This window comes from Martes martes (genome assembly GCF_963455335.1).
Source record: "Martes martes genome assembly, chromosome: 4".
Taxonomy (NCBI): Eukaryota; Metazoa; Chordata; class Mammalia; order Carnivora; family Mustelidae; genus Martes; species Martes martes.
The window spans coordinates 41,069,669-41,141,757 of record NC_137891.1 but is presented as its reverse complement, the minus strand read 5'-3'; the positions used below and the strand labels follow the sequence as shown (position 1 = coordinate 41,141,757).

Genomic DNA, 72,089 nt, shown 5'->3' with positions numbered 1-72,089 from the left:
CTCCCATGATGGGCCCTGGCCCCTCCCAGCTTCACTGAGGCCATTGGTCCCTCTAGTGCTCCCCCTTCCTCTGCTCGTGCTTCTCTTTGTTTCTGGATGAACCTTGCTCCCTGCCACCAATGGCACTTCACCCTTCCCTCTCCTCTGCTTGACGCTTTGTCCAGTCCTTTCTCTCCTCTGTAATCTCCTCCTTGATCTCCCATCTCCCGTCCTTTTCTCTGGGAGACCTACCCTGGCTCTCAGAGTTGGTTCTGTTTCCTTCCTTATACTCTCTTATTGACCTGTGTTCCCCTTCTTCACAACTCTTCCTTCTGTTTGAATCACGCTCATTCTCAGTGGCCTCCACCACACTGGAAGCTCAGTGAAGAGAAAATCTGGTCTGTTCACTCCTCTAGGCACTGGACCTGTCGTGGACTACACATTCAGGATGCATTTGTTGAGTGAGCGAATAGAGAGAGAGAGCCTATTCTCGATTTGCCCCTACCTGATCCATTCCCCACTTCTCTGCACGGGGCAGCTGACCCCTGGGATTGCAGTCCTGGTTCCGTTTGGTCGTCTGGCTTCTGAGCTGGAGCAGAGGGTGGGCTCCAAGAGATAAGAAGGGCAGAAGAAGAGAGATGTTTCCCAGCTCCCTCCTTCCATGGCTTTAGCTCCTGAGGAAAGACCGCTCTGGAGTATCTTGGCCCTAGGCAGGGTTGCAGTTTCTCACTGTTGCTACTCTTTGGATGTCTCCCTATGACTTAAAAAAATTCTTTGCCCTGGGGTGCTTGGGTGGCTCAGTCTGTTAAGCATCCCATCCTTGGTTTTGGTTCAGGTTGTGATTTTGGGGTCGTGGGATTGAGCCCCACGTCAGGCTCCATGCTCAGTACAGAGTCTACTTGGCCCTCTTCCTCTGCTCCCGTGTCCCTCCCCCCATCTCAAGCAAACAAACAAACAAATAAATTCTTTACCCTGCCCACACCTCTGAGTAGATCTCCCATGACCTGGCTAATAACACAGAAAGACCACTTTTTTTTTTTTTAAAGATTTTATTTATTTATTTGACAGAGATCACAAGTAGGTGGGGGAGGGGGTGGGAAGCAGGTTCCCTGCTGAGCACAGAGCCCGATGCGGGGCTCCATCCCAGGACCCTGAGATCATGACCTGAGCCGAAGGCAGAGGCTTAACCCACTGAGCCACCCAGGTGCCCCCCCTTTCTTTTCTTTTTAAGACTTTATTTATTTCTTAGGGAGAGAGTAAGAGCGAGGGGAAGGGAGAAAGAATCTGAAGCAGACTCTGCACTGAGCTCAGACCCTGAAGTGGGGCTCCATTCCAGGATGACTGTGAGATCATGAGCTGAGCTGAAACCAAGAATTGGAGCTTAACGGACTGAGCCACCCAGAAAGTGGTCCCCGGAAAGACCACTTATAAGACCACTGTCCAGGCAGCGAGGGCTGTACCAGAGACTCAGAAGAGAAATATGGGGAGAATTTTTATGAAAAATGAGTCCTATACAGTTTAGTAACTGATTCCATGCTCTTTGGGAGTGGGAATTTTATTTCATTAATTCTTTAACACCAATGCCTAGCTCTTACTAGATGCTCAGTAAATAGTGGTGGAATGACTGATTGGAAGGATCACTAAAGATTCCAAGGTTCAAGTCTGTGTACTTGGGGAAATCAAGTCAATTTACAAGCAGTAGTTAAAGTAACAGTAAGAATGACACAGAAAGATACTATAGAAATAGCATCATTTTTAGAGTCAGATGGATCTAAAGCCCAACTTTCCTACCCAGCCTTGGGCAAATGACCTGATATCTCTCTTTGAGGTCAGTTTCTTTCTCTGTAAAATGGGAGTAAAAATCTCCAACTCACAAAGCTGCTATGAGGAATACCTGAGATTATACAGCACATTCAGGATCATTCATGGGGTTCCTCTGGAGGGAGATTTCAGGTCACCATGAATCAGACCGTTGTATCTGTCCTGCTCCTTTCTGGAAACCACTGCAGATTTAAAAATCTTCCTCTACCTGCCCTCTGTAGAGTCCTAGAAAGTTACAGCTTGTGCCATGGTTAGTCATTAGCTTATATTTTAGCTCCTAGAACGCTGGGCTCTTCAAAGTGGGGCTGCCGATATGAGTCTTCCTCCTCTCATTGTGCGTTTACCTTAGGCACTTGAGTTTGGACCAGCAGGAATACGTTAACTCCATAGCAGAGATGGAATCCAGACTCAAGTCTTTCTTTCACCTACGGTGCCCTTTGCATCTTTGTCTCCCCTATTCTTCTCTAAAAGCCCTTGGCCAGACCAATGCCTGTTGGTTTCAAAGATCTAATTTCCTAACTCCAACTGGACAGACGCCTTCATATTTCAGTCTGTTAAATAATGGTTTGTTATGTCTGTTAAAAAATGGTTGTCTCTATGACTCTGTACTGAATTTGCTGAAATAACCATAAATGCTTCCCCAGGAGACAATGCAGTTGTGGGAACCGGGCAAACAAGAGGAAGAAGTTCTTTTTCAGGATATTTATAATTCAGATACTGACCTCTGTTGACCTGTTACCCAGGATTAACCTTCCCTTCTAACTCACGACATTTGACTTTCTTTTGATTTTAGTTGTCACTCCTTTCTCCTTTAAGACATCGCTGTGAGGCCTGTCTTTCAAAGACCCTCTATCCGTCAGGTTTTACTTTAGCATTCCAAGCCTCGGGTGTCCAAGAATTCTTGTTCAGCATACAGCTTACTCTGGTTGAATATTCACAGCTTCACACACATGTGAGTTCTATAAGTTTACCAAAGCCAGTGAGTGACTTTACACTGAGAAAATCTGCTTTCAAGGTGCAGATATTCTATATCTTAAATATGTATTAATATGTTGGAATAGTAAGACTAAAATACTCAAAGTCCATAAAATCCAATATAAAGATTAAAAAAAAGAATATGCAATGACTTTTTATTTGAAACATACAATTTATTCTTTCCTATAATTTCCTATTTTCTAGATTGCTTAGTCTATAGTTTCTTAGGTTTATATGAAAATGCTCCTGCTACCTCATGGGAATACTTGCATTCTCACCAAATAATTGCTGAACTTCTCAAAGGCTGAGAGAGATCCAGGCTACTTCCATTATTTTTGAGGTTCCCAGTATATTAAGTTTTTAAGAATTGCTAAAAGGATTAAAAATTATGGTGTTAAGGGCGTCTGGGTGGCTTAGTTGTTTGGGCATCTGCCTTTGGCTCAGGTCATGATCTCAGGGTCCTGGGATTGAGGCCTGCATTGGGATTCCTATTCAGTGGGAAGTCTGCTTCTCACTCTGCCCCTCCTCCCAGCTCATTTTCTCTCTCTCTCTCTCTCAAAAATAAGTATTTTAAAAAAATAAATAAAAATTGTGTTTTGACTATTCACATTTTTAACAACTGATGACTGTAATACAATAAAATCACAACACAAAACAGTTGTGCTTGTCAGAAGATAATTTCAAGATTTAATTTTTTAAATCTATAGTACACTAAAGGTGATATACTTTAGTCAGGGATCTCAATTTTAAGTTTCGATGAGGCTGTCTTCTTTCAATCCCATCAGCATATTTTTGGGTAATCTCCTTTGGAGATAAAGTCAAAAGCCTAAATTCGAGGCCCTTTATAAATGTAAGGACCAGGCCAGATAGCCTTCCAGCTCTGTCCCTACTCCTCTTCCTCTTCCTTTCCCTTACCATCAGCCAAGAATATTTAGTTAATAAGTGGGAAAGTAAATTATCATTTAGTAATACATAATGAATTAAAGATGATAATCATGGGGTCTTATCTACTTCAAAACTCTGAAATAATCCTAGCTTGGAGAAGTGTAACAAATAGGCTTTTCTTAGCCAATTTTTATAGGTATTGGTTTGATAAGTCTTGTTTAGATCACAAGCTCCTTACAAAGGAACTCTATTTATCCCAAGTTGTTACTAAAAACAGTAATTAATCTCACTGGGTAGTTTCCATTTACACTATTTTAAGATTTAAGCAGGAAAACAATTTTCCATTTATGATATGGGCTATACTAACATGTACACACACATATTAGAGTTGTGGAAATATCCTGAACTCTGTGCTTATGAACACACACTCCATCACTCTTAGCCAATATATAATACATACATACAAGGACACATAAGCAAATACCCTTCACTCAAAGGACTGCCTCCTGGAAACACCCTGTCTCAGTTTTAGTAGCACAGAAAAGATATGCAACCATCTGTGTGTAATTTGTAGCTGAAAGTACCCTTTTGTACAGACAAGTTGGCTGTTCCATGGTGTCAACAGAAACCAGGTAGAGCCAGACTTAGATCATTAGCCATCTTGCTGTGGGAACTCCTGGGTCAGTGGTTCACAGGAGAGAGAGGGTGGATGGTGCAGCAGAGCTCATCAAAGCAGCAGCAGAGAAAGGTCTAGGGACCAAGGTCTTCCTAAGAGGCTGAGAAATCTCCCTGTAACCTCATCTGCTCTAGGCCAGCTGGGGTGGAAAGTGGATAAATGAAGGTCAAGCAACCTGGGTCCGAAGTTGAGCTTTTCCTTTTCACAAAGGTGAAAGTGCAAGCACAGATGTAATTTCAGCAGAGATCACAAAAGAGGGCAGAGAACTGAGCATTTAGAGAATAAAAGGAATTGACAAAAGATATTCCCCTAATTAAACACCCAGAAAAATAATTTTGAATGTCAACTTCCCCCCTAACATATTCAAAAGCTTATTAAACAAGTAATAACTAATTATCAATGTTACTTTCAAAGTTACGCATTTTTAAAGTAACCTTTTTCTTCCTAACAACAACAAAAAAATGCCCCTCCCCACAAAAATATACTGTATTGAGTTAATGATTACCAATTCCCCCAGCACATAGAATAGATCAAAAGTCCAAGTGGCCTTAATGTGTTGCTTTTCTGAAAAAGAAAACTGGGTCGTCTTTTTAAGACATACAATTAGTAAACTGAAAACAATGGAAAGGGAATATGTATCCAACAGGAAAAAAAAGATGCTAAAGATTGAACTTTTTGTTCTCCTTGAGTAACTTAAGTGCTAGTTTCTCTAGGTTGATGTTACCACCAAGTATGACAGTTAATCATGAATAATGCAAACCTAGTTATAATTACTTGGAACGTTAACTCTTTTTACTAACATGGTTGCAAAGTTGTGTTGTTTGTTGTCTGCTTCTGTAACTGGAGATCTAGATGACAATTTTCAAGGGCTCTGTGGATGAATGCTCCCATGCAAAGCAACAGAATTTCAAGCTCTTCTCTTATTCTAAAGCTATGAATCAATTGTTCATAAAAGTTAGAAAGTTTTGTTGCAATATTTGTTAGGTCTTTTCCCTCCATAACTTCTTTCATTTCTTTTTAACAACAACAAAAAAAACTGAAAAGGAATATATTCCGGAGGGAGTTTGTGATTGTTTGCTCAGACAAAATCCGTCATCAGTCAAGGTTAAACAGTGACTGTGTGGCAAAGAACAGATTGGCAATTATTCGGTTTTAAATTCCAAACTTGAAATTAAAATGAGAAAAAGTTCCTTCTGGTGTCTTAAAGATCCCCACTGGTGTGAAACATCTGCAGTTGCAAATGTGGGGGCTTTGGTTGTGCCAGGTGGGCTCTCCCAGGAATGGGTGTTGAGACCGGGAAGGCGTGTGAAAGGCTTCTGGGGAAGTAAAAGCTGTGAAGACAAAGGGGAGGCAAGCCCGCTTGGGCAGGGGTTGGGCGCCCTCCAACCCAGGCCCACCTGACAAACGCTGGGCCAGAATCAGGGACGCTTAAAGCACAGCTTGCCCAGTAAAGGCGGAAATGTCTAGGCCTTGTCCATGGCCTGCCTCAGTCAATTCTGGGGGCTACCCTAAAAAGAGAGGGACGCCTCCCCCCCTCCTAAAAAACAAAAAAGCCCCGCTGGAGTGGCTACTAAAGGAGGTAGAAGCTGGAGGTTGTTGGCCAACCATGCACCATGCGGCTCCCAGCTGGGCTGTGAACTGGGGTAAGGAGCATTAGAGGAGCTCTGCTCCCCAGGCCTCCAGTACCCTGCGCTGGCTGAGTCTCCTGTTTGCTTTCAAACCCCCTCAAATCTCACCCATTTCCCTGACCCTCCTCTCCTTCCTCATGCTAAAGTCCAGGCGCTTCTCACTTTGTTACGTAGGGCAGTCAACGTGATAAAAATAGCTTCCTTCCTAGTCAGAGGAGTCTCCTCTTTTCTATTCAAAGAGGCCTACCACCGGTCTTTTCCCTGGCTAAAAATATAAAACATGAAGCCACTCCCTTAATATGACAAAGTGGTTGTGGCAAATTCTTGCTCCAAGTCGCACTTTCCCCTTCTCATTACAAACAGAAACAACCAGGGGTGGTGAGAGCAGAAAGTGACATTTGGGGAAAAAGGCAGAGAGATTTCCTTCCCTGGGTACATGCCTGCCCTTCCCACTTCTCACCTAAGTTCACCTTTGGGTGAGAGACTGGGTAAGTGAGGGAATGGCAGAAGCTGAAGAGTTACTGTCTTAAATATTCGCAACCAAATCCCCAGCACAGCATTTCAAGGAAACTGACTACATTCCTTGCCACTACTTGCCATTTGATAAATGCTGATTATGCTATTTAATTCATAATTAATTCTGTAGAGAGCAGGAATTTTACTCCATAAATTTGAAAGTACAAGAAATATCATATTCTTGATTTGTTTAAAACCAAATGAGCACCCCTAGATCTTTCCTACATTGAAATTCTGGCGTCTTACTGATCTATATCATTTTGAAGGCTGACTCTTTTATAGGACAGATTCCTAAACATGAGATTTTTGGGTCAGAAGGTCAATGTATTTTAAATCTAAACAATACAGTTCCACATACTGTCCCACACCCAAAAGTTTCAAAGTGTCTGATCACCCACACCCTCACCAGCCTGGAAGTTATCAATCTTTTCAACTTCTGCCAAGCAGATGGGCAAAAATTCAATTTTGTTATTATTTTAATTTGCATTTCCCTGACTACTGGCAAGATTGAGCAACTTTTAATGTTTATATGGCACCTGCACTTTCTTTGATCCACTGGGTCATTTGTCTTCTTACTGATTTAGAGAAGCCTTATGTAAGTAAGGGCTCTTAACTCTTCTGTGTGTATCTATGCTGCAAATGTTTTCCTTTAATTCACTACTTGTCTTTTGACTGCCTATGGATCAGCAAAGACAGAGCTTGTTGCCCCTCAACTCACAGTCTAGTGGGGGCATCAGATGAAAGACAGATAATAATAATAAGACAACTTGATGAAATTATCTACAGATAATACATCACAATAAGTGCCCCAGGGGCCACTTCTAATATCTGCAGCATGCAAAATTTGGTTTCATATTAAAAATGCTTTTTATTTTTTAGAAGATTTTATTTATTTTAGAGATAAAGAGAGAGAGCGAGAGAAAGTGGAGGGAGGAGCAGAGGGAGAGCGACAAGCGACTCCTTGCTGAATGCAGAACCCCATGTGGGGCTCAATCCCACGACCCTGAGATCATGATCTGAACTGAAATCAAGAGTCGGATGCTTAACAGACTGTGCCACCCAGGTGCCCCTAAAAAAATGCTTTTTAGTGTTTAACAAACTCAATGTAACTCCACTGAAGGCCCCTGACATACTTTTATTATGAAGTCAGGCATAAAGAGCACTACTTTTAGATTTTGCCTTAACTTGACCACTTTTGACCTCATTCAACTTCTACCACTTCTCCCATGTCCTCTCTCAACCTACCACTCCCAAATTCCATTCTTCCTGAGTGTTTCTAGCCAGTCTTCTATTTTCAAAGTAATGGTAATTGTTAGTTTGTGATAGAGATTTAGGATAGATCTCCAGTGAGTCTTAGACTCCAAATATGTACATTAAAGAAATGGGAGAAGTCTTAGTTTCTTCAAATCATTTTTTTAAAAAAAGATTTATTTATTTATTTTATTTTAGAGAGACAGAGAGAGAAAGTGAGGGGGGAGCGGCAGAGAGAGAGTCTTAAGCAGACTCCACACTGAACTTGAACCCTGGAATCACAACCTGAGCCAAAACCAAGAGTCGGATGCCTAACTGACGGCATCACCCGGGCACCCCAGTTTCTTCAAATTCTTGACTATGCAAACAGAAGTTTCAGACTTTACTATTTTAAAACTAGAGAATCTATTTTCCTGTTTAGTATTCACTCATTTACCAAATATTTGACTGCATACCTTCTATACACTTAGGCACTGCTTTAAGTAACATTATATCTGCATATTCATGGAACTTACATCCTAGTTTGGAGAGAGAGAGAGAGACATTAAATGGCAAAAATGTAAGTTTATAATATGTCAGAAAGTGATATATACTATAAAGAAAAATAAGGCAAGATAAGAAGGGTATTATGGGTTGACTTGTGTCCCCTCCAAAACTGAAGTCCCAGTACCTGCAAATGTGTGACTTCATTTGGAAATAGGATCTTTGCAGATGATCAAGTCATGATAAGGCCATCTGAGCAGGCTGTAATCCAATGACTAGTGTCCTTATAAAAAAGGAGAAATGGAACACAAGAGACATGCACACAGGGAGAACATCATATGGAGATAAAGGCAGAGATCTGGGTGATGCTTCTACAAGCCAAGGGACATCAAAGATTGCCAGCAAACCACCAGAAGCTAGGAGTGAAACATGGAATAGATTCTCTCTCATGGCCTTCAGCACAAACCAACTGTCAACACCTTGACCTCAGACTTCTGGCTTTAAGAACTGTGAGACAATAAATTCCTGTTGTGTAAGCCTCCTAGATTATAACACTTTGTTATGACTGCCCTAGGAAACTAATACCAAAGGGGGAAAGTAAGATTTCAGATGGGGTGATGAGGGAAGTTTGCGTATGAAAAGAGAACAGAATGTTGGCGAGAAGGACAGTGGGAGAAGCAGAGCCCAGGCAGAGGGATAAACAAGTGCAAATACCTTCTGGTGGGAGCACATGAGTGGCAAGGGTAAGGACTGCCAAGGTCAGGGTTCCTGAAGCACAGTGAGCAAAGTGAAGGAAAGTGGGGGCGGGGGTAGATAAGGTCAGACCATGTAGGGACCAACTGGTCATGTGTGGATAGTTGCCTTCTTCCTTAGGTAAGATGAGAAGGCATTGGAGGGCTGTAGGCAGAGAAATGAAATCATTGTCAAAAGTAGCATGTTTAGGTTTCTGTCAAGCAGAAAACAAGTTCTGAGTTCCTGATTTATAGTTTCGCTTATGCATCTGTTTTAACCAGGACTCCTGGGGTTGCAAGGGACAGAGATTCAGCTCAAACTCTCCTATGCAAGGGAGGGAACTTGTTAGCGCCCATAACTAAAAAGCCCATGGGTAATTTAGGCAGAGCTGGGGATGAATCCATATAATCAATAATCTGTCTCCTTTTCTCCTTTCAGTTCTCCTTTCTTCTATGTTGACTTTATTTGCAGGTAAGCTTTTATTAATAGAGCAAAAGAACCACTAGCAGCCCTAGATTTCATGCTTCTTAGTATTAGAGATTCTTTCTCTCCTACCATTCACATAATCCCCCAAACAATACTGGTTGGCTCCCTTGGTCATGAGCCTAGTCCTACAATAATCAATGGTCGTTTCTAGAGACAGTTCTTTGACTAATTGGCTTAGATCACATGTCTACTTCTGGGTCAAGGAAGCAGACCCACAGGTTGGACTATCTAGGTGGGTGAGGAGCATTCACCAAAAGAGAAGAGTTATGTCAGGGCCACAAAGTTGTACAGCTTCAGAACTTTGATTCATGTTAATGTCTATATGAATGGGACCCACTGCAGTGTACAATCCCTAAGAGACCATACATGGTGGTCCCTGGTTCTCTAACCTAAGGAAGAAGGAAAAGAAGTTGTGCAGGCAAAAACAGCAGGCATCCCCTAGCACATCTAATTACAAAACTAATCATTTATAACTTTAAGAAAGAACTCTTTTTTTTAAATGTCTCTTTCTGCAAAGTTGGCTGGACTTTTGGCTTCCTGGAACAAAATATGACTCATAAAATGCAAATCTAGAGCAGAAATATACATACGTATATTTTATCTAAAGAATGATACCCCATAGTCCTAATTACGGCACACTCTTGAGCTTAAGGCAAGCAAATAATTTGCCTTTGATAACAGTAGCATAAATGGAGTCATGGTTCACAAATGCATGGTTCTTCCTAAGAACTTTGGGCACTAATTGACTTCACTGCTATAGACTGGCCCCTAATATTGACAGGTACTATGTCAGGAATTACAAATATAGTGGGGGAACCAAACAAACCTGGTTCCTGTCCTCATGGATGAGATGGACATTGGACAATGAACACACAAATAAATATATACTTATATTGTGATAAGTATGAAGAAGGACAAGAACTGGTTCTATCACAGAAAATTAACAGGAGGTTGGAGGTTAATTTAGATTGGGATCAGGGATTTACCTGAAGTTGTGCCATTTAGGCAGAATGCTGAGGGATAAATAGGAATTAGCCAGAAGAAGAGTGGGAGAGGAAGGGAGAGTATTTCAGGCAGAAGGAATAGTATGTGCGAAGGCCTGAAAGAGTTTCAAATATCACCAGACATCCCTGCCCAGGCCCAGAGACATTATCCCAGATGCTTACCATTTCTATTGTTCGTTGCTTTCCATGATATTTCAGATTAACTAAATCACACACGTTCCCCTTGCATCATTACATAGTAGATGGAATGTTTAGATTTCCCCCCACTGATTATAATTTGTATATATTAATGTATTGGTATACGAAGATGGCAAAGTGACCAAAAGTGATCAAAAATGGAATTGATGAAAGGATGATTATAATTATTTCATGCCGGCAATATATTTTCAAATGTTTTGCAGCCATTTACCACTTCTGTTTCCATAACTTCATGGTAGGAAAGAAGAGGACAAAGGACTTAGAAAGAGCTGAGGACACCACCTACGGAGAGGAGGTTAGTATTTACAGGTAATTCTCTAAAGTTCTGGCATCTGGCATCTGCTAAGTGAAGGACAGAAGCCTGGGTGCTAACTACTGCGGAGGAGGAAAAACTCGGATGTCACAGTCCAGGCCTTCGATCAATCAGGGTCCAAAGAGAAAATAGATGTCACACTCAGAAAGGGCTAATTTGGGGTGTCTTAAATATGAAAGGACTGTTCTCAAAGGGGTGTGTGTGTGTGTGTGTGTATGAGCTCTTAATACATAAGTCAACAGGGATGAGAAAAGATGGTTATTGGACCTAAGAGAAGAGACAAAGATAACTATCTATCTATCTACAGAGAGTCATATAGAGTCATCTAGAGTTACTACTCTGTATCAGAGAGGAGCAATGACCTTCAGTCAAGAGACACAGTCAGCTGGAGGCAACTTTATAGAAAGGGAATGATGAGGGGGTGGCGCCCAGATGGCTCAGTTGGCTAAGTGTCCCACTCTTGGTTTCGGCTCAGGCTGTGACCTCAGGGTTGTGAGAGCCAGCCCTGTGTCAAGTGACATGTGCAGTGAGGAGTCTACTTGAAGATTCTCTCTCTCTGCCCCTCCCCCCACTCACATATGAGCTCTCTTCAAATAAATAATCTTAAAAAAAAAAAAAAGCAACGGAACAAAGGGATCAAGCAACCTGACCTCCTTCTCCTTCTTCCTTCTCTTTGACTTCTAACTGAACCCAACTAGAAGGCAGAAGTCATGAGCATCCACTGATGTGGTCCATACAGGTCAACCTTCCAGGAAGAGAGTATGATGGAGAAGGAAGAGTAGATCTGACCTGAAGAATCACAAGAGACTTTGCCAGAATTCTCTACAGGATTTCTACCAATCCCCAGGTATTTAGCTAGCTAACACTATGTTGCCTAGATTGATCCAGTTCTTTTTGACCGTATTTCATAATTCATAGAGGCTAGATATATATTTAAATATAACTAAGTGTTCATCTGCTGATTCCTAGATGCCCTGACAACTGGACAAGTAGTGTCAATTCCTACTTTTCTAGTTTCAGAGTTATTTACTGCTTTTTTTTTTCCTACCCAGTCAATTCCTAAAAATGTACAATCCAATAGACCTCTACAATTGTGTGTACTTGGAATAATTCCCCAATTAAGGACGAGATACTTGAAGAAAGACACTTTTGTCAAACTGCTATCATCCTATCACTCATCTTGGTTTTTCAAAATATTATAGGAGTTTTCAAATATGAAAACAGCATGGAGAGTAATATAATGTGTACTCATTTACCCACTACCACACAGATTAAGAAAATGTTAATATTTTGACATCTGTTTCTGAATTTTTATTTTTATTTTATTTTATTTTAAAGATTTTATTTATTTATTTCACAGAGAGGCAGCGAGAGAGGGAACACAAGCAGGGGGAGTGGGAGAGGAAGAAGCAGGCTTCCCACATCATGACCTGATCTAAAGGTAGACGCTTAACGACTGAGCCACCCAGACATCCCTGCTTCTGAATTTTTAAACAAAACATCACAGAGTGTAAGCCTTCTTATTACTCATCATTACCTCCTCTATTTATTCATTCATTAATGCCTTCATTCATTACTTTCATTTTAAAAGATTTATTGAACAACTACTTAGTATGCTATAAAAGCCAAGGGATAAAAACAATAAGATTAAGACTTACTTCCTTTTCTCAAGATGTTCCCAATCTAGCAATGATATCCCTGAAACAGTTGATTGCCTATTTTCAGTGAGTGGGTGTGAACATACAAAAAGCAGGGAAAAAAACTAAAGAAATGACAGCTTCTGCATTGAAAAATTGGCAATATAAGATCATAGTGGAAACCGAAGAGCGAGTTGGATAAAATCCCAATTGCTAACATAGTGACCACTTTGCCTCTTCTTGTTTCTGATAAAGTTGTACAGTAGATGCCCTTTTAGCAAATGAAAAACCTCTACTAAATAGGTATGTGACATCAGTCAATTTTTATTACAGTTTCTAATACCTAGTCCATATTGATCATATAGACAGTATTAAATGCTGGGAAAAAAAACCCAATAGATAATTTCCAGGTCTAAAGTTGTACAACTGTATACATTTTTTAAATTGTAACTGAGGATAAGTACACTACATTGAAAAGCATAATGTATTCAAATTCCTCTAATTCATAATTGACAGCAAATTCTCTAAAATCAGATAACTGTAAGACTTGCCTATTAGATGAGTAGTGGAAACTCTTCACAAGGGAAACTATTCCTTTCAAGCTTGAATTTCTTCACTTTCTGCCATTCTGCTGGGTCTGGTTTGTCTGGGTCTGCAATCAGGAAGAATGCAAGTCTATGTAGTATCTTGACGCAATTTAGGAGGTGCCCGCTCTGGGCTCACACACCCCTGGAAGCTTGTGCCTTTGTGGGAAAACATAGGCTCCCTTTCCTCAGAGACAGCCCCAAACCACCGCACACCAGCCCCACTCACCCCCTTGGCCCGGCCCATTTGTGCACTGCACACACTGTACGACCAGGTGCCTTGTTGCCAGTGCCAAAAAACATGGCTTTCAGCACACTACACCAAACACCTCCCAGTGCCAGGCACTTGGCCAGGCGCTGGAAATAAAAAGGGGAGTAAGACAGAGTCTACCTTTGGTGTCTGGGAAGAGGGCCATATAAGCAGATTACCACAATAAGACCTAGTAAAGTGATCAAAGAGAAACACAAACAGAATCACAAATGAAGGAACCACTCCTTTTTCTCGGCTGGGGCTGTGATCAAGGGAAATTCAGAGGAAGAGGCTTCTGAATTGGGGTTCATAGAATGAGTAGAAGTTCGTGAGTTGGGAAAAGGGCACTTGGGCTTTTGATAACAAGGATAAGCTTGGGAGTCTCCTCCTGTAGCCTCAGCCTCAGGAAAGCCTGGGCGGCAGCTCCAACACTTTGATCTAGGTTTTGGGTCCCACCATTTTTGTTGGGTTTGTCTATGTCTCTTTTTGTCTTTGAAGTGATCCAGACAAGCTCAGCAGCAGGACTCGTATAAACAGTGTGAAAAAACAGTGTTCACTTGCCAGCACTGTCCCCCCGCATAGCTCTCTTGGGAGTCTGCGGAGGCAGGAGGTGGCTGGTCAAAGGCCAGGGAGTTGGGAACATGGCCAAATGGCCTCCTTGAAGATACAGCACACAAGGACATTCCAGGAAGAGGGAGCAGTATAATACATAGTATTTTGTTTGCCAGATGGAAATATCCTTAGTGACAAACATTTAATTTGGCTGCAGGTGTGACCTTTGATTATGCAATAGAATTGTGGATCAGCTGGAATGTAAATTTTGAAAGACCTAGGTTGCTTATTTCCCTAGAAGGATCAGTTAGTTTTGCCCAGAAAAGCTGTTCAAAGACCGCGGACTACATTTCTGACTCTAATGAACCTTTCCCTCTGTTGGCATGTTCTACTGGTTGCTAGAAGAATCAGGAGGAGGCGTGTGCACAGCAGAGCTCCACAGAAGCCACCATCACTTGTCAGAAAAATAAGTAGGAGTGTGTCCTTTCCGCAGGGAGCTAGAGAGCTAGAGAGCGCTTCCCTGGGTCAGTAAGGGAGAGTGGTCAGAAGCAGGCATCCGACTGACTGTAGAGGGTGAGGAATCAGTGGCAATGACTTCTTTTTTGGCCCCCACCGTAGGAACTCTGACTTTGCTGTGATGTACTAAAATGACGGTGTCCTCTGAACCTGTTTGTGGAGTTCAAGGAGGACTAGGAACTTCACTGGGCACTGTTCAGCACAATAAGGACAACAACAACAAACCTGCTGACTGTGTTTTTACTGATTAGTTCCAAACTAGCTATTCCAGGCCACACACTCATAACTAGGTTCTCCTTTGATGACCTGTATGTTGAAATAAAAGGAGGTGGTGAGTTATGCAGCACCAGCCCTCAGGAACTGCCTGAGGGCCCTCGTTGCAACAATCTGATAACAGCAACAAGCACTAGGCAGTACCTCCCCGCCCATGTTTGTGATCCTCCAGTGCCCGAAACACTCCATTGGAGGCTCCCACTGACTAGGGAATGGAAAAGCTTGTCCTATCTTAGTACCCAGGTAGGAGTCATCAATGAGAACACGAGACAAACTCAAGAACACTTTGTAAACACAAAAGAACATTCCTGCAAAGTAGGCAGGCCCATTAAAACATGGTAGGTAAAAAAATAACAAAATAAAATGAAATAAAAAAGACCAAGGGCAGCCACAGAGACCTGAAGGGTATGTCAGCTTATATTTAAGGATCCTGCAAAAGGGATTACATGTCAATGAATAGCACTGGGAAAGTATCATGCTCCAAAATGTCTTCAATCACCCTATAAAGACTTCACATTCTTCAGCTCAGGAATGAAAAAGATACCCCATTCTATCTGGCGCATATGCCAAAAATCCAGGAGCCATCATTTATTTCTCTCTCTTTTCTCCACTACTTTCCTCCCATCAGTCTGTCAGCAAGCCAACCTCCAAATTATATACTGATTTGTCCTCTTCTTTTTATGTCCACTATCACCATCCCACTCCAAGCCACAATAATCTCTTGCCCAGACAACCTCAATATCCCATGGACTGGTTTCTTTATACACACTTTGGCTCCCCTCCATCTCTGATTTCAGTATGGAGAGGTCTTTCTAAGCATAAACTGATGGAAGAAATTAACAAAGGATGAGTTACATATATTTGACAACAAAGAAAGCTTAAAATTCTGAATGTCAAAAAAATATCACCACACATATCCCTTAGCAGAAGTGAGAGGGTTGGAGCAAAGAGAAATTTCAATTTCCACTATGCATGTTTCTGTATTCTTTAATTTAGTTAGTGCATATATGTGTCTTTTATTTTTTTATTCTTTATTTTTTAAAGACTATATTTATTTATTATTTGTCAGAGAGAGAGAGAGAGAGCGCGCACAAGCAGGCAGAGTGTCAGGCAGAGGCAGAGAGAGAAACTGGCTCCCCACTGAGCAAGGAGCCCAAGCAACTCCAGGCCCCTGGGATCATGACCTGAGCCAAAGGCAGTGGCTTAACTGACTGAGCCACCCAGGCATCCCTATATGTGTCTTTTAAAATAAAGAAAATTGGTCACACTAAAACATGTTATAAACAACTAAAAATAAACAACAAACTGGAAAAGTATTTGACACAAATATGATAAGACTTAATAGATTTGATAGTCTTAATATATAAAAGCTCATACAAATCAAAAAGAAAAACATTAAGACCATCAGCATTAAAATGGGTAAGGAAAGGGGTCTCTGGGTGGCTCAGTGCATTGAGTCAATTCTGGGTTTCAGCTCAGGTTATGATTTCATGGGTCGAGGGACTGGGCACTCAGTAGTGAGTCTGCTTGAAGAGTCTCTCCCTCTGCCCCTCTCGCTCTCCCTGCTTGTGCATGTACGTGCACATGCACACTCACTTTCTCTCGCAAATGAATAAATAAATCTTTTTAAAAATGGGTAAGAAAAATTATACTTTGAAATAAACTACTAGGTTTTTAACAAAAAAAGGATATTGACAATAAATCACTGAAAATAAAATACAAATATGTTGTAAAGAAAAAAGTCCTATCTCACTAATAATCAACTAAACAAAAAATAAAAGTGAGATAACACTTTTTACATTTTAGGGTACCAAGACTTAAAAAAAATTTAATAAATCTCACTTTCATCCATATTTTGTGAGAATACATAATTTCTTTGGTAAGAATTTTGGCAATGTGGGCATCTGGGTGGCTCAGTGGGTTAAGCTTCTGCCTTCGTCTCAGGTCATGATGTCATGGTCCTGGGATGGAGTCCTGCAACAGGCTCTCTGCTCGGCAGGGAGCCTGTTCCCTCCTCTCTCTCTCTGCCTACCTGTGATCTCTCTCTGTCAAATAAATAAATAAAATCTTTCATAAAAAAAAGAATTTTGGTAATGTCAGATATCTCAAAAGTTCACAGCCTCCTCCCCTTTTTAAAAAGATATTTATATTTAAGAGAGAGAGAGAGAGAGAGTGCAAGAGCATGGGGGGAGGCACAGAGGGGAGGGAGAAGCAGACTCCTGGCTGGGCAGGGGGCCCAAGGCAGGGCTAGATCCCAGGGCCCTGAGATCATGATCTGAACCAAAGGAAGATGCTTAACTGACTGAACCACCCAGATGCCCCAAAAGTTCACAGCCTTTGACTAGTGATTTTATTTCTAGAAATTTATCACAAGGTAATAAAATTATAGATATGGACAAAGATTAAATTATAGTGGTTCATTGAAGAATTATTTATAAAATCAAAAACTGGGGAAAACATAAGGATCAAATAACAAGAGCACATTTAAATAAATGGCATTATATCTAACATTAAGGTAAATTATAATAGTGCCATCAAAAATGTTTCTGGGGGCACCTGGGTGGTATAGTTGGTTAAGTGTCTGCCTTTGAGTCAGATTATGATCTCAGGGTCCTGGGACTGAGTCCCCCATCAGGCTCTCTGCTCAGGGAGTCCGCTTCTCTCTCTCACTCTCAAATTAAAAAAAAAAAATCTTAAAAAAAAGTTTATGAAGTCTCAATGTACTAAAAATACTTACTTTCCATAAGTTAGATATAAAATTAACATAATTCTAATAAAAATACTTTTAGAATCTTTTCAATAGAAAAATGGATCCTAAAAGTCAAATGGAAAAATAAACAAGAATGGCCAGGAAAACACTGGCAAGGGAAAAAAGCAATAAGAAAGGACCAGTTTTACCAGATATACATGAAAACATATTTTATGCAATAGTTAAGAGAGTACAGTACTAGAATATGAATAGAGAGATAAATGGAACAGTACAGACACAAAATACATACATTAGTTCATTCCATGGAAAAGGAAGCATCTTAAGTCAAAGGGGAAAAGGTGGACCCATGGGTAAACGATGTCAAGACAACTAGAAAGATACAAAGAAAACAGCTGGATCCATGTCTTTGCAACATTTATCTCCTCCAAAAAAAAACCCCCAAGAAAGACATAGAAATATAAAAATTAAAACTCTAGAAGTACTAGAAGAAAACAAAGATTAAAACATTTTTAAATGGGAAGGTCTTTATAATGATGATTCAAAATCTAGAATTTAAAAATAAATATTAAGTCTGACTATATAAAAATATATTCTAAATATATTTCTACATGGGAAGATTCTACAAGAAAAGTCAAAGCCAAAACAAACCGGTAAAAAAGTTGTAATCTATGTCCCAGACAGAGGGCTAATCTCTCTCATGTATACAGAGCTCCTATAAATCAATATGGAAGGGCTATAACCCATAGTAAAGTGGGCAAAGCTTATGAAATGACAGTTTAGTTCCTTACAAATTTTAGGATTGTTTGTTCTAACTCTGTGAAAAAATGGTGATGATATTTTGATAGGGATTTCACTGAATGTGTAGATTGCTTTGGGTAGCATAGACATTTTATTTTTATTTATTTATTTTTAAAAATATTTTATTTATTTATTTGACACACACACAGAGAGAGAGAGAGATCACAAGTAGGCAGAGAGGCAGGCAGAGAGAGAGGAGGAAGCAGGCTCCCTGCTGAGCAGAGAGCCTGATGGAGGGCTCTATCCCAGGACCCTGAGACCATGACCCGAGGAAGGCAGAGGCTTAACCCACTGAGCCACCCCGGTACCCCTAGCATAGACATTTTAACAATATTTGTTCTTCCACTCCATAAGCATGAATGTTTTTCCATTTCTTTGTGTCTTCTTCGATTTCTTTCATAGGTGTTCTATAGTTTTCAGAGTACAAACAAAGAGTAACTCTTTGGTTAGGTTTATTCCTGGGTATCTTAATAGCCAAAGTACTGTTGAAAAAAAAAACCAAAGATGGAGGCACCACAATTCTGGACTTCAAGCTCTATTACAAAGCTATAATCATCAAGACAGTATGGTACTGGCACAGACACATAGATCAATGGAATGGAATAGAGAACCCAGAAATGGACCTTAAACTCTATACTCAACTGATTTTCGACAAAGCAGGAAAGAATATCCAATGGAAAAAAGATAGTCTAAGAAATGGTGTTGGGAAAATTGGACAGCAACATGAAGAATGAAACTGGATCACTTTCTTATACCATATACAAAAATAAATTCAAAAATAAATAAATTGAAAGACCTAAATGTGAGACAGGAATCTATCAAAACCCCGGAGGAGAACACAGGCAGCAACCTCTTTGACCTCAGCTGCAGCAAAGGTAAGGGAAACAAAAACAAAAATGAACTGCTGGGACTTCATCAAGATAAAAAGCTTTTGCACAGCAAAGGAAACTGTCAACAGAACTTAAAGGCAACCTATGGAATGGGAGAATATATTTGCAAATGACTTATCAGATAAATGGCTAATACCCAAAATCTATAAAGAACTTATGAAACTCAACAGCCAAAAACCAAAAATCTAGTCATGAAATGGGCAGAGGACATGTACAGACATTTCTCCAAAGAAGACATCCAAATGGCCAACAGACTCATGAAAAAATGCTCAATATCACTGAGCATCAGGGAAATACAAATCAAAACCACAATAAGATACCACCTCACATCAGTCAGAATGGCTAAAATTAACAACTCAGAAAACAGCAGATGGTGTGGATGTAGAGAAAGGGGAACCCTCTTACACTGTTGATGGGAATGCAAACTGGAGCAGGTACTCTGGAAAACAGTATGGGGGTTCCTCAAAATGTTAAAAATAGAGCCACCCGATAATCCAGTAACTGCATTACTGGGTATTTAACCAAAGGATACAAATATAGTGATTTGAAGGGATACATGCACCCCAATGTTTATAGCAGCAGTGTCCACAATAGCCAAAATATGGAAAGAGCCCACATGTCCATCGACAGATGAATGAGTAAAGAAGATGTGGTATATATACACCATGGAATATTACTTGGCCATCAAAAAAATGAAATCTTGTCATTGCAATGATGTGGATGGAACTAGAGGGTATTATGCTAAGTGAAATAAGTCAGAAACAAAACAGATGATCATAGGGGAAGGGAAGGAAAAATAAAATAAGATGAAAACAGAGAGGGAGGCAAACCACAAGAGACTGTTAACTGTAGGAAACAAACTGAAGATTTCTGGGTGATGGGTATTAAGGAGAGCACTTGGTGTAATGAGCACTGGTGTGACATGGAACTGATGAATCACTAAATTCTACTCCAAAACTAAAAAAAAAAAAAAAAAAAGAATATGGAAGAATTCTCTATTGGATGTCCTTTTCAAGACTCTTTAAGATTTCATGCTACTTTAAAGAAGTTGAAATTTGAAATTTTGGATAACACATTATAGGTGCAATTTATGCAAAAAAGAGATAGCAAGGATCCCCAGTGAGGGCACCAGGCTTAAAGAAAAGGCTTTGGCCCTATGTCAAAATATTGGCAAATAGGGGTGCCTGGCTGGCTCATTTGGTAGAGTGTGGGACTCTTGATCTTGGGGTTGAGTTTGAGCCCCATGTTGGTCATAGAGTTTACTTAAAAGAAAAAAATATATATATTTTAAATATTGACAAATAAATGACAGATGTTTTAAGTTAAATTATTTAAAGTATAAAAAAGACAATTTATAGGAAAGGATATAAGAATAAAAAATATTCTCACTATGAATATAATTCAAAAGTATGAAAAGATTCTCATTTTCATTTTTCAAGAGGGAGGGGGGAGGGAGGAGAGGGACAGAGGGAGATTAAGAATTTTTAAAAAGGATTTATTTATTTATTTGAGAGAGAGAGAGAGAGGAGAGTAAGCAGGGTGAGAGGGAGAGAAAATCCTCAAACAGATTCCCTGCTGTGTGTGGAGCCCAGTGCAGGGCGGAGGGTGGGGTGTGGTGGGGTGCGGGGGGTGGGGTGTGGGATTCTGAGGACCCTAAGGTCATGACCTGAACCAAAATCAAGAATCAGATGCTAAACTGACTGAACCACCCAGACGCCCTTCATCTTCACTCTAAAGAGAAATGCAAATTAAAACTAAACTGAAATACTACTTTTTTACTTATCCAATTAGCAAAAATGTCCAAACTTTTGGCAAGGCTGTGGAGAAATGGGTTCTCTCACAGCTGGTAGGAGTGCAAAATGCCATAAATCCTATGAACAGAACTTAGCAGCATCCATTAAAAATGTAATTTTGACCCAGAAATTCTACTTCTGGGAATTTATTTATGCGTTTGCATGCAAAAATAATATACAAAGCTAATAATTTAAGCACTGGTTGTGACAGGAAGTGAATAGAGAAAAACAAGTGTCTACCACTAGAAGAGTAGTTAAATGAACCAGTATGTACTGATAAAAAAATGGTGAGGGAGGGCCTGGGTGGCTCAGTGGGTTAAAAGCCTCTGCCTTTGGCTCAGGTCATGATCCCAGGGTCCTGGGATTGAGCCCTGCATCGGGCTCTCTGCTCAGGAGGGAGCCTTCTTCCTCCTCTCTCTCTGCCTGCCTCTCTGCCTACTTGTGATCTCTGTCTGTCAAATAAATAAATAAAATCTTTAAAGTAATAAACCATTAAAAAAATCTAAACAAAAAAAATGGTGAAACTCACTATGAACTTCTATGGAAGTGTCTAAGACAGAAATTATGATAATGTGAACAATATACTTTTATGTAAAAATGTAGGGGAGAGAATGAAACCTATATTCATATTTGCATATATATGCATAAATAAAGGAAAGGATACTGTATTAGTTATTTATGGCGCTAAAACAAATTACCCCAAACCTTAATGGATTAAAACAACCAGTATTTAATACCTCATGGGACTTTTAAGGGCTGGGGATCAGGAAGTGGCTTTGTTGGGTGGCCCTGGGTGGCTCTGGGACAGGGTCTCTCGTGAAGCTGCAGGGAAGTTGTCACCCAGGGCTGCAGTCATCTGAAGGAGCTGGAATATCTGCTACTAAGCTCACTCCTGACTGCTGGCAGGAGGTGTCAGAGGCCATATGGGCCTCTCCACAGGGCTGCTCACATGCATGGCAGCTGGCTTCCCACAGAGCAAGTGACGGGTGGGGTGGAGGCGGATATCCCAAGATGGCAAGGGCAGACCTTTCATCACCTCATCTCAGAAGAGGAATATTGGTCTATTTGCTAGAAGCAAATACACTTCATGCTCATGGGGAAGGAAATTAAGCCTGATCTCTCCAAGAAAGGAGTTATTTTAGAATTTGTGGACATGGTTTTTAAACTACCATGGATACATACTAACTAATGATAGTGGTTACCTAGGAGTAATGGGAGAGTGAGGAGATGGGCAGATATGGAAAAGGTCAGAGAAAAACTTTCACTGGTATCTTTAATTGTGGTAAAATATATATAACAAAATTTATCATCATAACCATTTTTAAGGGTAGAGTTGTGCATTATTAAGTCCATTCCCATTGTCATGCAACCATCACCACCATCTGGCTCCAGAATTCTTGTCAAAACTCAAACCCTGTACCCATCGGATAATAACTGCCCCCTCTCTCCCCTACAGCCCTGGCAACCACCATTCCTTCTAGCTCTGTGAATTTGACTGCTCCGGGTACCGTATATAGGAGGAATCATATAGTGTGTGTCCTTTTGTGACTGACTTATTTCACCTAGCATGATGTCCTCAAGGTTCATTCACATAATAGCATGTGTCAGAATTTCTTTCCTTTTTAGGGCTGAATAATATTCCACTGTATGGATAGACCCTATTTTTACCCATTCATCAATCAGTGAACATGTGGTTTGCTTCTACTCCTTGGCTATCTTGAATGATACTGCTGTGAACATCTGTGTACAAATATCTGAGTCCTCACTTGTATATTTTTATATTAAAATTTTTTAAGCCATGGAAATTGTATTAATAATCAGTTGCTGCATAACAACGACTTTTTACTTCTCCTGGTTCTGAGGGCTGGCTGGGTGGTTCTTCTGCTTGTTTACCTGGCCTCGGTTATGTGGTAGCGTTCAGCCGGGAGATGCGGTGGGCCCGAAGGTCCAAGTTGGCCTTGTTCATATGGCTGTCAGTTGGTCTCGGCTCTTGCTTTCCTCCCCATGACTTCTAAGCCTCTGGTAGGTTAGACCAACTTCCTTACATGGAGGACACAGAGAAGTGTTCAAGACAGGGAAAGCAGAAGCTCTAAGGTTTCTGAGGCAAATGCTCTGGAACTTGCACAATGTTCCTTTTGTTATCTTCTCTTGGTCAAAGCAAATGTCAAAGACAGCTCAGATTTCAGATAGAGAGAGACAAAAGCCACATGATTTCACTTATACGTGAAATCTAAAGAACAAAACAAACAATAACAACAACAAAAAAAGACTTTTTTGAGAGCCACCAGAACAGAGATTTTTTTTTTCAAGATTTTATATATTTGTCAGATAGAAAGCATAAGCAGGGGGAATGGCAGGTAGAGGCAGAGGGAGAAGCAGGGTTCCCACTGAGCAAGGAAGGAACTGGATATGGAACTCAATCCCAGGACCCGGGATCATAACCAAGCCGAAGGCAGGCATTTAACTGATTGAGCCACCCAGGCATCCCAACAAACAGACTGTTAAATACTGAGAACAAACAGGTGGTACACCAGAGGAGAGATTGGTGGAGGGGGGGTGGGTAGAATAGATAAAGGGGATTAAGAGGTACAAACTTCCGGGTGTAAGATAAATGAATCACAGAGATGAAAAGTACAGCATAGGAAATAAAATCAGTGATAAAATATTGTTATAATGTTGTATGGTGACAGATGGAGACTACACACACGGTGATGATAACTGAGTAATGTATAGAATTGTTGAATTATGATGTTGTACAACTGAAACTAATATAACACTGACAGCTAACTGTGCTTCAAAAAAAACCACCCCAAAACAAAAAAACCAGCTCAGCCTCAAGGGGTGGGGAACAGACTCTACCTCTTGACAAGAGTAGTTGCAAGAACCCTCTGGCCATATTTAGGGGCACCTGGGTGGTGTTGCTGGTTAAGCGTCCCACTCTTGGTTTTGACTTGGGTCATGATTTTGGGGTCCTGGGGTTCAGCCACAAGTCGGGCTCTGCACTCAGGGTAGAGTTTGCCTGAGATATTCTCTCTCTCTCTCTCTTTCCCCCTCTGCCCCTCCTGCTTGTGCTGTCTCACTCTTAAAAAAAAAAAATTAATCTTAAAAAAAAATCTGTGGCCATTATTTAACCTACCACAGAAACATATTACTTACTCCAAAACATTAAATAAAAACATCTAGAAGTAAATTTTAATGCTATGGGAAAATTTATGTTATATTTTAATAAACTGAGCAAAACTATATACAAATTACGATTTATACATGTACCACCATGGCCTTCTGGCTTCCCTGCTGCCTCCCTGACTACTCTGTGTTTGGTCTTTTTTCCCCGTCTCCACATGAGATAATGGCTCAACCCAAAATGCTTAAGTCGTAAGGAATATGGCTTGTTTCATTAACAGAGGGCTAGGAGGAAGGCAGCGGCAGTGGCTGCAAACGCAGCTACTGCTAATGTCAGCAGGGCCCAGAGCCGGGTCAGCAGTTTAGCCAGATGCTCATGCTAGTCTCCATCAGGGCCACACAGCGGCCACTTTGGTGACAGGCGTCCCGTTCAGAACAGACAACCTCCAGAGGGAGAAGAGGTAGGTGTCTTCCTGATGTATCTCTGCCCCCTCACCTCTTCATTTTGAAAAATCTTAAACATACAGAAAAGCTGAGAGTAGTAATGAGGACCCCTATACCAACCCCCTAGATTCAACAATTGGTAACATTTTGCTACATGCCACAATTGCTCAATCTCTCTTCTTCACTCTTTTTCCTGTATCCTTTGAAAGTAAGCTGCAGACATCACGGCACTGCACCCCTGCACAATTCAGCCTATATTTCCTTTTTCATAAAGATTTTATTTTTTTATTTGAGAGAGAGAGAGACAGTGAGCACAAGTTGGGGGGAGGGGCGGAGGGAGAGGGAGAAGCAGGCTCCCCACTGAGCTCCATTCCTGATGCCCGACATCAGGCTTGACCCCAGGACCCAGAGATCATGACTTGAGCCAAAGTCAGACACTTAACTGACTGAGCCACCCAGGCACCCCAACAGCCTATATTTTTGGAGAATAAATATGTCTCCTATAGATCCACAATAACGGCACACTTAAGAAAAATTAACAGTAATTCCCTAGTATCACTTACTATGCAGTCCAAGTTCAAGTTTCCTCAGTAGTCCCTAAAATGTATTTTAAAACTTACCTTTTTTATACCAGAATCCAATCAAGTTTCATACACTGCATTCGGTTTTATGTTTCTTTGGCCCCTTTTCATTTAGAACATTCTCTCAATTTGATTCTCATTGCAGTGTTGCATTGTGTTTTTCTTTTGAATCATTCTGATATATTTTCTCACGATGCCATTTATTTTGTTCCTCTCGTCTTTGTATTTCTTGTGAACTTCAAAATTAGATTTAGGCACTTAACTAGATTTATGTTAAATCTTTGGCAATAATATTTCATAAGTGGTTTATTGTACCTTTATTAGTGAGGCAAATTTCTCAGAAGCCCCATAGTAAACTTTTTCATAAGTGCCACTGGACAGAGCAGGGAACCATGCACTGGCCTAGTCACTGGTGATGGAAGAGGAAATACCATGCTTAGCCTGATTCGTAAGATGCATCTCTATGGGATGAGGGCGGTACCTGGCCCCTTGAAGGGAGGAAGGTGGACACATGTACAAAAAGGGTTCTGCCAGGTGGAGGAAGCTAGGATGCAGCCTTTTTCTGACCCCTCCCGTGAACTGGCAAGTTTCGCTGGTGCTACCTTCACCCACATGGTATCCACCCAACTTTTCTCCATCTCCACTACTGTACCTGTCCACATCACCAGCAATGCTGGCCCAGGCTCCAGCCACAAGCTCCTAACCAGTCAGTCTTCCTGTTCCCAGTCTAGTATCCAGACAGACACCAGTGCTGTCTTTTAAAATCTAAGTTGGATTATGCCCAACCCCTGCTTTAATCCCTCCAGGGGCTTCCTTGTGCACTAAAATACTCCCATCTCAACTTAGCCTACAACACATCACATCTCTCGGTTCCTGCTTACTCTCCACTTTGACTTGGCCTACCCTCCTGCACATGCAGTAAATGCTAGCTACTCAGGCTTTCGCTCTTTGAATGCACTGGACACTCTACTGATTCAGGGTTTGTGCACACAGAGTTCCCTCTCCCAGAACACTACCCCCCGCCTCCCCACACACTTTGCCTGGTAGCAGAATCTAGTGGTTGTTATGGGCTCAAACTGTGTTTCCCTGAACTTTTATCTTGAAGCCCTAACCTCCAGTGCCCCAGAATGTGACTGTTATTTAGAGATAGGATTTTCAAAGACGTAATTAAGGTAAAATGAGGTCATTAGGGTGGGTCCTAATCCGATGACTGATGTCCTTACAAAAGATAATATGAGGACACAGACACAGAGGACAGAGCATGTAAAGACACAGGGAGAAGAGGGCCATTTACCAGTCAAGGAGAGAAGCCTCTGAAGAAATCAACCCTGATGACACTTTGATCTTGGACATCAAGCCTCTAAAAGTGAACGAAAATAAATTTCTGTTGTTTAAGCCCCCCAGTCTGTGGTACGTCATTAGGGCAGCCCTTGCAAACTGATCCAGTAGCCAAGCAGGTAGATTCTGGAGCAGCCTTCCTAGAAGGAAATCTTGCCTCTGCCAGTTACTAGAGGAGTCATTTGGGGCAATTTACTTAACCTTTTCATGCCTTGGTTTCCCTTTCTGTAAAATGGAGACGATAACAACAGTACCAACACAGTGACAACCACCCGGTTTGCCCCCAACTGAGGGTTTTCCCAGGATGTAGGACTTTCAGCACTAAAACCTCAACAGTCACCCTAAAGTGAGTGTGGTTGTTGTGAGATTGAATTAATACTGGTGGCAAACTAGAAGAATGCCCGGCACTTAGTAAGCACTCAATAAGTAACAAGTGTTGTCACTATTATTATTAATTACATTTCAGATCTCAGCTTAACTGTCACTTTCTCAGAGATATTTTCCTGACTCCATAATCTGGATTAGGACTCCCTGTTAAATTCTTTCGGAGTGTAAATTTCTTTTTTTGTTAGAGGCACCCCAATATCCATTCTCCATGTTTTCAATAACAATAGGACCCCTGGGGTGCCTGGGTAGCTCAGTGGGTTAAAGCCTCTGCCTTCTGCTCAAGCCTCCCATTGGGCTCTCTGTTCAGTGGGGAGCCTGTTTCCCTTCCTCTCTCTGCCTGCCTCTCTGCCTACTTGTGATCTCTGTCAAACAAATAAAAATCTTTAAAAAGCCCCCCAAGACGCCAAAACAATAGGACCCCTGATTTCTAACAGGGCACATGGCTGACTAGAATAAAAATTATTTCTCAGGGCACCTGGGTGGCTCAGTGGGTTAAAGCCTCTGCCTTTGGCTCAGGCTATGATCCCAGGGTCCTAGGATCGAGTCCTGCATTGGGCTCTCTGCTCAGCAGGGAGCCTGCTTCCTCCTCTCTCTCTGCCTCCCTCTCTGCCTCTTTGTGATCTCTGTCTGTCAAATAAATAAATAAAATCTTTTAAAAAAAATGTTCTTTTAAAAAAAATTATTTCTCAGCTTCTCCTGTAGAAATCTAAATTCTGACCAATGGGATATGGGGACATGTGATTTGTGCAAATTCTGGGGTATTCCCTTAAAACAGAAGCTTTTCGTTTCTTTTTTTTTTTTTTTTTAAGATTTATTTATTTATTTGAGAGAGAAAGTGTGCACAGTGGGGAGGGGCAGAGGGAGAGAGAAACTCTAAGCAGACTCCACACTCAGTGTGGAGGCCCACACAGGGCTTGATCTCATGACCCTGAGATCACGACCTGAGCCAAAACCACGAGTCAGAGGCTCAACCAACTGTGCCCCTAGGCGTCCCAAGTGGGAGGTTCTTAACCTAAAGAAGTTGTGGATAGAATTCTCGGAGCCTGTGAACTAGAATGGGAAAAAAATTACATCTGTGTTTTGTGAACTGCTAACTGAAATTTAGCATTTGCTTCAATTATGAATATAGGCAACAAAGCACAAAAATATTGGCAGTAAATGAAATCACAGACATTTTCATATCACATAATCATTCTGCATATATCTAATATACATATATCAGATTTTTAAAGATTTTACCTATTTATTTGACAGAGTGAAAGAGGGAACACAAGCAGGGAGAGTGGGAGAGAGAGAAGTAGGTTTCCCGAGGAGCAGGGAACCCGATGCAGGTCTCCATCCCAGGACCCTGGGATCATGACCTGAGCTGAAAGCAGATGCTTAATGACTGAGCCACCCAGGCGCCCCTGTATATATCTAATATATGGTTTATGTTCATCACCACTATGAAATTTGAAATTAGACTCACTGCAAGATTATTAGTTAATGCTTAAAGAAGCACATACTTTGTCATATGCCATGGCACAAAAATGACTATTCTCTTAAAGAGAAGGGCATCTTGCCTCTTATCCTTTCACTCTTGCTACTGGCTGCCATGTGGAAGTATTAGAGAGCCATACTGGACATACCGGCAAGGGGTACACTCCTCAGATGGTGGAGGGATCAGACCGAAAGAGCTTAAGTCTCTGGAATTTCCATGCAATCTGAGACTGCTACATGACAGAGGGATAAATGTTTATCTTGTTTACAGCACTGTTATTTTGTGTTTTTCTTTGAGCAGCTGAATTTATATTCTTATTAACACAATAGCAGTTGTCACATGATTATATATTTATTCATGATGATTTTTAGGTAAACGTCTTTATCTACAGCTAAAGAACAAGCTCTTTGAGGACATGGATCATGTCTACTTGCTCACTCTGGAATCTGGGCACCTGGTATCATGTAGGAACAAAGCAGACTTCCAATAAATGTTTCAAAATAAGTGAAATAATAGCATAATAAATATTTATAACCATGTTTGGGTATTCAAGTAATACTGTACAGGCAATATTTTAAAACAAGCAAAAAGCCTATGGATAGAAAAAAGGTTAGCGCTAATACCAAAATGTAAACAGTAATTGTTTGAATTCTTGGTTTTACCATGATTTTTTCCCCAACATATATATGTAAACTTTATATGCTTTAATTATATATATATGTTCTTTAATGATTACATATATATCATTAAAGGAAATCTGGAAAATATAGGCAAATGTATGTATGTTGTGTGTGTGTGTGAAAAAAAGATATATATAATGATGAAAAACATATAACAAAATAAAAACGACTAAGAAATGAGGGCCTTGGAGAAGGAGGAGAAAGTATGTGGAGTAGCCTTATTCTGGGAGATTTAACCAGCTGTGAGCTGGTGTAGACCCTCTCAGACTGTCTAGATGCGCAAGGTGTCATGTTAAAACCAAAATGCCAGGCTGACTCTTAACATAAGGAATGAAACTCACTTCTTGACAGAGGGCATGGAAAAAATAAGAGGGGGAGCAATATTCTGGAAGAATAAGGCATAACTCTTTAAAATACAGTGATCAACCATAGGACAATCTTTATTGGGCTAAAGCTTGGAAAGAAATGTTATCATATTTCATCCATAATTACACAGATGGAACAGTTATAATCACCATATACTCAGAAAGGATATAGTGAGCAAATGCCATGGCTAAAGGCCAAGTTAACAGGGGGAACCTGGGTGGCTCAGTGGGTTAAAGCCTCTGCCTTCAGCTCAGGTCATGATCCCAGGGTCCTGGGATCGAGCCCTGCATCGGGCTCTCTGCTCAGCAGGGAGCCTGCTTCCTCCTCTCTCTCTCTGCCTGCCTCTCTGCCTACTTGTGATCTCTGTCTGTCAAATAAATAAATAAAATCTTAAAAAAAAAAAAAGGCCAAGTTAACAAATTGTGCTCTGTGGTCATTTATTTATAAATGTTAATTCTGGGGTTAAGCTTCTGCCTTGATTGTAACCTTGACTGAATAAAAGTACATGTATATTTCAAATATATTGGTTTGATATCAGTAATTAGACTAAGGAAATATTTTATGTGCTCATAATTATAAAAAATTAATTTGAAGATTAGCAAATAATAGATGTTCTTATAAATGTTAGTTGGTGGCAGGGTGTTATCCATAGCATAATTTTAAAAGTTCTTAATTTTTCCTCTTTTGCCATTATTTGGAATTCAGCCTTAAGGTTTATATATCTACAGGCTCATAGTACACATTACTTAGATTTGTATCAATTTGTGATTACTAGAAATGGTAATTTTTCAATATAGACTGATTGACCTGGAGATAAGGAAGCAAATGAAATATGTCCATCAGAAAGATGCGAAAGTAGGTACTGGAAATAAGATGGAAGAGAAGTTACTAACACCTAATGGTAGTTCTTAAAGAATAATTTTTAACAAGATTGTATAACCACAACTCTCATACAGATGAAAATGAACACAGGTCAAAAAATTTCATTTAGGGACGCCTGGGTGGCTCAGTTGGTTAAGCAGCTGCCTTCGGCTCAGGTCATGATCCCAGCGTCCTGGGATCGAGTCCCACATCGGGCTCCTTGCTCAGCAGGGAGCCTGCTTCTCCCTCTGCCTGCCACTCTGTCTGCTTGTGCTCACTCTCGCTCCTCTCTCTCTCTGACAAATAAATAAATAAATCTTTAAAAAAAAAAAAAAAATTTCATTTAAAGGGCACCTAGCTGGCTGAGTCAGTAAAGCATTAGACTCTTGATCTTGGGGTTGTGAGTTCGAGCCCCATGTTGGGTTGTAGAGATGACTTAAAATATTTTTTTTAAAAGATGTATTTATTTATTTCAGAGAGGGAGAGACAGAGCATGAGTGGGAGGGACAGAGGAAGAGGGACAAAGAATCTCAAACAGATGCCATGCTCAGTGTGGAGCCTGACTTGGGGCTCAATCTCACAACCCTGAGATCACCACCTGAGCTGAAACCAAGAGTCAGATGCTTAACCACCTGTGCCATCCAGGAGACCCCAAAATAAACTCTTCTAAAAAAAAGTTTTTTCATTTAACTCATTACTTAATGTGGGAACCAGGAAGATGTTGTGACCAATTTGAAGAAGTAATCAAAGTACCAGACTAGATAGGCATTTAGGAATGCTTAAGTAAATCTGCTTAACAGACACAAAACTGGCAAAACTGGTTAATATCCATTATTATTGCTAATCAACAGAATCTCCTACACAAAAATTTATGGACAAGAATTATTTGCACTATTGTCAATATCCTGTAGCTTATGGAAGTGTAAAACAGCTCAAAGATAATGAAAGGCACGAAGACCCCACAGACTCAAATAACCTGACAGATGGCTAGCTTCCCATTAGGACACCCAGCAATCTCTTCCTCCTTTTATTTTTTTAGAGAGAGGGAGAAAGAGCACCTGGGGGGCAAGGGGGCAGAGGGAGAGGGGGAGAGAGAGAATCTGAAGCAGGCTCCACACTCAGCATGGAGCTCATTGCAGGGCTCGATCTCACAACCCTGAGACTATGATCTGAGCTGAAATCAAGAGTTAGACATCTAGCGGACTGAGCCACCCAGGCATCACTTTTTGCTCCTTTTAAATAGTCTTTCTTAATATTTTCCCTACTTAGCTGACTTGTGATAAGTCCTGTTTATGGGCCAGACACAGCCTAGGTGCCTTAAATGCATTAACTTATTTAATTCTCCTAAGAACCTTATGAGGTAGGATTATTATTTCCATTTCATAGGGGAGGAATCTGAGGCATAAGAAAAGGTAAATCTATCACCCAAGGTCACAGAGATTAGGAAGTGGAGCCAGGATCTGAGTCCAGGTTTCTCATCAGCTATGAAGCCACAGATGTATGTGAAGGAAAAAAAAAAAAAAAACCCTGATGGACCTAACTATATTACATTAGATATAGAAGAGGAAAAGGGAAGGATGACTCCAAAGTGTTTCCTCTGGTTGTGAGAAGTGGGAATACTGTTCAGATGAAGAGACTAAGAAGGACAGTAGTTTGATTTGGTTTTTAGCCAGCAGACTTTGAAGTAGCGGTAAGATGTCAGGATAGAAAAATCCTGCTAGGCAGGAGCTCAGAACTGGAGATATTAGATGAGTGATTTTTTTTTTTCTTTAACGGATCAGGTTTAAATTGTGGTATTGAAAACACTAGCGTGTGTCTGTCAGAGCTAAAGGACAGAAGCCCAGAGGGAAAACAAAACATGATGCAGGAGGGTCTGAGGTCCTGCGCAGGCTGCAGAGAGGCGGTCTCAGGGAGTAAAACTAAAGCCGGGTGAACAGGCTGGAGTTCCGAAGGTCCAGGCAACAGGTACACTCCTTTGGGTCTAAGGAGATGGAGTCACAAATGCAAATAGGGTTGAGGCTGAAAAGTAGAGGCCATAATCGTGGAGGGGTGTTATCCAATGCACAGTAAAGACTGTCAAGCAAGCAAGGATCATGACCAGATGGATAATTTAGAAAGAACCTGTCTGGCTACCGCATGAATAGTCAGGGCAGGTGTCACTGGGATCCAGATAGAGGCAGGGATGGCTTGGACCAGGGCAGGTCTCGGCAACTAGACCCAACAGCTCTAATATTTGAAAGGCCGCGGGTAAGAGTACCAATGAAAGCTCACATATCATGTGACAAATACTTAAAAGTTGTAAGTTAAGCTAGTAAACTGTCAAATAACATATTCTCTATCCTCCTACCTCGATAAATACATTTTCAGAAGGACCTGGAAGGAAGGCGGAGAGCTGGGGCGGAACCCACAGGGCAGAAGAGCGGGGCGGCGGCCCAGATGCAGAGGACCACAGCGACACCTGGCTCCGCTCCGATCTGCCTCCCTGGGCCTCCGGGCCGCCGCTGAGAGGCGGGCGGGTGGACCTGCGGGGGCGTGGCGGGGTCGAAGGGCACGCGGCGTCGGTGTCATGGCGGCCTCCGTGCTGCGCTCCGCCTGCGGCCCGCTGCGGCTCGGCGTTGCCTGCCTGTGCCGCCGCCGCCCGCCCCGGAGCCTGTGGGCGCGAGCCTGGCGGCTCCCGGGGCTCGTGGGGTCCGCGCGGAGCGTGGCCGCGGCCAGCGGAGCGGGCACCTTGGGCTCCGACCGCTACTGCATGGAGCTGCTGCGGTGAGCGAGCCCGGCTTGCCCCGGCTGGCGGTCGGGGGGCTGCCCGAGGGGGCCCGGGCGGGCGTGGCGGGACTCGGGGCTGGCCCGGGCGAGCGGACCCCGTTGCCTTCCTGCGCTCGGGTTGGCGGGGAGTGAGGCCACGGGAACTTTCACGGCGGTCACAGAATTGTGGCAAAACTCCTTCGTCTGTCACCTTGACTGAAACCTAATTTTTACCTAAACGTACTGCATGCACACCTTAAAAATTTGACAGACGACTTTTAGCTAAGTGAGCTCTTACGTGTCAGGCACTATGCAAAGTACAGGTAATTTACTTATCTTCGTTACAAATTATTGACGCAAAAATGTAGACCTTACCATTGAGGGTTTTGAGGATTAAAGCATTTAGAACGGTGCCTGGTACAAAACAAGGGCACAGTGAGTACAATATAGGCCATTATTATCATATGTAATGGATGAGGATACGAAGGTTTTGAGAGATTTGGGGATTTACCTGAGATTCAGTAGAATAGTCTCATCAAGTCAGGGCCTGGTGACAATTTTGTTCACCCTGATAACACCGGAATGGCTTGGCACATGGCAGCCACTGTTAATCATGTGTGGAGTCGAATTAGGTGAATTAGGTCACCAGGTGGATCTGGGCAGGCTCCAGCCGTGGAATTGGGCCTGACTGCAAAGACCAGTGGCTTAGGCCCTGCTGCCCTTCTGCTGCCTTTGATTTAAAACAGTGGTGAAATGCTCAATGTACCTGGTCTTAACTTCTGAGAAGTGCTAGAATAGTTAAGCTACCTTCGATCTGACAAGGCTAATAAATCCGATGTTTTCGAATTTCATTTTAGTAAAAGGTTGCATAGCACAACAGAATTCCCATGCATTTCAGAATTTTGTTTTTAATCACTTTTAAAAATAACGTTCCTGTCCCACTCTATTTATTACTTATAACAGAAACAAGATAACAATCGTGGAAATCAGAGCAGTAAGAACTTGTAAAAGCCAAAGCTGCCAAAAAGTTGTATTCAGTTTTATATATATATATTTATTTATTTTAAGATTTTATATATTTATTTGACAGACAGAGATCACAAGTAGGCAGAGAGGCAGAGAGAGAGAGAGGAAGGGAAGCAGGCTCCCCGCTGAGCAGAGAGCCTGATGCGGGGCTCGATACCAGGACCTGGGATCATGACCTGAGCCGAAGGCAGAGGCTTTAACCCACTGAGCCACCCAGGCGTCCCCAGTTTTATATATTTTAAAGTTAATCATTTTTTCATGGTAAAAAGACACAAGTTGCCAAAATGTTTACCACCCATATCCACTTGTCCAGTGCAATTTTTGACACTTGTAGTATCCTAACTTCCCTATCCAGAGGTGAATACTCACTCTTCCTAACTTCTTTTTTCTTTTTAAGATTTTATTTTGTTTGAGAGAGAGAGAGTGAACGAGAGAAAGAGCATGAGGGGGTGAGGAGCAGAGAGAGAGGGAGAAGCAGACTCCCTGCTGAGCAGAGGAGTGGGGTTTGGTCCCAGGACTCCAGAATCATGACCCGAGCTGAAGGCAGACACTTAGACGACTGAGCCACCCAGGCACCTTCACTCTTCCTAATCTCTTATGTATTATTATGTATAAGTAATAGTACGATCACTATATTACATATAATATATATCACTACATATATGCAGTATATACATTACATATATATTACTACATATATGTAGTATATCTATTTCTCTATATATAGTGTGTGTGTATATATATACATACACACACTATGTATATACACTAGTGTGCATATATATATGTATATATAGTGATCATACTCTTCTTCCAGTAATAGTCTATGGTTATCACATGACAGTTTTCTCAAATATATATTTACAAATGGACAGATACTTAATCTGTCCATATAGGTATTTGAGTGGGATGAACACCTTTGGCTCTAGTGATTTATTAAAAAGCTTGGATTTTACAGGCAGACCTCGTCTGAGTTTATTAATCCTAGATCCATCATTTGAGAAAGTTACTCACATTAAGATTCAGCTGTTTCCTCATTTGTAAATTTCTACTACTTTATAGTCTGGTTATGAGGGTTAAATGCAATGATGTATATGAAAATGCTGGCACATAACATATGCACAATAGTAGGTTTTAAATAAAAACAAAAACTTGAAAGAAAGATTACAATTTCTAGCTTCTGACTGTCCATTAATCTTTGCAGGATTTGACCTCTGAAATGATCTGGGCAGGGTTGTTATGGGGATATATGTTATGTAAGGCCTCCAAATACTGAAAAAGATACCAGGCCAGAAGTTCAGGTTAGCCAGCCAGAGCTCTGCTAGGAGGCTAGGTTCTTGGGAATATCTCAAACCTAATTTACATAGGTTTCTTGGGGGTATCATTTTGAGGAACCCCAAGGCTGCCTCAGGCCTTGGGATTAGTGCTGTAAGGAGGTAAGGAGGTGTTAGTGGTGATGTCTGAAAGTGTACTGTTCATTCTCCTACAGCCTCACTGGGGAACCACCTTTTTGTGACTTGATGGCACAGGTCCATGGAACTAGAACTAGCACAGCAGTCCTAACACCAGATATGCTTATCTTTCATATGTCTGCCTCTCTCTACCAGACTGAAGTCTATACCTATCTTCAGCGTCTAGCACAGTGCTGTCAGCACAGTGCTGTCGCGTAGTGGGCACTGGATAAATGTTACAATGAATGAATGAAAATGAAAGGTTCTTGACCCTGTTGCTGTATAAAACCATCATAGTATGGAATTTCTCACTATCTGGAATAGTTCTCCAATAACTGGACCTTGTTTGGCTACTTAAGATACCCTTGTCTGCCAGTAATCAGTATTTATAACACTGATCCTGAGTGATGAAGAAATGATTAAATATTCAGTGTACCTTACTCAGTATAAAGAAGTTGGTAATATTGTTTAGAAAAATTTCCAACCAAAAAGAGAGAGAGAGAGAGAAAGAAAAAAAAAAAAAACCTTACAGGGAAATCCTTCTCTGTGTAGAATATCTTATTTCCCAAAGGTTGTTACCATACTAGTATGTCTTCATTTTTCATTTCGCTGTAAGAAACCTGAAGAACTTCACATATTATTTTTAGGAGATATGAAACAGGTCGGTTATCAAGCCTCATTTGCAAATTGAGAAATAGATGTGGCAGGTATCATTTCTGTCAACTACTTGAACGGAAATTAAGATTGTGGTCTTGATTTCAAGTCACTATTTTCTCACTGTTTCATATTAACATCCTAGTGTTTTAAACAATTTTGAAGTGCAGAGACTTTTTATATTAAAATTAAATTTTAAAATATATCTTTATGTATGTGAAAGTATAAATTATAGAGCTGTTTTGCCCACACTGTCCATTTTGCAGCTGCAGCCACTTATGGTGAGATTTTTTTAGTAGAGCTATTTTGTGATAGCACTGTTACTTGTCATTATTGCTTCCTTTTGTCTATGTGGAAGTTGGAGGAAATTGTGAAGGGTGTGGCTAGAAGAGGTTTAAGTTCTCTGTTAGGCCTACAACAAAATGTGAACCAGTTGAGGAGCCCCTGGGTGACTCAGTCAATTGAGTGTCCAACTCCTGATTTCAGCTCAGGTGGTGACCTCAGGGTGGTGAGATCAAGTCCCATGTTGGGCTCTGCACTGAGCATGGCACCTGTCTGGGATTCTCTCTCTCTCTCCCTCTGCCCCTCCCTCCTGCTCACATTCTTTTTCTCTCTCTCAAAAAAGAAAATGAAATAGAAAAAAAAGTGAACCAGTGAAATGTGAGAGTAGTCTGAATTTCAGTACCTAAACTCCATAGAAGGAGGTTGGACCCCCTTTATTTAGATTACTGTTTTATAGGAAATAATGTTATAATAAAGTTCCAATGTATTATAGTGAAGTAGCCTTGTTGATAGGTAGTCATCCTATGATGTATATAATGATTACATTATTTTAAACTTTATATCTTGAAGTAATTTCAAATTGATACAGAAATTACAGAGATAGTACACAGAGTTCCAATATACTCTTCATCCAAATTCCCTTATTGTTAACATTCTGATCCATTTGAGAAAAAGATGTAGACATGATGCCCCATTACTTCCCCTTAATATGTTTGTGTTTTTTTTTTTTTTTTTTAAGATTTATTTATTTATTTATTTTAGAGTGAGCAAGCTAGAGAGAGAGTGTGCTTGTGAGTGGGAGAGAGGCAGCCGGAGAGGGAGAGAGAGATTCTCAAGCAGTCTTCCTACCAGGTGCAAAGCCTGACATCAGGCTTGATCCCATAACCCCAAGATCATGACCTGAGCCAAAAGCAAGAGTTGGTCACTCAACCGACTGAGCCACCCAGGTGCCCCTTGGTGGGTATTTTTTAATACACACAAGGGTCCTCTTTCACGTAACTATAGTACAACCATCAAAATCAGGACGTTAAAATCAATCCAGTATTACCACTGGATCCACAGACTCCATTCAAATTTTACTGGTTTTTCAATTATGACTTTCATACATCCAGGATGCTACATTTAGTTGTCAAATCTCTTTAGAACAATTTCTCAGTCTTCCCTTATCTTTCATTAGCTTGACAGTTTTTGAAGAGAACAGGCCAGTTACTATGTAGAATTTTTCTCAGTTGGGTTTATTTAATGTTTCTTTGTGATTTATACATTTTTGGCAGGAATATCACAGAAGCAACACTGTGTTTTTCTCAGTCACGTTTCAGGAAGTACATAATGTTGAGTATCCTATTTCTGTTGTATGAACCTTTTATTACTTGGTTGAAAAGATATCTTTTAGGTTTCTCCCCTGTAAATTTAGTTCATAAGAATGTTAATTAGTAACATGTATTTTGTGAAGAGATACTTCACAGGATATGTCAACATTCTGTTTCTGTCAAACTTTCACCCATTTAACATTTTAAGACATTTATTGATGATTTTTGACTGAATTGTTACTTTGATAGTTATCAAATGCTTATTTAAAAAATTTTCAGCATGCCTTCTAGATTTATCAGAGTTATCAAATAGTACAATTTGGCATTGTACTATTGTTAAGTTTTTCCTTCTCTTCCTAGTCATCCATTCTTTTATATTGGTATGGGCTTATGGCATTCTGTTACATTCTGTTACTCTCATTGTTTTTATTTTTGTTTTTTGTTTTTGATGCTCATATTGTCCCAGACTTAGTCAGTGAGAATTTTGTCCGGCCAGTGTCTTTGTCATTTTGAAAATTCCTTCCACTCTGAATATTTCATTGCTTTCTGTCCAAGAAGATGTTTCTGGCTTATCTTGTATTTTCCCTGCCCCAGCCCTGGACTTAGTCCCTCCTCCAATGAGCCCTAGTTTCTTCTAGTGAAGAATGATATTTAGAAACCAAAGATCTAGGTGGTAGGTGTGTTCATTGATACTGGGCGCGTGGGGAGTATCATTGCTCCTAGGTTCTCTCAGCAGATGCTGCTGGGAAACCTAAGTGTACACCCAGGCACACACACCCACACGCTCCATATTACTTTCTGTTTTTATGTCTTATCTGTGTATTAAAAACTGTGAGTTCATACCAATATTTGCTGGTATTACTTTCTTGATTTCTACCTCAGTAGGTCATTTGAATTCTTACTAAAATCAAAGTGATTCTGAAACAATAAAAATTATAAATACTGTGTAAATCCTAATAAATTAATGGAGATTATTTCTTTTTAACTGGTCTGGGATTGGGGGCAATTACTTTTTTTGTAGTTTTAAAGAAACAAGTATAAAATATAAGAAATTTCAGGCCTATTTTGAATTGAGACCTTTTTTTTCCCCAGTTAATTCTAGTCAGCATTTTTTGTGTGTACAGTTTAGAAAGTGAAAAGTGACTTGTCTTTTTTTGCCTGTTTGTTGTAGGAAACGAGATTATGAAGGCTATTTATGCTCCCTGCTGCTCCCTGCAGGATCCAGAAGTTCTGCTTTTGCACTGAGGGCCTTCAATGTGGAACTGGCTCAGGCTGGTATTAAAATACCTTAAAAAATTATTTGCAAAAATGGTGATATAATGTGTTTAATGCTGAACCATAAAGAAATACAGTTATAACTTATATGTTAGATGTGCATAAGGTCTCTGCTGGTGATTTCTTTGTCCCGCCATTTAGGCTTACCAATTCAATTCCAAACATAAACTAGCTAACAAACTTAATGTTTGTCATGATATCAGGGTTGTAGGATTGAGCCTCTGGGTAGGGCGCCTCGCTGAGCATGGAGCTGCTTAAGATTCTCTCTCTCCCTCCCCCTCCGCCCCTTCCCCACTTGCATGTGTGCACTCTCAAGAAAAAAAGAGAGAGAGAGAGAGAAATTACTTGGTGAGTGAATGAATGAGTTTATTTAAATGTACATATAATAAAATTCACTTTTTGTGGTATACAGTTCTATAGGTTTTCAGACATGCATAGAGTCATGCATTCACCACCATAGTCATGAAAAAAGAACAGTCAACCCCCCAAAATTCCCTCTTGTGCCCCTTTGTAGTCAACTGCTCCCTCTCCCATAGTCTTTTGCATACCCTTCTGGTTCCAATATAAGAGCTCTGAACATGCAGAGCACGAGATAAACTACACGTTTTTGAGCCACAATTTCTCTGTTTGTAAAGGGGTATGTTTGTGCGGGTTTGTGGTGAGGACTGTGATCACATAATCTCTGGGACAGCATCTAGCAAAGGGCTGGCACTCCTGGACATTTGATACATGTTACTTCCTTCCCTGCTTTAATCTAGAAAGCCCCTGGTTCTGTTTCCTAGGTTTATCTCCAGACTTGGAAATAATTTTAGCATCACTAATCCAATGAAGATTGTTTTTCTTCTCTTCCACTTATTTTTAAAAATGTTTCTATTATGGAAAGCTTTGAACATATGTAGAATTGGAGAGAGTAGTATAATAAACTCCCATAAACCCATCACCCAGCTCCAGCAGTTACTAATTTATGGCCAATCTTGATTTTTCATCTCTATCTGCACCTATCCCCTCCTCACCTCTGTTATTTTTTTTTTTTTACCTCTGTTATTTTTGAAATAAGTCTCAGATAAATTTTTTCATCTGTAAATATTACAGTACGTATCTCCAGATGATAATTCATTAGAAAGTAATTATAACACCACTGTCATACAATAAAAATTTAAGAATTCCTTAATATCATTAAACATCCAGTATTCAGATTTTTCCCAGTTGTTTCTTTCTCTTCAAATCAGGAGTCAGATAAACTCCACATACAGCAACTGGTTCCTCTATCAAGTTTCTTTTAATCTAAATGTCCCCCCCCCAAATATGTTTTTTTCTTGTAATTTCTTTATTTCTTTCTTTTTTTTAATATTTTATTTATTTGACAGAGATCACAAGTAGGCAGAGAGGCAGCAGAGAGAGAGGAGGAAGCAGGTTCCCCGCTGAGCAGAGAGCCCGATGCGGGGCTTGATCCCAGGACCCTGGGATCATGACCTGAGCCGAAGGCAGAGGCTTTAACCCACTGAGCCACCCAGGTGCCCCTGCAATTTATTTCTAGAAGAATATTTCCTATTTTGGAATGCAAACCTTGAAAATAATTGGAAGTAATTTGCAGGTTTTACTTAGGAAACTCTTAATGACAACAATTTAATTTATATATAGTTTCAAGGAAAAATTAAAACAAATGTATAGAATTAAACTTATTTTTTGGCTGAATTCTGTGATTATGCAGTCACAGATACTGATTTTGAGACTGTGAAGAGTGCATTTATTAAGGTATTTGAACGCTGTTTACAGGTTAAGGACTCCGTCTCTGAGAAAACAATTGGATTGATGAGAATGGAGTTTTGGAAAAAAACAGTGGACGACATATACCGTGACAACCCACCCCAGCAGCCTGTGGCCCTCGAGCTATGGAAGGTAAAAAACAAAAACAAAATGCTACTTTTAATTTTTAAGTGTTATTTGAGCATACCTTTTTTTTTTTTTTTTTTGAGCATACCTTTTGATGCATACAATTCGGCTAGTGGTGATAGGGAATCTATCCTGAAAATAATCTTAGGCTCATGTAATGTCAGAGCTCTGCTAGTTTTGACAGAGGAATTTAAAATCATCTGCTAATAATTTGCACAGATCTTCAGTGAATTTCTTTATTAAAGGAAAAAAGAGGAATCTGGTCTCTTTGTGTTATCAGTTATATATTTATTTTCCACATATTCGCTGTAGAAATTAAACCCCACAAATTTTGAAGTAGTGGCAGGTTCATTATTCTGTCTGCCCAGCAGCTCCTTTTTCTAGTGCTCCAGTCCATACTGTGGGCTGTCGAAAAACACACACTGATCTTTGGTGAAGGGAGACTTGCCCTCACCATTGTCTCGGCCCAAATATAAAACTGCCTTGTTGAGTCTGATAGAGTTGCGTATTCACTGATGAATTTGAAGTATTAGAGAATGGAAACCTATGGGCTAGAGAATTCTTTGGATAGTTAGATGTATCTAGCAAATAGTTTCACATGGATCCTTCATTCATGGGCAGCCCTGCAGAGTTTGGAAATATGCCACACCATGACTGAAGGAAGGGGATTAGGTGTCTTTTGTCACTGATCTGTGTCCCCACTGTAGTGTCATGAGTGGGGAAAGATAGGTTCTGTGACGGAACCACTGAACAGACCTGACAGGGGTGCACCTCTTCTCAGGTCTGCGCACCAGCAGAGGCAGGCCCCGTTCCTGGGCCCCCGATTGACTTCACAGAGCCCCAGTAAGGATGGAAAGCCAGGCCCCCCCCAACCGGGGACTGAGAAGAAAGAGTGGATGGGAAGCTGTGAGTATTAGATTAGTTGTTTACCTCTGTTCATCTCACTTTAAGAACCTCAACCTTGGTGCCTCTGTTTAAAGAAAAGTTTCTCAAAAGCCCAGAAAAACGATGATTTTACACGCAAACATCACTGCAGTGGGGGTTCCTGCTAAGACTTGCATTGAAGGTCCTGGCCTTTGCCTGGAATTATCGTGGAAGATCAGAGCTTCCCTCAACACAAATTTATCTTGTTCTTGGCCTCTCTTAAAAAAAACCAGAAGACTTATCTGAATTGTAGAATGTTTACACGCATACCAATTTGTCCAGTTTTAACAGCTGCTTAATTTTGGATGATTGCTGTTGGCCAGCTTTTTGATATGATCAGTGTTGAGGTTAATGTGAATATTTGAAAGAAGCAGGGAGTGTGCAGAGCAGTTGTCCCCATTCATGTCCTTTCCCCCTCCCAATCTTGCTGGAGCATATGCTTATTGGACCACTGTCCAGTAAAACTTTCCATTGGTTCTTTGGAGAGGGTCAGGTTCTTTTGGAAGATCGGATAGGGAAAGATTGACAGTGTGTTGTTCAGAGAGCACTTTTCTGCCACAGTGATTCATTGGTGCTTTAAGGGTACTAAATAGTTGCATAGCTGTAATTCCATATGTGTTTCATATGGACTTTTTCATTTCTCTGTGTATTAATGTTAGTTGCAGTTTGAATTTATAGCCAAAGCTTTTTTTTTTTTTTTTTTTTTTTTTAATTTTTTTATTTTAATAAACATATAATGTATTTTTATCCCCAGGGGTACAGGTCTGTGAATCGTCTGGTTTACACATTTCACAGCACTCATCATAGCACATACCCTCCCCAATGTCCATTTCCCCACCACCCTCTCCCATCCCCCTTCCCCCCCGCAACCCTCAGTCTGTTTCTTGAGATTGAGTCTTTTATGGTTTGTCTCCCTCCCAATCCCATCTTTTCATTTTTTCTTTTCCTACCCCTCCCCAAACCCCCCCACCTTGCATCTCCACTTCCTCATATCAAAGAGATCATATGATAGTTATATTTCTCCGATTGACTTATTTCGCTAAGCATGATACCCTCTAGTTCCATCCACGTCGTCGCAAATGGCAAGATTTCATGTCTTTTGATGGCTGCATAGTATTCCATTGTGTATATATACCACATCTTCTTTATCCATTCATCTGTTGATGGACATCTAGGCGCTTTCCACAGTTTGGCTATTGTGGACATTGCTGCTATAAACATTCGGGTGCACGTGCCCCTTCGGAGCACCACGTTTGTATCTTTAGGATATATACCCAGGAGTGCAATTGCTGGGTCGTAGGGTAGCTCTATTTTCAGTTTTTTGAGGAACCTCCACACTGTTTTCCAGAGTGGTTGCACCAGCTTGCATTCCCACCAACAGTGTAGGAGGGTTCCCCTCTCTCCGCATCCTCGCCAGCATCTGTCATTTCTTGACTTGTTAATTTTAGCCATTCTGACTGGTGTGAGGTGGTATCTCATTGTGGTTTTGATTTGTATTTCCCTGATGCCAAGTGATGTGGAGCATTTTTTCATGTGTCTGTTGGCCATCTGGATGTCTTCCTTGCAGAAATGTCTGTTCATGTCCTCTGCCCATTTCTTGACTGGATTATTTGTTCTTTGGGTATTGAGTTTGATAAGCTCTTTATAGATTTTGGATACGAGCCCTTTATCTGATATGTCGTTTGCAAATATCTTCTCCCATTCTGTCAGTTGTCTTTTGGTTTTGTTAACTGTTTCCTTTGCTGTGCAAAAGCTTTTGATCTTGATGAAATCCCAATAGTTCATTTTTGCCCTTGCTTCTGTTGCCTTTGACGATGTTCCTAGGAAGAAGTTGCTGCGGTGGAGGTCAAAGAGGTTGCTGCCTGCATTCTCCTCAAGGATTTTGATAGATTCCTTTCGCACATTGAGGTCCTTCATCCACTTTGAGTCTATTTTCGTGTGTGGTGTAAGGAAATAGTCCAATTTCATTTTTCTGCATGTGGCTGTCCAATTTTCCCAGCACCATTTGTTGAAGAGGCTGTCTTTTTTCCATTGGATATTCTTTCCTGCTTTGTCGAAGATTAGTTGACCATAGAGTTGAGGGTCTATTTCTGGGCTCTCTATTCTGTTCCATTGGTCTATATGTCTGTTTTTGTGCCAGTACCATACTGTCTTGATGATGACAGCTTTGTAATAGAGCTTTAAGTCTGGAATTGTGATACCACCGACTTTGGCTTTCTTTTTCAATATTCCTTTGGCTATTCGAGGTCTTTTCTGGTTCCATATAAATTTTAGGATTATTTGTTCTATTTCTTTAAAAAAAATGGATGGGATTTTGATAGGGATTGCATTAAATGTGTAGATTGCTTTAGGTAAAATAGACATTTTCACAATATTTGTTCTTCCAATCCATGAGCATGGAATATTTTTCCATTTCTTTGTGTCTTCCTCAATTTCTTTCATGAGTACTTTATAGTTTTCTGAGTATAGATTCTTTGCCTCTTTGGTTAGATTTATTCCTAGGTATCTTATGGTTTTGGGTACGATTGTAAATGGGACTGACTCCTCAATTTCTCTTTCTTCTGTCTTGTTGTTAGTGTAAAGAAATGCGACTGATTTCTGTGCATTGACTTTATATCCTGACACTTTACTGAATTCCTGTATAAGTTCTAGCAGTTTTGGAGTGGAGCCTTTTGGGTTTTCCACATATAGTATCATATCATCTGCAAAGAGTGATAGTTTGACTTCTTCTTTGCCGATTTGGATGCCTTTAATTTCTTTTTGTTGTCTGATTGCTGAGGCTAGGACTTCTAGTACTATGTTGAACAGCAGTGGTGATAACGGACATCCCTGCCGTGTTCCTGACCTTAGCGGAAAAGCTTTCAGTTTTTCTCCATTGAGAATGATATTTGCGGTGGGTTTTTCATAGATGGCTTTGATAATATTGAGGTATGTGCCTTCTATCCCTACACTTTGAAGAGTTTTAATCAGGAAGGGATGCTGCACTTTGTCAAATGCTTTTTCAGCATCTATTGAGAGTATCATATGGTTCTTACTCTTTCTTTTATTAATGTATTGTATCACATTGATGGATTTGCAGATGTTGAACCAACCTTGCAGCCCTGGAATAAATCCCACTTGGTCGTGGTGAATAATCCTTTTAATGTACTGTTGGATCCTATTGGCCAGTATTTTGGTGAGAATTTTCGCATCTGTGTTCATCAAGGATATTGGTCTGTAATTCTCTTTTTTGGTGGGATCCTTGTCTGGTTTTGGGATCAAGGTGATGCTGGCCTCATAGAATGAGTTTGGAAGTTTTCCTTCCATTTCTATTTTTTGGAACAGTTTCAGGAGAATAGGAATTAATTCTTCTTTAAATGTTTGGTAGAATTCCCCTGGGAAGCCGTCTGGTCCTGGACTTTTGTTTGTTTGGAGATTTTTGATGACTGTTTCAATCTCCTTACTGGTTATGGGTCTGTTCAGGTTATCTATTTCTTCCTGGTTCAGTTGTGGTAGTTTATACATCTCTAGAAATGTATCCATTTCTTCCAGGTTGTCAAATTTGTTGCCATAGAGTTGCTCGTAGTATGTTCTTATAATTGTTTGTATTTCTTTGGTGTTGGTTGTGATCTCTCCTCTTTCATTCATGATTTTATTTATTTGCGTCCTTTCTCTTTTCTTTTTGATAAGTCTGGCCAGGGGCTTATCAATCTTATTAATTCTTTCAAAGAACCAGCTCCTAGTTTTGTTGATTTGTTCTATTGTTTTTTTAGTTTCTATTTCATTGATTTCTGCTCTGATCTTTATGATTTCTCTTCTCCTGCTGGGTTTAGGCTTTCTTTGTTGTTCTCTCTCCAGCTCCTTTAGGTGTAGGGTTAGGTTGTGTATTTGAGACCTTTCTTGTTTCTTGAGAAAGGCTTGCACTGCTATATATTTTCCTCTCAGGACTGCCTTTGTTGTGTCCCACAGATTTTGAACTGTTGTGTTTTCATTATCATTTGTTTCCATGAATTTTTTCAATTCTTCTTTAATTTCCTGGTTGACCCATTCATTTTTTAGAAGGATGCTGTTTAGTCTCCATGTATTTGCGTTCTTTCCAAATTTCCTCTTGTGATTGAGTTCGAGCTTCAGAGCATTGTGGTCTGAAAATATGCAGGGAATGATCTCGATCTTTTGGTACCGATTGAGACCTGATTTATGACCCAGGATGTGGTCTATTCTGGAGAATGTTCCATGTGCACTAGAGAAGAATGTATATTCTGTTGCTTTGGGATGGAATGTTCTGAATATATCTGTGATGTCCATCTGGTCCAGTGTGTCATTTAAGGCCTTTATTTCCTTGTTGATCTTTTGCTTAGATGATCTGTCCATTTCAGTGAGGGGAGTGTTAAAGTCCCCTGCTATTATTGTATTACTGTTGATGTATTTCTTTGATTTTGTTATTAATTGGTTTATATAGTTGGCTGCTCCCATGTTAGGGGCATAGATATTTAAGATTGTTAGATCTTCTTGTTGGACAGACCCTTTGAGTATGATATAGTGTCCTTCCTCATCTCTTATTATAGTCTTTGGCTTAAAATCTAATTGATCTGATATAAGGATTGCCACCCCAGCTTTCTTCTGATGTCCATTAGCATGGTACATTGTTTTCCACCCCCTCACTTTAAATCTGGAGGTGTCTTCGGGTCTAAAATGAGTTTCTTGTAGGCAGCATATGGATGGGTTTTGTTTTTTTATCCATTCTGATACCCTGTGTCTTTTGATTGGGGCATTGAGCCCATTAACATTCAGGGTAACTATTGAGAGATATGAATTTAGTGCCATTGTATTGCCTGTAAGATGATTGTTACTGTATATTGTTTCTGTTTCTTTCTGATCTACTACTTTTAGGGTCTCTCTTTGCTTAGAGGACCCCTTTCAATATTTCCTGTAGAGCTGGTTTGGTGTTTGCAAATTCTTTCAGCTTTTGTTTGTCCTGGAAGCTCTTTATCTCTCCTTCTATTTTCAATGATAGCCTAGCCGGATATAGTATTCTTGGCTGCATGTTTTTCTCGTTTAGTGCTCTGAATATATCATGCCAGTTCTTTCTGGCCTGCCAGGTCTCTGTGGATAGGTCCGCTGCCAATCTAATGTTTTTACCCTTGTATGTTACAGACTTCTTTTCCCGGGCTGCTTTCAGGATTTTCTCTTTGTCGCTAAGACTTGTTAATTTTACTATCAGGTGACGAGGTGTGGACCTATGTTTATTGATTTTGAGGGGCGTTCTTAGCATTTCATGGATTTTGATGTTTGTTCCCTTTGCCATATTAGGGAAATTCTCTCCAATAATTGTCTCCAATATACCTTCTGCTCCCCTCTCTCTTTCTTCTTCTTCTGGAATCCCAATTATTCTAATGTTGTGTCGTCTTATGGTGTCACTTATCTCTCGAATCCTCTCCTCATGTTCCAGTAGTTGTTTGTCTCTCTTTTGCTCAGCTTCTTTATTCTCTGTCATTTGGTCTTCTATGTCACTAATTCTTTCTTCTGCCTCATTTATCCTGGCAGTGAGAGCTTCCATTTTTGATTGCACCTCATGAATAGCTTTTTTGATTTCAACTTGGTTAGATTTTAGTTCTTTTATTTCTCCAGAAAGGGCTTTTATCTCTCCGGAGAGGGTTTCTCTAATATCTTCTATGCCTTTTTCGAGCCCGGCTAGAACCTTGAGAATTGTCATTCTGAACTCTAGATCTGTCATGCTACCTATGTCTGTATTGATTAGGTCTCCAGCCTTCGGTACGGCCTCTTGTTCTTTTTTTTGAGGTGAGTTTTTCCGCCTTGTCATTTTGTCCAGGTAGGATTTGCTTTCTCCTGCTGTGGAATTCCGCTGTTCTTGGTGACTGAAGTTGGTTTTGGATGGTTTCTTGTTGATCTTCTTGGGGGAGGGGCCTGTTGTAGTGATTCTCAAGTGTCTTTGCCGCAGGCGGAATTGCACCGCCCTTGCCAGGGGCCAGGCTAAGTAATCCGCTCGGGTTCGCTTTCGGGAGCTTTTGTTCCCTGAGCGCTTTCCGTAGAGTTCCGGAGGACGGGAATGAAGATGGCGGCCTCCCAATCTCTCGGCCCGGAGGAGCCGAGAGCTTGGGGTTCCGCTCCTCAGTGCACTCTCAGAGCAAAGCGCCCAATAGCCCCGCCTCCCTGGCTTGCGGTCGCGACTCGAGGAAAGCAGTCAATTGTTGGAGCTGGAGAAAAGCGCCGGGTCGCTTTTGTCTCCGTGGCCTCCAGCCGCGCTCCGAGCCCACCCAGCCTGCGACCGGCACAAGGTAACCCCGGGCTTAGAGCTCACTCCTCGGCTTTGTCGCTATAGCCGGCTTCCCCGCTCCAATACCTGCGAGCTCTGCGGCACTCAGACACCCCCAGTCCTTCTGTGACCCTGCGGGTCCTGGGGTTATGCTGACCCCGCCTGGGTTTCCCCCCAGTTTAGCCTCTGGAGCGATGTCTCCCAGTGGAGCCGACTTTTAAAAGTCCCGATTTTGTGCTCCGTCGCTCCGCCGCTTGCCGGGTGCCGGCCCCTCCCCCCGGGGTCTATCTTCCCGTCGCTTTGGATTCACTTCTCCGCAGGTCCTACCTTTCAGAAAGTGATCGATTTTCTGTTTCTGGGATTGTTGCTCTTCTTCTCTTCGATTTCCCGTTGGATTTATAGGTGTTCACAATGGTTAGATAAGCTATCTAGCTGATCTCCTGCTACCCGATGTCGTCTCAGCCTGCTACTTCTCCGCCATCTTGACTCCTCCCCCCCTAGCCAAAGCTTTTATTCTATTTGGCTTCTGTTTCCAAAATTGTTGATACTTTATTCAGCAGATTTTCCATTTCTTATTAAATACCTGTTTTTTACCTTGATGTCTGATTTCCTCCAGAATTAGACAGAAGAATTATATTGTGGTCAAGGAACTGCAGCCGGAATGGGTTTAGCCTTGAGTAAACAAGAATCTGACTTTCAGAGGTTAAATATTTCTTGAGTACTTTATGTACCAGGAATGGTGCTTGACGGTGGTTGCAAAGATCAGACATGCCTCACTCCATTTAGACACATAAAAAATAAAGCAGTATTAGGATTCCATAATGTTTTTGGTTTATGGGTGTTTGGCCATAATACTGCAAAGGTGACATGTTCTTCTCAGGGTGTCATGTCTGGAGGCACACTTTGTCCGTCTGTCCTTTACTGGCATTGTTAGTTTTCATCACATGGTCAAGGTGTTGCCTGTTTTTCCCAATCTATAATTATAATTCCTCTTACAGAGTAACTGACTTTAAGACAATGCATGTATCCTGCTCCTCCTCAGTTTCTTCCTAAACTTAGCATTCGTGGATGGTTCTTGTCTGATTCAGTCTTGTGACAATTGCAAAATGATAATTTCCAGACTCTAGCACGCCGTCAAGATTACTGATTGGCACTTCACATTCTACCATAAGAAAGAGCCCTCAACCTCCTGTATTTATTCATTTGTTTATTAATTATTGCTACAAACTCATTAATTCTTATTTTTTCCATAGTTTATAATTCATTACTATATTTAATTATTTTGGTGTTCAAGCTGGCCCAGATTTGGACAGTAGGACCCCTTTTAGACTGGCTCCTGTGTCCTTTTGATGTGTACCCCATACTTTGGGGGGGCACTTTCTATTTCCAGCATAGTAAAATATTCTAGTATCACCTTGAATCTCCCCTGCCCCAACTCTGGAATTTCTCCAAGAGCCTCGTTTCCTTTGGGAGGGATGGGCCTGGAGACCATGATCTAAGCACTAGATGTGCTTTTTCCTACTGAGTGTCTTTGCTAAGATAACACTGTGCCCTGTGTATTATTTTCTTTAGACCTTTAGTTATACTTTCCATATTTGGAGAAGTGGTTATTTTCACTAAGTAGGATTTTCATCCTATGGAAAAAAGTTTACATGAGATAAAGAAGCATAGAAGTCAAGACGCATCATGTAACAGAAGCTCATATTTAATTCATGTTTTGTTTTTGTTTTGAAAGTGCAATTGTTAAATTACTAATAGCATAAGAAAAAAAGTCTAGTGGAAATGTTCTGGATGTATCATCTGTTCTTGGAAATGTTTTGAAATGTTTTCTAGGGACATTTTCTTTTCCCCTGATAATTTCTTTAATATGGCTGTTTATCTGGTGATGAGTTATTACAAATGTTTCTTTACCTAGTTTTGTACTTGGTATGTTTGAATGCTGAAGTCATTTGGTACTTGGTATGTTAGAATGCTGAAGTCATTTCTAGTACTTCCTAAAAATTTACAATACTGTTGTTTTTTTAGGCTGTCAAAAGACATAATCTGACCAAAAGATGGCTTATGAAAATCATTGATGAAAGAGTAAGTTGAAATTGCTCAAGTCTTAAGTGTTTTCTTCCTTTTTAATCTGTAAGTTAATTCCTCAGGGAGGAAATGTTTTAATATGTGTGTTATATTTTGGAGGAAGGCAACTTTTAGAGGACTGTGCCCTTCCGTCCCTTCTCCCTCACTGCCTACCACCCACCTCAGCCCCCTGCCTCCATGTCTTGAGTCAGATAGGCAAACAGAAGCACCAGGCAGAGGCATATGTGTGCACAGTCATGTGCTACTGTTTTGTGGTTTTTAGTTTTTTTTTTTTAATGGAAATGTTCAGACTTATACAAAAGTAGAGAGAAGAATGTAATATACTTTCATGTATCTGTAACCCAGCTTTAGCTAGTAACACATGTCCACTCTTGTTTCATCTATATTCTACCAACTCCTCTAATTAAACTCTAGGGATTATTGTAAAGTCAACCCCAGATAGCATATTAGTTGATCTGCAAATATATATGTATCTTGAAAAGGTTAAAAAAATGCTTTCAGGGGCACCTGGGTGGCTCAGTGGGTTAAGCCTCTGCCTTGGGCTCAGGTCATGATCTCAGGGTCATGGGATCAAGCCCTGCATCAGGCTCTTTGCTCAGCAGGGAGCCTGCTTCCCCCTCCCCCTCTGCCTGCCTCTCTGCCTACTTGTGATCTCTCTCTCTCTCTCTGTCAAATAAATAAATAAAATCTTTTTAAAAAAAATGCTTTCAGGAAACATACCCACAAAAATTGATGATACCTTAAAAAATGACAGATAGTTCCTTAATACCATCCAAACTTAAGTAGTCATGCACATACATTTATGTATACCCAGTATTTGGATCTCTGTCTGGATAGTAGAGGGAATAAGGAAAGTCTGATGGTTCCACAGAATGGAGTACTATAATGGATTCTAAGAACTGAGTTCTAGGTCCAATGAAGCATGCAAATTGCTCTCTGTCCTGGGCTAACTTATGTAATCTTTCTGACACATTGTTGGCTCAGTGTCTTCATCAGCCTAATATTTATCACATACTGTTGACATGAAAATATGTTTAGTTTATTTGGATACAACCCATTAATATCCATAGGCTATAGTAATTATAATGTAAGCCAAAATGGGAGATAATTATTCAGCATTAAAAAAAAAATTGCTCAGCTGGCCTACAGCATTAATTGGCACTAAAAAGATCTGTTTTTCAGGTGTTTTCTGTTTTGTTTGTTTTTTTAAGATTTATTTATTTTAGAGAGAGAGCACATACATGAGTGCGTTGAGGTGGGGAACGCAGAGGAAAAGCAATCTTAAGCAGATTCCCCATTGAGTGTGGAGCGTGTGTTTGTGTGTGTGTGTGTGGGGGGGCTGCTCAATCTCATGACCCTAAGATCATGAGATTATGACCTGAGCCAAAACAGAGTCAGAGGCCTAACCGACTAAGCCACCCAAGCACCAAAGGTGTTTTCTGTTTTTATGAGGTAAAGACAGAGAATTCAAGACAGAGATAACTTTTTGGTTCAATGGAAAATAACATTTGGCATTTGTAGGGAGGGATGTTTAAAAGACTGGAATCAGTCTCCCACATTGATCTTTAGATTCAATGCAGTCCCTATAAAAATTCCAGCTGCCTTTTGGCAGAAATTGACTAGCTCATCCTGAAATCCATATGGAAATGCAAGAGACCCAGAATCACTAAAACAATCTTGGAAAAGATTGTTAGCTCCAAAGTTAATAATCAGACTCTGGGGTAATGGCGTGACATAGACATATAGATCAATGGCATAGAATTGAGAGCCCAGAAATAAACCCATATATTTATAGTTAATCGATTTTTTTCACAGGGGTGTGAAGACAGTCCAATGGGGAAAGAATAACCATTTCAATAAATAATGCCAGGACAACTGGATATCCACCTGTAAAAGAATGAATTTGGATGCCTATTTAACACCATGTACAGAAACTAACTCCAAATAGATCAACCACCTGCATGCAAGAGTTGAAACTAAAACACTTAGGAAAAAACACTGGCATGAATGTTCGGGACTTCAGGTTAGGCAGTGATTTCTTCGATAACGATACTAAAAGCCTAAGCAATAAAAGAAAAAAAACCCAGGTCATTTGACTTTAACAAAATTAAAAATTTCAAGAAAGTAAAAAGGCAGCCCATGTAATGGGAGAAGGTATTTGCAAGTTATATATTTGATAAGGAACAAGTATCTAGGGTATGTGAAGAACTCTTATAACTCAACAATAAAAAGACCAATAACCCAGTTTAAACTTGGGCAAAGGATCTGAGTAAACATTTCTGCAAGGAAGATCTACAAATGACTAATAACCAGCTAAAAGATGTCAGCATCTTTTCATTAGGGAAATGCAAATCAAAACCAGAATAAATGATGCCTTTACACTCATTAGGATGCTGTAATAAAAGAGACGAACAGTAACGAGTGTTGGTGAGGATATAGAGAAATTAGAGACCTTCATGCATTGCTCACAGGAATGGGAAATGGCACAACCGCTTTGGAAGAACAGTTTGGCGGTTCTTCAGAAAGTTAGACACAGGGTTACCATTGACCCAGCGGTTCACTCCTGTATTTATACTCAAGAGAAATGAAAACGTGTGTCCATACAAAAGTTGCACACAGATGTTCATAGCATTATTCACAACAGTCCAAAAGTGGGAAAAAGTCTGTCAATGAGTGAATAAAAACATATTTTTATCCATACAATGGAATATTATTATTAATATTAATATTTCTTCAGTTAAAAAGAATCAGGTACTGATACATGCTCCAACACAGATGAACCTTGAAAACCTACTAACTGAAAGAAGCCAGATACAAAAAACTATGTATTACATCCCTGCATTTTTTTTTAAGGATTTTATTTATTTATTTGAGAGAGAGAGAGAGAGTGTGTGTGTACAAGCAGAAGGGAGGGGCAGAGGGAGAAGCAGACTCCCTGCAGAGCGGGGAGCTCCATGTGGGGCTCAATCCCAGAAATCTGAGATGACCTGAGCCGAAGGAGATGCTTAACCAACTGAGCCACCCAGGTGCCCCATGTATCACTGCATTTTTATTAAATGTCCAAAACAAACAAATCCATGGACACAGAAAGTAGATGAGTGGTTTACTGGGGGATGAGGGAAGGGGGAAATGGGAAGTAACTGCTTAATGGATACAGGGTTTCTTTTTGAGGTAGGGAAAACATTCTGGGATTAGATCTCTGTGATAGTTGTACAACTTTGTGAGGGTACTAAAAACCACTGAATTGTACATTTGAAAAGGGTATATTTTATGGTATGTGAATTAAGTCTCAACTTTTAAAAAACGTAAAAGATTAGACTAGACATAATTTTTTCCCCCTGGGATAATTGCTGGTGCCATTTTCTTCTTAAATAACAACAACAACAAAACAGGAGGGACAGGTGTATTTCCTTAGCAAGAGAGTCTTTGTAAATACAATATTATAAAAGTAGCCAGATGTTCTTGCTCTGAGATTTACATTTTTCTGTTTCTGGAATATAGTGTGATCAAGTAACATAATCATTCCTGTTACTTTATTGAACATGGTTTCTTTGGGGTGGGGTCTGGTTATGATCTCCTTTCCTTTTCTAGGCATCTTTTTTATTAATAATATTGACTTAACAGTTAAAATGTATGGGTTTGAATCCTATCCCCACCATTTACTAGCTATGTGACCTTGGGCATATTGCATAATATATTTGTGACTCAGTTTCTTTATCTGCAACATGGAAAAAGCATTAATCCCATATCTTTTGGGAGGAGGTTTTTAGGTTTAAGAAGATAATGTGCTTAATGAGAACTCACTTAAGTTTGTTTCTTAGTATTTCTTGGGCTTTCAAAGGAATTAAAAATTGAGCTAACCACATGGCTGTGGTGATTGGTGCATTGACATTATTCCCAAGGTATTATTTTGAGGGGTGATTTGTAAGTATTGAATGTGTAGGACTTCAATATTTTAATTTTATTTTAATCTTATTGTGTACTAAATAATAGGTACACTTTTAAAAGTTCTTTTTTAGTTCCTTAAGGCAAAAAAATGGTACCTTTTCTTTATAAAATATTGACAATTTGGGGGCACCTGAGTGACTCAGTTGGTTAAGCGTCTGCCTTCAGCTCAGGTCATGATCCTGAGGTCCTGGGATTGAGCCCACATGGGGCTGCCTGCTCAGCAGAGAGCCTGCTTTTCCCTCTCCCTCTGCCTGCCACTCTGCCTACTTATAACTCTCTCTGTCTGTCAAATAAATAAATAAAATCTTAAAAAAATTTCTTTTTCTTAAAAAAAAATACATTGACAATTCATCAAACTTTGTTTTCATTTTGTTTGACTATAGGAAAAAAATTTGGATGACAAAGCATATCGTAATATCCAGGAATTGGAAAATTACGCTGAAAACACACAGAGCGCTCTTCTTTACTTAACACTAGAAATATTGGGTGAGTCTTTTTTCTATTTTTATATTCCCTTTTTCAAAGAAAATACCCTTCAGACTTGACTTTTTCATAATTTGGCAGTCTGGTCAGTGTAACACCGAAGTTTTTCTTTGTACCACCAATAAATGAATAGTTTTTTCTTTTATTCCCCTAAGAGGGGGAATATGTAGCTTTCTTTGGAGTACAGACTAATCAAAATACTCAGGCTCTCATAAAAGTACTTTAGCTACCTCATGGGAATGCTGTAATTAATACTCTGGTAATTGCAGATGATTTTTCTTTTTTAAGCGTCCTCTACAATTTGAAAGGCCTGGGGCCTGACTCTTCCTTCCCTGTGGATAATACTTCCCCACATTAAAAAAAGAAAAAAAAAAGAGTAGAAAATATAAAACTGCATTTCTCAAAGTTTTTATGAGATTTTTCTCTTTCTTTCCTCTTAAAAATAAATAAAACGAATTTAGATACTTCTCATCTGACTTTAAGTTGGTGAAGTCTTCTTGTAATGAGGAAATTATTTCGACCAAAGACAATAGTCTCTCTTTTGAAGAAGGTCATATATCTTTCTGTCACCCTAAAGGAATAACACAAGTCCCTATTGAGATTCCCAGGCCTCTTCAGCCTGTACACCCGGGGACATGTTTGCCAGCACAATGAAAGGAGGGAGCAAAGAGCAGAATGTTTGTCAAGCGTATACTTAAAATGAGGTCATATGGAAATGGCATTGAAAAGAAGAAATGGAAGACTTGTAATGTTTTTCCAAGACAGCTGATTAAAATTCCAAATGTGTTCTTGGTGTGCTGTAGTCCAACGAAGACTCTTTTATTTAAAAGTTGAGACTCGGAAACCTGTTCAGTGGTAAACAGTCAGCTTGTTCTCATGCCCAGTTTTGCTCAAATAAGTACTGTTTTTCAGATATAAAACATAGGATCAACACCTGCTTTTCCATGTGTAGGTGGTTTCTCCAAGCTGCTTCTATTGAGTTGTTGTGCATTTAAGGAGTAAAGAGCAGCCCTGTCGCTTAATTTCTGAACTCGTAGGTGTAAAAGACCTTCATGCAGACCATGCCGCGAGTCACATTGGAAAAGCCCAGGGCATTGTGACTTGCTTGAGAGCAACGCCCTATCATGGAAGCAGAAGAAGGGTGTTCCTTCCCATGGATATTTGTATGCTGGTAAGACCATTACTTGTTTCCTCTCATGATTTACCTTGGGAACTTGGGGAGGGCCATGGTCTCTTGGTTCTTTGCTTCATCTATTCAAGTAACTGCTTTGAAATGAATGCTGATTGCTTTTTGGCTCTGGTTAGCAAGTCAGAATTTTATCAATCAGGCAGTTTGGTCCATGATGGATCCATGCGTTTGTTTTCTTGCTTGTATAACTTTGTTCTACCTGCAGCGGTGGTGAACTAATATCTTGTTGCATATTCTTCTAGGAGTGTGTGTGTGTATGTGTGTCTGTGTACACACACGTGCATATACATATATTTTCAAAAAAGAATGGGCATTATACTGAACACACTCTCTATCACCTGTTTTTCTTGAACTAGGTTAAAGTGTGCCTTTAGATTCCTAATGTGATATGTACTTTCCCACCCAGCATGGTGTTTCCCAAGAGGATTTTCTACGGAAGAACCAAGATAAAAACGTGAGAGATGTGATATATGACATTGCCAGTCAGGCACATTTGCACCTGAAGCATGTAAGTAGCCTCTCGGCCAAACCATGTAAGAGATGACCATGTCTAGACATGGCTGTTCTTATGGACTGGTTATTGTCCCCAGCCTTTATTCTGTTTCTTGCTGAAATCCCAGTAGATTTACCTCAGGGCCTGTTGTGACCTTGCTCTTGCTTTTTACGGTCCCCTTTTCTCCTTCTCAGTGGCTGAACCCATCCTTCCTCGCTGAGCTCCTGTCTGCTCTGTGCACCCGCCAGCTCTCACTCTCAGGGGGCAGGGTGTGTCTCTGCCTTGCCAGGGCCAATGGCTCCTTTTCCGGGAGCTCATGTCCTCAGCGTCAGCAGCTGGCCTGATAATTCGCCCCCTTTCTGGGCAGCCTGTGGACCCTTCCGTGGCTCATTTCCCCCTCCCAGTGAAACTATTGTGAGTAAGTGGTTCACATTCATGGTTCCCTCAAGGCCAGCATCACCGTGGCACTGTTCACCGTGCCATCATTCACTTCCCTCCTGCCCACTCCAGTAGTAAGCCCTCCTAAATAATCCTATTGCCACATTTAATGGGCCCTGAAAATTCTCATTCATGTTAACTCTTTCTGCTTTTGGCACCACACACATTTTTTTTCTCCTTGAAACTTTCTGCTATCTTTTCCCCTTGGTTCTCTCACTTGGCTCCTAAACTGGTTCCTGATTTCTCCTGCATACCACTTTCAGTGTTTCCTAAAGGTTCGTTCTTCATGTTTTCTCACACGGTGATTTGTCTTCTGTTGACTCCCCTGCCCCTCCTTTTTTTTTTTTTTTTTTAAGATTTTATCTTTAAGTTATCTCTGCACCCAATGTGGGGATTGAATTCACAACCCCGAGATCGAGACTCACACGTTCCACTGACTGAGCCAGCCAGCAGCCCCCTGCCTTCTCGAAACAATGTCCTTCATTCCAGCAATGCTATTCCTTCCTGATTCTCCTGAAACTATTCCTTTATTTTAGTGGCTCCTGAAAACTTGGTTGAAATTTCTATTTCCTTGATTCTCATGATGCTATTTCTTCCTGGTTCTTCCTCTGAACCACCTCCCACCTCTGCTTTTTTTTTTTTTGAGCTTCAGTAGATCCTAAACACTTGTCATTTACCTGCAAATCTCAGGGCCTTTGTTATTGCTGTTTATCTGCCTGGAAGATGCTCTTCACTCTTCAACTCCTTCACCCCCCAACCCCATAGTCAGTATTAAATATGACCTTATCAGAAAGATCTTTCCTGGCCACCATATCTAAAATAACATCCTCCCTTTCCATCACTCTCAGTCCCTTTACCTGGCTTAGCACTTTTCACTGCCTGACATACTAAAAGTTTCTTTAATACCTTCCTCATAGAATTACCTCATAGAATGTAAGTGACTTTGTTTAGTTCTAAGCTTATTGCTTCATCTAAAGTGCCTGGTACATTATAGGCACTCAGTAAATATTTGTGAAATAGTAAATAGGTAATCAGATTGTAAGCTTTCTGAAGGCAAATAGTCCATCTTAATCTTTTTTTAAAATTTCCTGAAGCACAATTATCTTCCATGACAGAGATATAGATAAAATACATGAAACTTTAGATGAGAAATTACTTAAAACTCACAGAGTTTTAGGTAAGATCTGAGAACACAACAGAATCATAAAAGCAGGAAAGCCCTGTGTTGGAACCTGAATATTCCCAGTTGATGGACACTTAAGGCACCTGAAAAATAAGATTCCCAGGCCCCATGCCCTGGAGATCCAGTAAATCTGGGATGGGGCCAGGAATTAAAATTTCCAAATGATATTATTTATTTATTTATTTATTTATTTATTAAGATTTAATTTATTTATTTGACAGACAGATCACAAGTAGGCAGAGAGGCTGGCAGAGAGAGAAGGGAGGAAGCAGGCTCCCTGCTGAGCAGAGAGCCCGATGCGGGGCTCGATCCCAGGACGCTGGGATCATGACCTGAGCCGAAGGCAGCGGCTTTAACCCACTGAGCCACCCAGGCGCACCTCCAAATGATTTTAAACAGCCACGTTTGAAAACTACTAGTTTGTAGGTTATGTGAACTAGAACCCTGGAAAACAGGTTTGGAAGGTAGACTGAAGAAAGAGTATGGAGTTTGGGAGGCTTTTGATAGGCACTGGAGGATGGGAGATGAGAGTGCAGACTCTGGAATGGGAACTTGACTTTCAGTCCTAGCCCTGCAATTTACTAATCACGTGATCTTAACCCCTGTGCCTCAGTTTCCCGGGAAAAGGGGTCATATTAGTTCCTAACTCAAAGGGCTGTGATTTGGATAAATGGGGTTAGCATGTATAAAGACTTTATAACTGTGCCTGGCATATCATAAGTGACATGTTTCCTCATTGTCACCATCAAGTAGAGCAGGGACAGTAGTACTGGACATGAGAGAACCTGGCCAGCAGTGTTCGAGACGAATCTGGGGAGTGGGAGATCAGTTAGGAGGCTTATTGAGGACAGAGAGAAAGAGGATCTGACTTACAGACGTTAGATGTTTATACCGATTTATACACACACAACAGAGGTGGAATCAACTAGACTTGATGACAGACTGGGTTGTGGTAGGATTGGGGAGAGGGAAGGCTGCAGAATTCAAGTTTAGGTAGTGATGGTGCCATTCAGAGACTACCGTGAAAGCAGTGGCATGCTGGTGCTGATTAGTAGCCTCTGGACCACCTGTTGGTCATCACCGAATTTAAGGGGATTTAAGAATATTCAGGGAGAGGGGCTATTGAAGACTGCTGGATTGTGACTTTGAAGGGAGGCCAGAGCTAGAAATAGAGATTTGGGAGTCATCCACATAGAAAGCCTATGGTTAAAGCTCTAAGTGTGGATGGTATTGTCCAAGGAGAATGTACATCTAGACATGAGGACCAGGGGCAGACCCCGAGGCCCACCTCTGCCTCTCAGGTCGAAGGAGTAAGGAAGGAGAAGGAACTAGTGATCAAAGAAGTAGGTGCACTAAGAATCAATCTCTTGGAGACCGAGGGAGGAGAAAATTCTAAGAAAGGGAAGTATTAAAATTTTGCGTGCTGTAGAAAGGTTGAAAAGATGGGTATGGTGAGTTAAGTGAATTGTGAATGATCTTGAAAAGAGCAATTTTAATAGACAGGTGAGGGTAAAACCAGAATGCAGGGGTAAAGACGTCAGGGAGTAGAGGTGATGTCCGACAATATAAACGAAGACATGTAGACAGGAGTGGGCTTGGTGAGCGCAGGATGATGGGCATCAGCATGAGTGGGTCTTGGCTTCGTAGTCAGGGGTACTGTTGAGCCAGGTGGGATAGGTGAGGTTGGAGCCAAGTGTGGAGGCCTCCAAAATGAAGACATAAGACTTGGTGTATCAGGGAGTTAAGATAAAGAGTGTAAAAATAAAACAGTGACTAAGGAAGTTCATTTGGCAAACTCTATGAACTGATGAGAGGTTGAGAATGCAGGCAGGAGATCACTTAGGAGGCTCTTAAATTCCTGTAACCGGGAGATGCCCACAAATCTAAGCTAGGGCCGTGCCGGGTCTCCTGAATGCGAGTACTTCTCCCCCCACCCCTGACTAGAGAGCTAGGGGGCCAAAGTTGTAAGATGTTATAAGGCAGCTGGAAAAGGCCAAAGCCAATCCTCAAGGAAGAATGGGATTCTTATTAAAGTACTTTTTCCTGAGTCCTTTAGGCTTAAGAAATTAATTTTAATTGGCAAGAGAGCTATTTTCTTGCCTTTGAAAGAGGCCGTAGCCATGTTGTTAAACTTCTAGTGTTGCTTTGTGATCACTTTCAGAGGCAGAGTGTTTATTTCCAGAAATATCTACATTTGAAGCCAGTTTCCTTTTGTCCTCCTTTGTAGGCTAGGTCCTTCCACAAAAGTGTCCCTGTGAAAGCATTTCCTGCTTTTCTTCAGACGGTAAGTAGATTAACAGAGAAGGCTGTTTAATTAGTGAAACAGATGTGTGTGATCTCTTTTTCTATTTTGTAAGGTTCCCAGTGCGGTTCTTTAGCATGGGATTTTTGTTTTGCTTCCCTCCCTTCTGGTGGGTTTTGTTCATTACATTCTGCTTTTGGTGACAGCCGTGCCTGTGATTCTGGGGCATGTGAGGGGAGTCATCAGACTGCATAGGTCTATTTGTGTGTGTGTGTGTGTGTGTGTGTGTGTGTGATTCTGGGGCATGTGAGGGGAGTCATCAGACTGCATAGGTCTAGTGTGTGTGTGTGTGTGTGTGTGTGTGATTCTGGGGCATGTGAAGGGAGTCATCAGACTGCATAGGTCTATTGTGTGTGTGTGTGTGTGTGTGTGTGTGTGTGTGTGTGTGTGTGATTCTGGGGCATGTGAGGGGAGTCATCAGACTGCATAGGTCTATTGTGTGTGTGTGTGTGTGTGTGTGTGTGTGTAATTCTGGGGCATGTGAAGGGAGTCATCAGACTGCATAGGTCTATTGTGTGTGTGTGTGTGTGTGTGATTCTGGGGCATGTGAGGGGATTCATCAGACTGCATAGGTCTAGTGTGTGTGTGTGTGTGTGTGTGTGATTCTGGGGCATGTGAGGGGAGTCATCAGACTGCATAGGTCTAGTGTGTGTGTGTGTGTGTGTGTGTGTGTGTGTGTGTGTGATTCTGGGGCATGTGAGGGGAGTCATCAGACTGCATAGGTCTAGTGTGTGTGTGTGTGTGTGTGTGTGATTCTGGGGCATGTGAAGGGAGTCATCAGACTGCATAGGTCTATTTGTGTGTGTGTGTGTGTGTGTGTGTGTGATTCTGGGGCATGTGAGGGGAGTCATCAGACTGCATAGGTCTAGTGTGTGTGTGTGTGTGTGTGTGTGATTCTGGGGCATGTGAAGGGAGTCATCAGACTGCATAGGTCTATTGTGTGTGTGTGTGTGTGTGTGTGTGTGTGTGTGTGTGTGTGTGATTCTGGGGCATGTGAGGGGAGTCATCAGACTGCATAGGTCTATTGTGTGTGTGTATGTGTGTGTGTGTGTGTGATTCTGGGGCATGTGAGGGGAGTTATCAGACTGCATAGGTCGTGTGTGTGTGTGTGTGTGTGTGTGTGTGTACACACACCATTAGCCAGACTTTCCTTTGGGTCAAATCCTAGTTTGTAAATGTCCTGGAGCTCTGATTTTGAGGTCAGATTTCATCTGTATTTTTTTTTCAAGATTTATTTATTTAATTGTCAGAGAGAGAGAGGGAGAGAGCATGAACAGGGGAACAGCAGGCAGAGGGAGAAGCAGGTTCCCCACTGATCAAGGAGCCTGATGTGGGACTCAATCCTAGGACCCTCCGATCATGACCTGAGCCGAAGGCAGACGATTAACCAACTGAGCCACCCAGGTGTCCCTCATCTGTATTTTAATGGAATTTTCTTCTAATTATAAAAACTACATTCTCTGAACAGAGATTTGGACAATATTAAAAAAAATGAGGAGAGAACACTCCCCTGTAATGCCAAGACCCAGACATAACCACTGCTTATTCTGTTCTTTGCTTTTTTAAAATGAATTTTTGTGTATATAAATCACACTTTATATGTCATTGTCCTACTTATCAAGCATCTAGCCACACTGTTAAAAATATTTATAAATACACTATTTAATGGCTATATAATATTCCATCATGTGCTGGTACCTCAAGTTCGTTAGCTGTTCCTTATAATTAGATATTATAAAATATTAAAATGAACATAGAATTCTTAGAGATGGAAGGTTGATTACAAAATATTAACTATTGGTCACTTAACGTTACAGAACGTTATGAATAACTTGAGCTCTTTTTTCCAAAAAAAAAGAGAAAACATGTGAAAGTACACTAAAATATCTTCAAAGTTTTTTCTTTCATTCTCTTTAAAAATTTTTAATATTTGATATCTACAAATGAATGTGGTTTACCTACGTATGTGTGCACATTATAAAGCATAACGCCACAAACACCCATGAGCTCACCACTCAATCCAGGAGCGAGAAGGTCACCATCAAACCACAGTTGTGTTCTTTCCCCCATCTCATCCCTCTGCCTGCCTCCTCCAAACAGCTCTCTGAATTTTGAATTTATTATTCTGTTGCTTTTATTCCGAAAGGGCTCTCCCCATTTTATATATTCCTAACCAACATGTTGTTTAGTGTTTTGGTTTTGAGCTTTATAAAAATGGGTCATACCTGTTTCTGTCTAGGTCACACATTTCACTGTGGTATATTTCATTGTGTGAATAGTGCTTTTTTTTTTTTTTCTTTTTGTCAAAGACCTGGATTGCAGGTTTTTCGCTACTATGACACACAGCAGCTGTGCAGATTCGTGCACATGTCTCCTGTTGTACATATCTATAAGTTTAGGGTTTAAAACATAGATGCTAAATTTGTACGTACACCTGTCTGTGTGTAGGAAGAGAGTCTGGGAGAAAATACAATTCCTTTTGTTGTCTTCTGGCTCATCTGTATATTCTCGCGAATCCCCAGCGGGGCTTCTGTGGGATCACCCAGCTTGTCCTGCAGACACTAGGGGGAGCTGTGCACATGGACTGAGAAGGCAGGAGTTGTCTCAGGATTGTGCGGTGCAAAACTCAGTGGCTTCTCTGTTCAATCAAGTTATTGCAATAAACTTAAAATGTACGGATTAATAAAAGTGACTGAAAACCATAAAGAGGATGGCCCATTGCTGCTGTTTTCCATCCTGCTCCCCAACCCCCACAAAAGCTTAATGAAGTTTTGTGTGATGGGGGAAGCATGGGGTTACATTTATAGGGAACCTGTGGTGGTTCTCCCAGGTTGCAGATTGTTTTCTAACGAGAACATAGAGACCCATTAAACTTTTCCACAAAATAATTTTTTTAACAAACAACTTAAGCTTGTCCTCATGGCACAATGCATTTGTGCGGGCAGGGAGGGGGCGGTGGTGGTGGGGTTCAGTGTCCTTGATTAAAACACCCCTTCTGTTTTCTACAGAATCTAGTAATAACACCTGACAAACAAAAGTTTCTATATTTTACATATTTTGTGTAAAACGTAAATTATAATAAATTTGCATTCTATAAGTTTTTACCAGAATTGGGTTGTTATTTCTAGTACTAGCTCTTTGGTCCTGTTTTACTCGTCTAATAGAAACTTCTTAGATGTCTTTATTTACTCTCTCCCTTTTAAAATTCTCATTTAAATTCTTAGTACATGGAAGACCATCTCAGGGAAACTAAAATAGCCTTAATACTTAGACCTTTTCTTTAATTTCTTTAAAAACCTTAATCATTCTGTGACCTCATGACTATTACTCTCCTTTTCCAGGTTGCCCTGGAGGACTACTTAAAGAAAATTCAGCGGGTGGATTTTGACATATTCCACCCATCTTTACAGCAGAAGAATTCGTTACTTCCGTTATCATTGTATATTCAGTCATGGAGAAACAGATATTAAAATAATTTTATGGCACTGTTCTTTAGTTTTATTAGTTTTACAGAAGTATACTGGTTAGGGTCCTTATTTGCAAACAACAGGAGCTAACTGTTTACTTGACGAGAAAGTGGATTTTTAGGTTGGGTGTACGTGGCTCACAGACCGATGAGACGTTGCTGGGGGGCGAGGGCACCTCGATGCTGCTCAGATCCTGCCAGGGGCACCACCTCTGTCCCCAGCAGACCAGACCCGTTGTGCTGCGCGCTCTCTGTCAAGTCGGAGCCCCGGAGGGCCTGTGGTTTTAGCTGCACCGAGCCTGCAGGCTGCCCTTCAGCCACCAGGGGGCAGGAAGCAGGCCTGCCTCCTCCCTGCCTCCCCTTTGGAGGCCGGCAGGGAGCTCAGGTGACCACCGTCTGCCTGCGGAACAGCCACACTCAGCGGGCCAGTCCAGCGAGGAAATACCTTTCCTTCGGGGTCACAGAGAGTGAAGTGAATATTGAGGAATGTCAGTCACTATGTTAATGGCTTCATATCCCAAACATTTCATCTTTACAACTCTGCAAATTTACCCATGATGAGAAAATAACTTCCTTAAGGTAAGCTAGATGGCTGTCCAGAGCTAGAACCTTAATTTGACTTTAGGTCTGGCTTACTTGAAGGCTTTTGTTTTGTTAACCCTGCTGCTTTACTGTCTGTCCTTCGGCATTATCATGATTGTGACCGAAATGGTATTAATAAAATCTGTACTAATGTAAAGTATATTACCGAAATTGTATTGAACATTCACAAAGGGGATACTATGTGGTGCCTGGGTGGCTCAGTTGGTTGAGTGTCTACCTTCGGCTCAGGTAGTGATCTCAGGGTCCTGGGATTGAGTCCCGGGTGGGGCTCCCTGCTCAGTCTGCTTCTCCCTCTCCCTCTGCCCCTCCCGCACTCATGCTCACTCTCCCTCTCCCCATCTCAAATAACATCTTTTTAAAAAGAGGGGATATGACATTTTTAAAAACTAGTTATACTAGTTGAGCTTCCCAGTGATAAGCTCTGTGCTATATACTTTCATTAGTGTTCTCATTTGATATTTAAAAAGAAATAAGGATTTTTTTTTTGGTAATTAAAAATTGCCAATCATCAAGTACATACTAACTGCAAAAAAACTCAACTGTGTGCACTGCTGGTAGTTGGCAGAACTGCCCTCTGAGTCTCTGACCCCCAAGACCAGGATTATGGCTGTTTCCTTTTCCTGCCCTGTCAGTGGTCCTGTCTGCTGCCCACTCACGCCTCTGGTGTTCTCTTGCCCCATCTCCTCTCTCCTAAACCTTCGGTTCGAGTTAGTGCCCACTTGAATGGTGTATTAGTGATAGCTTAAAATACTACATTTTTGCAAATGAAACTCAAACTGGAGCTGCTTGAGGGCAAAACTGCATGCATCTTGGGGTCCCACAGCACCTAGAATGGCTTCTGACTTAGAGCAAGTAGAGAAATGAGAGATTAATAAACGTGGACCTGTGCGAATGTGCACTGTGCTTGTATATGTTCATACACTCTTAGTTGATAACAGATGCTGAAGGAATATCCTCTTGTTTAATTCTGTGGCTTTAGAAAAACTTTTAGCTTATCTAAGCGAGGCAAGTACAAGGAAATGGGACCCATTTCCTCTTGGGATTCTGAGTTGAGTTCATTAGAGACATTCTTTGTTAGTAAGCATTGTCTGTTTGTCTTCCCAGGTTAAATCTGGCAGCAATCAGCTACTGAGCATCTGGGTTCCTGTCCAAGGGTCTTAAAAAGCAGGGTTTAAACATGAAGTGGATTACTGGATTCTTTACTTGCTCAGAAGCCAATTTACTATTAAGTAAATTTTTTTTTTTTAATTTGACAGATAGAGATCACAAGCAGTCAGAGAGGCAGGCAGAGAGAGAGAGGAGGAAGCAGGCTCCCTGCTGAGCAGAGAGCCCAATGTGGGGCTCAATCCCAGGACCCTGGGATCATGACCGGAGCTGAAGGCAGAGGCTTTAACCCACTGAGCCACCCTGGCATTCCTAAGTAAATAATTTCAAAATACTCTGAGCCGTTTTAAGTTTGATGCTTAGAAATTTGGATGAACCGATGTTTCCAGTCTCCTAAAGATTAAAATGGGGTCTTACTCAGTGACATTTACTGTACAATTAACTTCATGGCAGAAAAGTCACTCCCTTAGATGGTGCCAACATTCTTTTTCATTTTTCAAATTTCATCTTATTTGAGCATTTTAAAGGAGTCTGATCCATTTTCAGACCATTTAGATGTATTTTGGTATTGAATAGGTGGAGAGCAACAGATAACATGTTAAATATATAGATTCATCTCAATGTAGGTAAAGTTGCCAATCATAAAATGCATTTGAGTAATTCCTACCCAACTGGCAGTATTCTTCCTCTCTTTTTGATTAAATATCTCTTTTTCACAAAATTAAATTCCTCTTGAGAAATACAACAGCAGCTAACACTCAGCTGAGAGTGAATTTGAACAGCTCTGCACCCTTACGCATTAACCCTCATAGAGAAGTAAGTTTATTTTCCAGAGGATAAAACTGCCTCATGGATGTTAAGTTCAAGGTCACATCGCCATTAGAACTGGAGTTGGATGCCAAACCCACATTCTTTCAATGCCAAAGCCCACAACCCATGTATTTTTACCATTCTTGAGATTGTAAAATAAACCGCCAATTTTAAAAGCTCAAGGGCACAACTTTTTTCCAAAGTAAGTATGACTGTATGTATTTTAGGTGTGAATTAGGTTAAAAAGTATTGTTCCAACTATACATTAGGTGAGAGAGAAATAAATAGGCAACTGAAATAGATACTGAGTGCTGGGCACAGGGTATATACAGAGGAGACATGTCACCACTTTGGAGGTCAGGGGACATGGCATGTGAGGAATGTTAGGAAGGTTGGGTAGGAGCCAGAGTTTGGGGAGGGGATGTAGCTGTAGGGAGGTCCTGGCTGAGGGAGCAGTAGGAACAAAGGCCAGGAGGCAAAAAGGATAGCCTATGGTAAGACTCCTAATATTTTGGCTTTAACATAAGTAAAAACACAATGTAATGTCCAGAGTTCTTAGAGAAGTCTGTGAATAAAATGTGGCCACATCCCCTGGTCCACTGAAACTCTTGAATGAAGATCAAAGAGTTGGGAGTTTATATTTTGCCTGTTTTACCAAATCCCCAAGTGCCCTTGGATTTGTTTTAGCTCACATAAATAGAATTTCTCTGAAGACACTGGCCTAATAACGGATTGCCACATCCAGAAAGATCCACAGAGTTGTAAACATTACGCAGCTATTGAAAAGAAAGCATTGTCCTGTGTGTACCTGTAAGGAAGACTGAGCAAGAAAACACTAATTCCCAGAATTGGGAAGGGTATTGACAGTGGGTTGGAACAAGGGGGAGGAGCTGGAGAGTGAGGGAATCCGTTAAGCACCAGACCCTTCCCTGGGTCTGCTTTCTCCTTTGGGGAACACAGCATCAGGACCCTTCAGATCAGAAAGATGGCGATAAGCAGGGAGTGTTACTATGTTTATGAAACCATGGGTAGATGGACATGAAGTTTTTCCATCAAAACTCTATACACCAGATGAAAGAGTTTGTTCAACAACAAAATGGAATAATATTTGGCTCACTAAATCATTAACTATGATAAGCTGAATAAAGAAATGTTAAAAGCTTAGATACAGAGCAGCAGAGTGCCTGCGAGCGCTTCTTTTAAGGGTGTGGGCCCTGGAGGCTGGCTGGTGTCAGAGCCCCACTCCACCATCTGACTAGCCGTGCAACCGCAGCAAGGGACACGAACCCTCCAGTGCCTCAGTAGGTCCATTTATAAAATGGACAAAACATAACATCAGTCTCAATGGTCGTGAGGAGTCCATGAGTTAACACACGTAAAGTTCCTAGAACAAGGACTTAGATGTACTAAACATTAAATGATGGGTCAGTATTATACAGAAGTCCCACACGGGCAGCCTGAACCCCAAGAGGCCTGCAGGTCGATTTTATTTTGCAAGCTTGGCATCTGAAAAGGATGGAGACCTTGAGTGGCTCTGGACAGAATGGATGCTCTCCATCTGGCCTCAGCCCCGGCGGATACTCTCATAGCCGGCCCGACTCATGCGTCCGTGTTACTCTTGCTCACTCTAAGCACTCACGTTTGCTGGAGAATTTGTGGGTGGTGGGTCCAGAACAAGTGGTCACCAGTCTGAGGCTGGCTTACCAAGCATGGCCCCCCTTTCTCCACCAAAGCCAACTGGCTTATAACTATGGCTGATATGTGGGTCCCTCGCTCAGCTGAAGTTGTTTGGGTGCATGACAATGTGTTATTTGTCTTTCTATTCATCCCCGGAACCTCCCAGAAATCCTGACGCTGCTCCTTGCATCTCTGTATCTGAATGGACATGCTGTAGTGTGAGGTGGGGGGCTGGGCTCTGAGGAAATGTGAACATGTTGGAGCTCTATGTACAGACCAAACAGGAAATGTGTGTTGAAGGTGTGGTGGCTGGGCAGTGCCCACAGAGTTCAAGAAACGAGGTTGTTGGGGACCCCTGCAAAGGAGGGGGTGAAGAAGAAGGGAGGAATCACAGACACATTCAGGTGTTTGGCTTTTAAGAATGGGCATGAAATTTGAAAATAAATACTTCACAAATGGTCCATAATACATGTATTTTGTGTATATGCTCATGGATAGTATTTCCATTAATTCCAATGTAATCATTTCTTTGGATAAGCAGTACCTTTTGAGCCGAATATGAGACACAATGTCTTTATTCTTATTTGATACGTCTGTGGGCTGACTTTTCATTACCCTGTACAAATACTATTTTCCTTCCAGTTACCCTTTTCTCATTAAACCATCCTGCCTTGGTGTACTGTGTGTTTTCCCTTTTTATTTTTAATCACTATTAATCTTCCCAGCTGCTTAGTTATATAACAATATCCTGTGTGTTTAAACACAGGCCTACAGATTAAATTTCTCAGAGAGCAAGTTCAAGAGCTGTTTAAAACCACAGGATCCCTTTTACTGGTGCTACAAAGATTTTTTAGGAAGTCAACATTAATGATTTGAGAAGCTATTACACTACATCTTATATTAATTTCTTATTGCAGTGGTTCTATCCTATATTAATCTCCTAAGTTGACAAACAAGTTGAGAAAGTTCTCACTTAAATTAATCAACATAAAGACACTTCCTCCATTCTTTGTAAATTATTCCATGTGGTTGTGAGAAACCTATTTGAGTCTTGGGTTGGAGAAATGTATCATGTACTCTTTCCTGGGAAGGATTTTTAAAAAATTAATGTGCTTATTTTTTCTTATACAAGTAATGTACATGTGCTCATTGGAGAAATATTGGGAAAAAGAAATAAGAAAGTATAAAGGAAAAGTATTTTAAAAATCAACTATAATTTTACTAGGTAAGAGATGACCACCACTAACATTTTGATCTATGTTCTTCCACTTTTTCTCCTTGGCATACAAAATATACAAAATTGGTATGTTCTTTATGTTGTTTTTTAGTCTGCATGTTAGCTTAGCAATTCAATATAAAAAGATACTAGAAAAATATTCTTAATTTTTATTCTATAGAACATCAATTTACTAGAAATATGTTCTCTTTAATTTTGCAATTATAATCTAAATTACACCTAAGGCCCTCAGCCTTCTGAAGTCAACCTTTCCTTGGAATAACCAAAGAAAGTGGTGTAGGCCACATCCCATGGAATGTTCTATGAAAAGCCAGCATAATAACCTTTGCCAATATTTATAAGATTTCCAGGGTAGAATGTAACACAGGATTTATAGACTTCTATCACTTCTACCTATATTTTCGTTTGCCTTTCTCTTATGATGTATGAATTTGGACATCTTTTCATGTATTTAAAAACCATTTGTGGGGCGCCTGGGTGGCTCAGTGGTTTAAGCCTCTGCCTTCGACTCAGGTCATGATCTCGGAGTCCTGGGATCAAGCCCCACATCAGGCTCTCTGCTCAGCGGGGAGCCTGCTTCCTCCTCTCTCTCTGCCTCTCTGCCTACTTGTGATCTCTGTCAAATAAATAAATAAATTAAATCTTTTAAAAAAAAAAACAAAAAATCATGTGTTTATCCTTTAATTTTTTTATATTCCTTGCCCACTGGAAGATTATAAAAAAACATTTCTCTCACAATTTCTCTTAGTATTTTTGTGTTTTGATTTTCACATAAACCCACATGAAATTGCATGTGAGGCAAGATTCACAGATGGTTGCCTAACTGAACCAATACCGCCAGCCATGTTGGGCAGACAGTCAATTTCCAATTTGAATCTGAAGGGTATTTTAAATCAATTGAAGGAGGTCACTTTTTAAAGAAATGTTCTAACTCCCCTCAGTTAAAAATAAGAGACTCTTTGAGAATTGGGCAGTGACTCTCAACGTATTACACAGTTCTAAATCATCTCGGCCTTTTTTGTTTGTTTGTTTTGGACAGGTACAAAAGAAAATAGGATTTTCCTTCTGTTTCCTGAAGTGTTAGCTCAGATGTGAACTGTCATAAGAGAAATGGCATGCTAGGTCCTGGGCTTGACCCGGGAATGTGAGGCAGACTAATAATTTAGCTGCATCCAAACTAATAATCATTTAAATAAAATGTCATGATTCATTTCATGTGGATGGAGCTGGTATCCATGAGGACCATTTTCCCCCACTCAAGGCACTGTCTTCTTCTGCGGGAGCGGAACCAGTTTCCATTTACTGGTTATGTGAGGAGATGCTCGTGGGACCTGTCAATCCTGTGATGTTTATGGGTTCATATGGACTGAACACGCCCCACAAAGTTGTTCATCTCACCTCTTAAACTAGTTCTGGAGGGCAAGCTCCTAATTTGACTTTTTCATGAGCGTGCCTCCATGTGTGTGTGTGTGTGAGAGAGAGAGAGAGAGAAAGAGAGAGAATGGATCAGCATTAGATGAGATTTATCTTGTGCTGCCTGAATGTCAGAGGCAGAATTATGGCAGTGTGTGCCTTAGGCTGTATGGGCTCTGAGGGATCCACCCAGCTGGGTCCTCGTGAGAACTGGAGGTCAAAGACAAGATACTTATTTTGCTCCTGCCAGAGAAAGAATTATTCCGCTAATCGTCAGTGCAGCTGCACTGCTCCTGGCTCATGGAATGTTCCTAGAAGATACACTTAGGAGGTTGGAGAAGCAGGAGAGAAGAGGAAATCGGGGCAGGCACAAATCTAAGGGACAACCGCTTCGTGGAAAGGCTACTCTCCTGTCCTGACCACAGAGCAGTCCACAGAGAGGCCTGGGCTTGGTTCTTTCAGAATGCCTAGTGCGTGGACACATTGTTTTCTGGGACAAAGGGCATTTTCTTGTCACTGGTAAATTTTCTCCCATAATTAAATGGGAAAAAAGTCATTTGACTTTTCATTTTTTTCCTATCTTTGTTCAGGGGAGAAAGGAGAAGGGTCCTTGAGTGTGTGATTTTTAAATTTTTCAATCTCGATGCAAACTCCCCAGATGGGAATTTTTTTTTCTAATGATATTTCTGGGACATAACTCATTTGTTATGCAGCCATAATTTAACTATTTAGATTGATGTGATACTTCCTGTTTGGAGTTTTATCTTCCCCGAACCAAGGAAACCACACTAGCGAGTAGAGAATGTAGTTAAATGGTAGGTGTGACCCCATCCTAGGGATAGGACTCTTCATTCTCCCTGGTGAACATGAGCAATTTCCTGTGCTACGCCAGTCACTACTTCATGCACATCACTGAATCCATTGGTGGTTTCAACTCCTCATTGTCTACATTGAGGATGCCCAGGGATTTTTGTTAAACAAGAAAAAGAAAAAGATGTATTAGTTAGTCATTCAGCAAACTGGATGCTCTCTTATGAGCTGGGTAAGCAAAGATGTCTGTGATGCCACAGTACGCCTTGTGCTGCCAACAGTTTGGCTTTATGAGCCTTCTAGTAAATTCCTCCCTTTTGCTTATGCAAGTTTGAGTTGAATTTCTGTCATTCATAACCACAACAATCTGGTCAACAGAGCGACTGAAAGCTTGAAGGAATGAGATGCCACATCCTTTGCTGAGTAAAAAAGGCCCAACCATCATCTTGACCATGGTGATCAAGTATGTGACTAGGACTTTGTTCGCCCAGAGAAGGTGAATGACCAACTTTTGTCCTAGCCACTGTACAGGTGCTTTAGTTAATGTAGGAATTGCCTATAGAAGTAGAATGTACAGGGGCACCTGGATGGCTCAGTCATGTGGGTGTCCAACTCTTGATTTTGGCTTGGGCCATGATCTCAAGGTTTGTGGGACTGAGCCCTGCCTCGGGCTCCACACTGAGCCTGGAGCCTGCTTGAGATAGTCTCTCTGCCTCTCTCCCCCTGCACACGCTCTTGCACTCTCTAATAAACAAACAAACAAACACACAAAAGAAGTAGAATGTACATGGTATTACTTAGGAAAGAGAATTTACGCTTAAATAG

General features: G+C 40.8%; 1 protein-coding gene across 5 annotated transcripts; it reads left to right on the top strand.

The window, feature by feature from the left end:
- The first annotated feature begins 32,721 nt into the window (after positions 1 to 32,721).
- NDUFAF6 (NADH:ubiquinone oxidoreductase complex assembly factor 6) lies at positions 32,722 to 64,674 on the top strand. 5 transcript variants are annotated; one of them, XM_080802829.1, is made up of 10 exons: positions 32,748 to 32,973; positions 38,850 to 38,949; positions 40,730 to 40,852; positions 41,628 to 41,752; positions 50,049 to 50,105; positions 54,440 to 54,542; positions 55,577 to 55,710; positions 56,135 to 56,236; positions 60,070 to 60,126; positions 63,486 to 64,674. In XM_080802829.1, exons 4-10 carry the CDS (start codon positions 41,696 to 41,698, stop codon positions 63,612 to 63,614), a joined length of 639 nt encoding a protein of 212 aa, XP_080658955.1. In that variant the 5' UTR covers positions 32,748 to 32,973; positions 38,850 to 38,949; positions 40,730 to 40,852; positions 41,628 to 41,695; the 3' UTR covers positions 63,615 to 64,674. The 5 variants fall into 5 exon arrangements, with proteins under 5 accessions (XP_080658952.1, XP_080658955.1, XP_080658954.1 ...); XM_080802830.1 differs by having other exon boundaries at positions 32,761 to 32,973; positions 38,850 to 38,953; XM_080802826.1 differs by lacking the exon at positions 41,628 to 41,752 and having other exon boundaries at positions 32,722 to 32,973.
- The last annotated feature ends 7,415 nt before the right edge of the window (positions 64,675 to 72,089 follow it).

Coding starts and splice junctions, on each gene's coding strand:
- NDUFAF6 (XM_080802826.1), top strand. CDS start 32,777: ATGGCGGCCTCCGTGCTGCGCTCCGCCTGCGGCCCGCTGCGGCTCGGC. Junction 38,950..40,729: donor TCAATGTGGAACTGGCTCAG/GCTGGTATTAAA, acceptor CGCTGTTTACAG/GTTAAGGACTCCGTCTCTGA. Junction 54,543..55,576: donor CTTAACACTAGAAATATTGG/GTGAGTCTTTTT, acceptor CTGAACTCGTAG/GTGTAAAAGACCTTCATGCA.